This window comes from Aquarana catesbeiana, linkage group LG01 (genome assembly GCF_042186555.1).
Source record: "Aquarana catesbeiana isolate 2022-GZ linkage group LG01, ASM4218655v1, whole genome shotgun sequence".
Lineage (NCBI taxonomy): Eukaryota > Metazoa > Chordata > Amphibia > Anura > Ranidae > Aquarana > Aquarana catesbeiana.
In genome coordinates, this window is record NC_133324.1 from 199,384,802 (window position 1) to 199,456,890 (window position 72,089).

The 72,089-nt window shown below is 44.4% G+C and overlaps 1 long non-coding RNA gene across 1 annotated transcript; it reads right to left on the reverse strand.

The window, feature by feature from the left end:
* Window positions 1–29,831: 29,831 nt before the first annotated feature.
* Window positions 29,832–34,576, reverse strand: LOC141138425 (uncharacterized). The gene is made up of 2 exons (XR_012243687.1): window positions 34,113–34,576; window positions 29,832–30,727 (listed from the first exon to the last, which is right to left on the reverse strand). It is a non-coding gene; the product is annotated as an uncharacterized lncRNA (long non-coding RNA).
* Between the last annotated feature and the right edge of the window lie 37,513 nt (window positions 34,577–72,089).

The window sequence follows — 72,089 nt, forward strand, 5'->3', positions numbered from 1 at the left end:
AGCTCCTATGAGCAGGGCCCTTAAAATCCCATTGCTAAATGTAGCACCATATATCCTGTCCAAATTTTTTTTAAGCTAGTAAATGAATGTACATTTTTTTTCCTGCTGGTAAAATAAAACTACATTATTGAGCTTTTGTTGTGGTGTTTTTTTTTTTCTTCTACTTTTCTTTCTCTTTAGTTTTTGTGGGTGGTGGTTTTGGGAAAGTGCAATATCTCTTATATCTTATTTCAATATGTATTTGTGCACCAAAAAAACGAATCTCTTCGCCCTGGTTCACATTGATGCCACTTTGAAATCGCGCTACTTCACTTGTAGTGAAGTAGCACGATTTCAAAGTAGCAAGGTCAGCATGATTTCAGGTGCTACTTGATAGACATCCGTGTGGCTTCATACACAGATGTCTATTGAAGTCGCACCTGAAATCGGCAAAAGTAGTGCAGGAACAACTTTAGCAAATTGGTGCGGTGCCACAAAATCAGTGTTGCATCGACTGGAACAGTGGCATTGCTGCCAATAGTCATGTGATTTGATCTCTCAAATCGCATGCGGGAATGAAATTGTGTGATTTCAGCTGAACGATTTCCTCCCTCTGTCAGTGTGAACCAGGGCTCAAACTGGGCCTTTTGTTTTTGTCATTCACCTGCTGCTAACCGAACGCCTTTAAATATCATAAGTAGAAATACAAATTTGCATATCTGCAAATAAACAAAAATAATAAAATTCTAATCGTGGTTGCGATCAAATATTCGTAGCAGCGATCAAAAGAGTGTGGTTTCGCCTTCTGATCCAGAAATAAGTCATTGTAATCACCCGGAAGTTCCTGTGCTGGTCAGGATCTCCATCTAGGTGGACATGGCGAGGTCCCTCTTTAGCAAAGAGGAGGTGCTGCTCATTTTCCAGATAAGGGTATGATATGTACTTGTGCTTAATCAATGTGGGGTGGATGTGGTAGTTAGATTTGGTGTGGGTGGGTTTCATTGATTTGTTTGGCATCCCTACACATTTACTTTTGGCCCATGTGCACACATCACTTCCTCCATTTGTTCTGCTGATGTAAACGCAAGTATAAGGCTGGGTTCACACTAGTGCGACAAACGCTCCGACATTGGGAGCTCATGTCGCATGATGTGTGAAAATCAATGTTTCCCTATGGGAGCCATCCTAACTGGTCCGACACAAGTCATTCCGACTTTAGAAATGCTCCCTGTACTACTTTGGTCCGACTTTGATCCTACTTCAGCCCATTGACTATCATTGAATTCGGATCACCGTCTTGCATGATCCGACTTTGGCATGCAAATTGTGCTCTGATGATCTTGAGGGGGAACTCCTTGCCAAATTTTAAATAAAAAAACAGCATGGGTTCCCCCTCCAAGAGCATACCAGGCCCTTGGGTCTGGTATGGATTTTAAGGGGCACCCCCTACGCCGAAAAAACGGCGTGGGGGTCCCCCAAATCCATACCAGACCCTTATCCGAGCACGCAGCCTGGCCAGTCAGGAAAGGGGGTGGGGACGAGTGAGTGCCCCCCCACTCCTGAGCCGTACCAGGCTGCATGCCCTCAACATGGGGGGTAGGTGCTTTGGGGCAGGGGGGCACCCTGCGGCCCCCCCACCCCAAAGCACCTTGTCCCCATGTTGATGAAGCCAAGGTCCTCTTCCCGACAACCCTGGCTGTTGGTTGTCAGGGTCTGCGGGCGGGGGGCTTATCAGAATCCGGGAGCCCCCTTTAATAAGGGGGCCCCCAGATCCCGGCCCCCCACCCTATGTGAATAAGTATGGGTTACATCGTACCCCTACCCATTCACCTAGGAAAAAAGTGTCAATAAAAAAACACACTAGACAGGTAACAGTGCCCCTCGCGGGCTCGCTTCACTCACCACGCTTTGGGCATGGCCTCGCTTTGCTCAGCATATTTTTATTCTAGATCTATGTCCACTTGGATGGTGAGGCTTGAACCTGGACTCAGGGCAGAATGTAGTGCGCAGGCACTGTGTAGAGCTGATGATCAGCTGTTCAACTTCGGAGACTTTCGGCGGCTATGTAGTCCTTCGTACTGTGCAAGCGCAGGGCATGCGCAGTACAGGGGGTCCTTATCCGCCGGGGGAACTTTCTCGGCAAGACACCGGCTATTAATGAATTGTCGTACTGACAATACACATAAAAGTTCATTGATAAAAATGGCCTGGGATTCCCCCACAGTCCATTACCAGGCCCTTTGGGTCTGGTATGAATATTAAGGGGAACCCCAAACCAAAATTTAAAAAAAAAATGCGTGGGGGTCCCCCCAAATACCATACCAGGTCCTTCAGGTCTGGTATGAATATTAAGAGGACCCCTGTGCCAAAATTTTAAAAAAATGGCGTGGGGGTCCCCCTCAAAATCTATACCAGTGGATTTTAAGGGGAACCCCGCACCAAAATTTTTAAAAAATGGCGTGGGGGTCCCCCTCAAAATCTATACCAAGCCCTTTCTGAGCACCCAACCTGGCAGGCTGCAGGAAAAGAGGGGGATGAGAGAGCACCCCCCCTCCTGAACCATACCAGGCCACATGCCCTCAACAAGGGGAGGATGCCCCCATGTTGATGGGGACAAGGATCTCATCCCCACAACCCTTGCCCGGGGGTTGTGGGGGCCTGCGGGTGAGGGGCCTATCGGAATCTGGAAGCCCCCTTTAACAAGGGGGCCCCCAGATCCCGCCCCCCCTTGTGTGAAATGGTAACAAGTACATTGTACTCCTACCATTTCACAAAAGTGTCAAAAATTTAAAAAAACACACATTGGGCAACACACAAGACACAGCATTGGGCAAGTCCTTTATTAAAAAAGAAAAAAAATTCCAGCAATGTAATCCATCCTCGTCCCGGGCTACGGAGAAAGACACCACCACAACAAGATCCGCCTCCATGGGAGGAGCCCACTGAATGGCACTAGACCTGCCGTGACAGTTCTTAAAAAGTTGAGGGCAGGGCCACCCGTGATGTACCTGGGAAATGCAGCGGGGTTACCAGTGATATGTATGGGTGCCCCCGCCCCCTCTGATGCCATGGAAACCCCCGTAGTGTCAGAGGGGGGAGGGGTCACCTGTACATGTTACTGGGTAACCCTGCGGTGTTTCCCCAGTGCGTCAGAGGGGGCATGGTCACGTCACAGATGGCCCCACCCTCATCTTTTTAAGAACTGTCACGGCAGGTCTAGCATCATTTAGCAGGCTCCTCCCATGGAGGTGGATCATATTGTGGCAGCATCTTTCTCCATATCCCAGGACGAGGAAGGATTACATCGCTGGAATCTTTTTTTCTTTTTTAATAAAGGATTTGTCCTTGGCTGTGTCTGTGTGTTTTTTACAATTTTTTAAAAAACAATTTTGAAATTTTTTTTGTGAAATGGTAGGAGTACAATGTATCCGTTACCATTTCACACAGGGGGGCAGGATCTGGGGGTCCCCTTGTTAAAGGGAGCTTCCAGATTCTCCTTCCATATTTTTATTGAAGATTTTCATGGAAATTACATTAATACAATTGGACATTGTATGTCATGCAACGAAAATTTGGTTAGTCAATACAAGGTAAACTGTTCAACTTGTGATTTCAACACATATAGCAATTCACCAACTTGGGTTGGTTATAACTTTTATTAAACATATATCTATTGTAGCTTCTAAGTTACCGGAGTTGTTATTCGTATTTCCGTAGTTTGACCTCTTCACTAGAGTCGCACCCCAAATGGGATTTTTAGTGCCACAGGAGTGAAGAGGCCCTGTCTTTCATAAGATTAAATTGGTAAATATGTGCTAGTTAGAACTAGCTGTTGCATACAACTTGTTTCTCTTGTCTACATAGAGGTATTGCTCGGTCAAGAAGAAGGGGTATGTATCAGTGTTTAGATTAGTGGTTTGCGCATTGAGTAGTCCAGTTAGTCCATGGTTGCCAGTTCTTGTTTGTTTTCGTCACCTGGCCAGTGTGCGTAGCTGTTGTGATCTCGTAGCTGTAGTGAAGGGATACTAAGTCAATGACTTGAGTTATTGTCAAGGGATTTTCAGACTTCCAATGTCTGGTTATGTTGAGTCTTGCTGCCAGGAGGATATGAGTGATCACTGGCCTGAATGAGTATGGGATTGATTCAATAGTTAGGTTAAGTATCGCCAGTGCTGGGGAGGGGTGAATTTTAATTTGGGTTATGTTCGAGATTAAATTGAAAATTCTTTCCCAGTAGTTGTGTAGTTTAGTGCATGTCCAGAATACATGAAGTACGTTGCTAGGAGAAGAGTGACATCTCCAGCATATATTGGGAGTTCTTGGGTTAAAGATTGTAATTCTGGCTGGGGTGATATACCAACGTAATGTGATTTTCTGTGTGAGTTCCCATAGGGCCGCGCAATTAGTGGCCTTGTATATAGTTTTGAGGGCAAGTTGCCATTGGTCTTCCGTATAAGACTGAGCTAGGTCTTTTTCCCAACTTTGGTGGGGTTTTAGTTTAAGGAAGGTACGTTTGTTGTGGAGAATGTTGTAGAAGTAGGATATACCTCTAGTTTTAGTGGCTGTGTTGGTGAGATATTCCCAGGTTTTAGGGTGAATATTGTAGAGGGGGAGGGTTAGAGTATTTAGGTAGTGGTGTAGACGTATGTAAGTGAATTTGTCAGATGCAGTTAGATTGAATTCGGCTTGAAGTTGTGCGAATGATTTAATGTGGTTGTTATGTAGTAGATCTTGTATGAGAAGTATACCTTTGGCGGTCCAAGGTGATAGGGAGATTTCTGGTGATGTGTGATTTAGGGATTCCAAGGGGATGCAACTTGGCGGGATTGGAGGTGAGTAAAGTTACTGATTTCTTCCATGTGAGTGCCGAAGCTCTCATGGTCGGGGGAAATGCTTTTGGTATTATGGTTCCCAGTGGAATACTAAGTATCCAAGTTCTCAAGTTGGGTTGAGATAATGAGGAGCTTTCAATTTGTCCCCAAAGTGTTGTGGGTTGTGTTTGGAACCAGGCAGGCATTTGAGCTAGGATTGTTGCTAAGTAATAGTCCTCAAAGTCTATAGATCCTGTTCCACCGACTAGTTTGTGTTTTACTAAGTTGTGTTGGACACTTCTCGGTTTTTTCCCGTTCCATAAATATTTGTTGAATATTGTTTTGAGAGATTTGAAGAAGGTGGTTGGCAAAGGTATAGGTAGGGTTCTAAAGTGATAGAGTATTTGGGGAAGGCATATCATCTTAAATGCTGCAAGTCTGCCCGACCATGAGAGTTCGTTCTTTGCTATTTGTTGTGAAGTAGATTGAATTTGTTGTAAGAGTGGTATGTAGTTGCATGAATATATTTTCTTAGTTTCCCTCGGGAGTTGAATGCCCAAGTATGATATGTCGGTTTCTGCCCATTTAAATGGGTATTGTAGTTGTAGGAGGTGTTTCATGGTGGTGTTTATGTTTATGTCTAGTATGAATGATTTGGTCACATTAACCTTGTAATAGGAGATCGAGCTAAACCATGTGAGCAGTTTTTGTACTTCTGCCAGGGAAACAGTCGGGTTTGTAAGGATTAGAATTACATCGTCCGCGAATAGACTGATTTTGTGGTGTGAGAGGCCTATACGCATACCTGAGATGTTAGAGTGGGAACGTACATGCTCAGCCAGGGGTTCCATAAGCATGTTAAATATTAGAGGGGAGAGGGGGCAGCCCTGGCGTGTGCCGTTTGTGATGGGGAATGGACGTGAGAGCATGCCTTCTGTGAACACTTGAGCCTCAGGGTTGGAATACAATGCTAGGATGGCTGTTAGGATCTGTCCCTGGAATCCAAATTTGCGTAGGACTGCTTCTAAGCAAGTCCAGTGTACTCTATCGAACGCCTTCTCTGCATCCAGGGAAAGAAGCAGAGAAGGCGTTCCAGTGGATTCAGCGTGGTGAATGAGGTCTAGCATTCTTCTGGTGGCATCTGAAGATTGTCTGCCTTTGGTAAAACCAGTCTGATCTTGGTGTATGATAGTTGGCATGATCTCGTTTAGTCTGTTGGCTATGGTTTTGGAGTAGATTTTTAGGTCTAGGTTGAGTAGGGAGATAGGGCGAAAATTTTGGGGGGCATCCAACTGTTTCCCTGGTTTTGGTATGGTTATTACTAGCGCTTTTAAGTATTCTTTCGAGAAGCTAGCAGAGGAGGCAGCGTGGTTAAAGAGATCAGTAAGGTGTGGGATTAGTTGATTGGAGAACAATTTGTAGTATTCCCCTGTTATCCCGTCTGGGCCTGGTGCTTTGCCACTAGGCAATGAGTCAATAGTAGCCTTGATTTCCAGGTCTGTGAATGGTGCATTCAAGGTGGTCAGTTGGTCTAAAGAAAGTTTGGGTAGATTGATTTTAGTGAGGAAGTTATCAATGTCGTCTGGTGTGGGTTGGGGGGTTTGGTGGTCTTGTTTTAAGTTGTACAGGTCTTCATAGTAGGTGCTAAAAGCATCTGCAATGTCTTGGGGGTTGGTCAGTGGGGTGTTAGTGTGGGGGTGTTTAAGTAGTGTAATTCTAGTTTTATTGCGTCTTCCTTTGAGTCGTTGGGCTAATTTCTTTCCTGCCTTGTTGGAGGTAGAGTAGGAAGATGCTTTAAATTTCCTTTGAAGGAATTCGTATGAGTGAAGGAGAAGGGTTTTCAGTTCCTGTCTTAGGGACAATAGTTGGTTTGTGAGTGGGTTTTGAGGGTCACATTTGTGTTTCTTTTCTAGGTCCGCTATTTGGGCTGTTAGTGCATCTATACGCTGCGTCCTCTGTCGCTTACGATGAGAGCACAATTTAATGAGCATTCCCCTCATATACGCTTTATGAGCGCTCCACACCACGGCAGGGTCGGGTACCGACCCCTTGTTCAACAAGAAAAATTCTGAAATGTGTTCTGAAATTTCTGGGGTGTATTTAGCATTTTGAATTATGGAGTTGTTTAGTCTCCATAGAAACGTGTTACGTTGGAGGTTGTGATCTTGGATGGTAATTGAGGTGGGGGCGTGGTCCGACCATGCCGTGGTGTGGATTACAGATTGAGATATTTTTTGTAAAATATACTTATCAGACAGAAACAAATCAATTCTGGAGTAGGAGCGATGTCTGGGGGAAAAAAAGGTAAAGTCACGTTCGGCGCCATGGTGACAGCGCCAGACATCATACAGTTCGTGGGATTGCATAAACGCTTTTAGAGGTGATTCGCGTCTCTTTGCTGAAGAGGTAGAGTCTAGGGACACATCTGGGACCAGGTTGAAGTCCCCACACACAATAGTGTGGCCTTTTTGGATGGGTTTTAATGTGCGGATAAGCTTGCGTAGGAATCTCATTTGGTGAGAGTTCGGAGCGTACAGGTTGATGATGGTGTAGGTTGCTCTATTAATGGTGCAGATTAGGATGATGAAACGACCTTCGGGGTCTGGAAGTATTTCTAGGAGTTGGAAGTCTATGGTATCTTTGATGGCGATCATGACTCCTCTGGACTTGGTAGAGTGGGTTGCGTGAAATACGTTTGGAAAGTGGTGATTCTTACACAGAGGGGTGTTGGGAGCTAGTAGGTGGGTTTCTTGGACGCAGATGATGTCACTCTGGAGGTCCTTAACGGTTTTCCATAGTGAGTGGCGTTTGGCTGGATGATTAAGCCCATTAACGTTGAGTGAAAGGATATTAAACGGCATCTTGTGAGTGTGGGTTTAGTGTAAGCTTATAATAACACTTACAGTTAGGCGATCTCGTGAGGAGTTGGTTCTTTTTTCTTTTCCAGGCGATGTGATGAGTAGGATGCGGTATGGAAGTCCGAGATTCAGTGCAGCTGGGTTCCGTGTGGAGGAGCGAAGAGCGTTGCTTCTGGCTGGCCAGGGGCCGAGGCTAGGATGGACTAGTAGACTGCAAATAGAGCAATACGTTAGGTATCAAGGTAGTTATAACCAGTTATGGATCATGTATGCTTTGGGTAGCGGTGAAACTTGTGGAAAAGGTCTGTGTTGTGAGCTAGTGATTTAGCTTGCTAGAAGTTAGGTAATTGTTATAACGTTGCAAGAGAAAAAACTTTGTGTAAGAGAGAACAGAAAAATAAAAAATAGAATACAAATCAAATCAGAGGGGGTGCTGAGCACCTGTGGACCTCTGTAAGGGGGTACAAAGAGTCACTGCCGTGGGTAGCAGGAAACAAACAAAGAGGATAGCCATAGCACAGGGGAGCTGTTGATGCTGTTATCGGCTTAGTGGATGTTGTATACTTTCATTTGATGTTTTGATCACGTTGTCTGCGGGGAGAGGATGAGATTCTGTCATGTTGAGCGGTATTAGGCAGTTCCGGGTTTATGCCCCAGGTGTGGAGTAACTTTAGGCCTTTTTCAAGTTCTCCTATTGCGTGGGTTTGACCGTTGCGGACAATGAGAATGGTGGCTGGGTATCGCCATTTGTATTGCAGCTTATGATTCTGTAGGCTTTTGGTGATCGGGTTCAAATGGCGTCTCATTTGGAGGGTGTATTTTGAGAGATCAGGGAATAGCTGGATTCCCATGTATGGCGCTGGTAGTGGCGACTTAGCCCTGAGTCCCATGAGCAGTTTTTCTTTAATGTGGTAGAAGTGAACCCTCATCAGGACATCTCTGGGGACAGAGGCAGCTAGATGGGATGGTTTAGCAATTCTATGGATTCTATCCACAATGACGTCTCTCGGGGAGGCCTCAGGGAGAACTAAGTGCATCAGTTCTTTTGCGTAGCGTGACAGATCTGCGGGTAGTATGGACTCGGGGACCCCCCTCAATTTCACGTTGTTCCTGCGAGATCTGTCTTCTAAGTCGGCCAGCTTGGCACGCATCCATGTCTGTTCCTCTCTAACAGTTTCAAAGGCTTCAATGGTGTCGTTCACTGTGGAGGTGCAGGCATGTATTCCTCTCTCAGCGTTTGTCACTCTATCATCCAGTGTGTGGATGTCAGTGGTGATTTTGTGGAAGAGGGATGATAGATCTGTCATGAGGGAGGTCTGCAGGGATATGAGCATATCCTTGAGCGTTGTGTCCATGACCGGCTGCCCTGAAGTGGGGAAGGAGGCCATAGAGGAATGTAGGGCCTGGTCGAATGAGAAGGGGGTAAGAGCCTGGGCCTCAATTTGCGAGTACCGCGGACGCTGCGGCATCGCGTCCATCCTCATTTTTGCCTTTGCAGGGCTGCCTAGGTTGGGGTCACTCTCTGGGGTATGTGGGAGGTTGTCCACGGTACCTGTATCTGGAGGATCTTCAATCTCATCATCCGGCAGGTCCGTGTATGCTGTGGACGGCGCGGCCTGGCCGGCGCCATCTTGGATCTTCCATCCCGCCGGCTTGTAAGCAAATTCGGTGAGTTTCTGCGGTATGTGGTCTGTAAATCTTTTTCTGGATGTCATCCTTATTGTCCCCTTGCTGTGAGGAACGTAGCTGGGTAGGTTAGAGCCGTTTTAGGCAGCCGATGGCGTTGGATTCTATCCCCTGGCTCAGAGCTGTGGAATTAGGCGTCCATCTGCTATCCCGGCTGGCCACGCCCCCCGGGAGCTTCCAGATTCTGATAAGCCCCCCACCCACAGACCTCAACAACCACCGGGCAAGGGTTGTGGGGGTGAGGCCCTTGTCCCCATCAACATGGGGACATCCTCCCCATGTTGAGGGCATGTGGCCTGGTATGGTTCAGGAGGGGGGGCGCTCTCTCGTCCCCCCTCTTTTCCTGCGGCCAGCCAGGTTGCGTGCTCAGATAAGGGTCTGGTATGGATTTTAAGGGGGGACCCATGCCTTTTTTTTTATCTTGGCGCGGGGTTTCCCTTGAAATTCATACCAGACCCTTCAGGGTCTGGTATGGTGTTTGAGGGGGGACCCCACGCCATTTTTTTTTTTTTATTTTGGTTCGGGGGTTCCCCTTAATATTCATACCAGACCCAAAGGGCCTGGTAATGCACTGTGGGGGATCTGAGGCCATTTTTATCAATGAACTTTTATGTGTATTGTCAGGACCGACAATTCATTAATAGCTGGCACTAGCGCTAGCACTTTTAAATGACTTTTTTTTCCTTTGAAATGTCATTTTGCTATCAGACTGTTCTAAACACGGGAAATATGCGCCACTTTACAGGCATACTATAGACACCCCCCAGGTATGAAATTTAAAGGAATATTACACTTTTATTGTCTCACTCTAAGCATTATTAAAATCACTGCTTCCGAAAAAACTGACGTTTTTAAAACTTTTTTTGCATTGATACATGTCCCCTGGGGCAGGACCCGGGTCTCCAAACACTTTTTATGGCAAAGAACTTGCATATAAGCCTTCAGTGAGAACTTTGGATTTTGCAGGTTCGAGCCCCATTGACTTCCACTATTCCAGCATATGTGATCTGACAGGCATTATTGCTGGCAATAGCGCTGCTTTCCATTTGCATTAGCGCTGAGTAGGGATGAGCTTCGAGTTCGAGTCAAACTCATGTTCGACTCGAACATCGGCTGTTCGCAAGTTCGCCGAACAGCGAACAATTTGGGGTGTTCACGGCAAATTCGAATGCCGCGGAACACCCTTTAAAAGTCTATGGGAGAAATCAAAAGTGTTAATTTTAAAGGCTTATATGCAAGTTATTGTCATAAAAAGTGTTTGGGGACCTGGGTCCTGCCCCAGGGGACATGGATCAATGCAAAAAAAAGTTTTAAAAACCCCCATTTTTTCAGGAGCAGTGATTTTAATAATGCTTAAAGTGAAACAATAAAAGTGTAATATTGCTTTAAATTTCGTAGCTGGGGGGTGTCTATAGTATGCCTGTAAAGGGGCGCATGTCTGACAGCAAAATGACATTTCAAAGGAAAAAAAGTTATTTAAAACTACTCGCGGCTATTGCATTGCCGGTCCGACAATACACATAGAAGTTCATTGATAAAAACGGTATGGGAATTCCCCACAGGGGAACCCCGAACCAAAATTTTTAAAAAAAATGACGTGGGGGGTCCCCCTAAATTCCATATCAGGCCCTTCAGGTCTGGCATGGATATTAAGGGGAACCCCGGCCAAAATAAAAAAAAATGACGTGGGGGTTCCCCCTAAATTCCATACCAGGCCCTTCAGGTCTGGTATGGATATTAAAGGGAACCCCGTTCAAAATTTTAAAAAAAAATGACGTGGGGGGGTCCCCCTAAATTCCATACCAGACCCTTCAGATCTGGTATGGATATTAAGGGGAACCCCGCGCCAAAATTTTTTTAAAAATGGCGTGGGGTCCCCCCAAAAATCCATACCAGACCCTTATCCGAGCACGCAACCTGGCAGGCCGCAGGAAAAGAGGGGGGACGAGAGAGCGCCCCCCCTTCTGACTTGTACCAGGCCACATGCCCTCAACATTGGGAGGGTGCTTTGGGGTAGCCCCCCAAAACACCTTGTCCCCATGTTGATGAGGACAAGGGCCTCATCCCCACAACCCTGGCCAGTGGTTGTGGGGGTCTGTGGGCGGGGGGCTTATCGGAATCTGGAAGCCCCCTTTAACAAGGGGACCCCCAGATCCCGGCCCTCCCCCCGTGTGAAATGCTAAGGGGGTACTACCCCTACCATTTCACTAAAAAACTGTCAAAAATGTTAAAAATGCCAAGAGAAAGTTTTTGACAATTCCTTTATTTAAATGCTTCTTCTTTCTTCTATCTTCCTTCATCTTCTTCTTCTTCTGGTTCTTCTGGTTCTTCCTCCGGTGTTCTCGTCCAGCATCTCCTCCAAGGCATCTTCTTCCCTTCTTCTCCTCGGGCCGCTCCGTATCCATGGCATGGAGGGAGGCTCCCTCTCTTCTCTTCATCTTCTTCTCTTCTTCATCTTCTTCTCTTCTTCGTCTTCTTCTCCGGGCCGCTCCTCATCCATGCTGGAGGGAGGCTCCCACTGTGTGACACTTCTCCTCTTCTGACATTTCTTAAATAATGGGGGGCGGGGCCACCCACTGACCCCGCCCCCTCTGACGCACGGTACATGACGGGACTTCCCTGTGGCATTCCCCGTGACATCACAGGGAAGTCCCGTCAAGTCACCGTGCGTCAGAGGGGGGCGGGGTCACCGGGTGGCCCTGCCCCCCCGTTATTTAAGAACCATCAGAAGAGGAGAAGCGTCACGTCATGGATGCAGAGTGGCCCGGAGAAGAAGATGAAGAAGAGAAGAAGATGAAGAAGAGAAGAAGAAAAGAAGATGAAGAAGAGAAGAAGATGAAGAGAAAAGCGGGAGCCTCCCTCCATGCCATAGATGCGGAGCGGCCCGAGGAGAAGAAGGGAAGAAGACGCCACGGAGGAGATGCTGGACGAGAACACTGGAGGAAGAACCAGAAGAACCAAAAGAACCAGAAGAAGAAGATGAAGGAAGATAGAAGAAAGAAGAAGCATTTAAATAAAGGAATTGTCAAAAACGGTCTCTTGTCATTTTTAACATTTTTGACACTTTTTTAGTGAAATGGTAGGGGTACCCTTACCATTTCACACGGGGGGGGATCTGGGGGTCCCCTTGTTAAAGGGGGCTTCCAGATTCCAATAAGCCCCCCGCCCGCAGACCCCCACAACCACCGGCCAGGGTTGTGGGGATGAGGCCCTTGTCCTCATCAACATGGAGATAAGGTGTTTTGGGGGGCTACCCCAAAGCACCCTCCCAATGTTGAGGGCATGTGGCCTGGTACAGTTCAGGAGGGGGGCCGCTCTCTCATCCCCCCTCTTTTCCTGTGGCCTGCCAGGTTGCATACTCAGATAAGGGTCTGGTATGGATTTTTGGGGGGACCCCACGCCGATTTTTTTTTTCATTTTGGTGCAGGGTTCCCCTTAAAATTCATACCAGACCTGAAGGGTCTGGTATGGAATTTAGGGGGACCCCCACGTCATTTTTTTTTTTAAATTTTGGTTCGGGGTTCCCCTGTGGGGAATTCCCATGCCGTTTTTATCAATGAACGTCTATGTGTATTGTCAGACCGGCAATGCAATGGCCGCAAGTAGTTTTAAATGACTTTTTTTCCTTTGAAATGTCATTTTGCTGTCAGACTGTTCTAAACATGGGAAACATGCGCCCCTTTACAGGCATACTATAGACACCCCCCAGGTATGAAATTTAAAGGGATATTACACTTTTATTGTTTCACTTTAAGCATTATTAAAATCACTGCTCCCGAAAAAACAGCCGTTTTTAAAGCTTTTTTTGCATTGATCCTTGTCCCCTGCAGCAGGACCCAGGTCCCCAAACACTTTTTATGACAATAACTTGCATATAAGCCTTTAAAATTAGCACTTTTGATTATTCATGTTCGTGTCCCATAGACTGTAACGGTGTTCGCGTGTTCAAACTTTTTTCCTGTTCACATGTTCTGGTGCGAACCGAACAGGGGGGTGTTCGGCTCATCCCTAGCACTGAATTTCTGAGAGTTGAAGTCTTTCTGGCCTTTTTTGAGAGCTATTTTTTGTCACTGCAGGATAATTTTTTGGCGCTATAGTAAATGACTCCCCACAGATCCCGGTTCTCCATGTGTCAGTGGCAATCACTGGAGCACGGCAGTGATCGTGACTGCTGGGCACTTGGATCAGCTCAGGGGGCAATCGGGGGCACGTTTGAGCGCCCCCTAGTGGCCACAGGATGAAGTGACATTACATAACGTTGTTTCGCCCAGCCGTGCCATTCTGCCGCAGTACAACTGCGGCGGCTGGTCGGCAAGTGGTTAAAACTCACACATGGAAGTAGACCAGGTGACTAAAGATGCTGCATTACAGCCCCGGACACTTGCTGGGTCTGTGCAACTCACAGATTCCACCCTAGTTCTGGCCCAGTATAGCTGGGATTAATAATTTGACTTGAAGGACCCCAACACAAGAAGAACAAGTGGTCCACAGGGGGCAATTTCCTATGAAACAGGATTTTGGAAAAATGTGATCTTTTATGTCTGACAGTCACTCTTTTCCCTCCAGATTGATACATGGACCATGTCATAAGTCACAAGCAGTTATGGCTGCCTTAGTAAATGAGCATGGGATAGAGCCAGGGTTCTCCACAGTTGTTTTTATAACATACCACTTCTTGTTTTACCTGTTACCAAAGGTGTTACCAAAAGCTGAACCTCCCTTCCAGAGATTATAAAAAGATATATCAAGATGCCCAAGTCAGGATCTTACGAGTATGCATTTTGTCTGTATGGACATGTTTTCTGGATGTCCAGTGGCAAATGCTACTGCAAAGGCCACAGTAAAAATTGTTATCAGAAGTAGTTTGTAAGTACAGAGTGCAGAATCTACAGAGAGTAACAGAGGAAATCATTTTTATAGGAGAGTCCTTGCTAGAAGTTTTGTGGTTTTATTTTTACACCCCTACTGTCTACAATGTAGCGGAAAAAGTAGAGTAAGAAACTTGAAAACTTTTGCCTAAATGTTTTCTTAATATTTTATCAAGCCTAAGGGGATGTTGGACTCTCTCCCTTTGGGATTTGGTTTAGAAGTGTGTTACTCACTTGCTTATATTTTGTCTCAGCAGCTAAAGTCCTCCATTTGGATCTCAAAGAGAATGTTGCTGATCTTTTAAGGTTTTTGACAAACTCATTTATGTGTTTCTCCCCAATTCCAGATCCTAAAAGTTTGGAAGGATCTAAAGCTAAAGCCAGGTGACTTGTGGATTGTCAAGAGACATTTATATATAAGGAAATGTTTGGAGACTCAATACAGCATCTATTTCATGTACAGTTGTGCAAAACTTGAAGGAAAATCACCTGGATCCACACCAGACACTGCAAAAATGACTAAATTAAAGAAATCTCTGTGTTTGATTTGTTTCCCTCTTGCGATCACAGTCTAGGGTACTATTTATTCAAATACTTTAATCGTAAGGGAGATTATAGATAGATAGATAGATAGATAGATAGATAGATAGATAGATAGATAGATAGATAGATAGATAGATAGATAGATAGATAGATAGATGATTTGAAAAGTAGTTGAGCCATGTTGAAGTCATATTTGGCTTTTGTACATCTTCCATTTTATGTAGAATTGTCTGTGCTTACATATGCTGATAAGTCAGCATGCCAACAATTCAGCTAGAAGGCCATTCTGGCCACAAGAGTGTACAGCCAGTGCTCTATAAATATGCCTTATCAATCATTTGTTTTTCACAATGAAAAGTCATTTTGTAATAAAAAAGCTGCACATCTATTAGTTTCTCCACAATGTAGTTTTGCCTCTTTGGCCAGGACTACCTCCATCTAAGCGTGTGGAGGTTCCAGGTTAAAGGTGATAACAGGTATGGTAAGTGATCAAAATATTGATCAAAAGAGAGGAGACTAAAGGACATTTGTAAGTTCTGTATATAATTGTATTCTATTTTGTATGTATTGCACACTGCCCTCTCAGTGCACACGACACTAATAATGTTTTCTTTACATGTTTGCATTCTTTCGAGGCCTGATTAGAATTAGTCTGCCTATGTAACACCCCTTGTTACCATAAATGTTCAATTGTAATATTAATGTGATACCTACGTAATCATGCGTATAAAAACCTTTAATTGCATCATAATAAAGCAGAACAGTTATTTGGAAAGATGCAGAGTGTATCTTTTGTGTCTGTTCCCTACTGCAGTGGTTATTATTAATTTGGAACCACTAATCAATATGAGGATAGGAGTTGCCTATCTATAAATTCCCATGTCATGAACCGTAAAAAAAATAAAAAAATACTGTCCCAGCCATCCACATTTTCAGCATCTAAATTGCTAGCTAGCACTACAACTGCTGCCTTTTCATCTGGTAGACTCTACCCCCTTTCATGAATTTGCGGAAAGTGCTGTACCACAGTGGCAAAAAAGTGGTTCCAAAAAAAAACATTCTTTTCACGTAAGGCCATTCCAGCTCTGTACCGTCATGTGGAAGGCAATGTTTTGGCCTCGTTGGACAGGACAGTCAGCAGCAAGGTTCACATTACTGCTGACTCATGGTCCAGCAGGCATGGTCAGGGACGTTACATTTCCTACATGGTGCACTGGGTAATTCTGCTGACAGCTGGGAAGGATGCAGGACAGGGTTCAGTGCTGAAGCTTGTTCCACTACCACGCCTCCAAAAAGCTGGTAGTGATTCTGCCACATCTGTCTGCTCCACCCCCTCTTCTTCTTCTTCCTCTATGGCCTCTTCTGCTGAGTTGTCCTCTGAACCAGCAGTGCTTCCTATGCCTTCAAGGGGTTACACAAGCAGTCAGGCTAAAAGATGCCATGCGGTGCTTCAGTTAGTCTGTCTAGGGGACAAAAGCCACACTGGGGCAGAGATTCTGTCAGCTCTGCAGGGGCAGGCTCAGAGGTGGTTGACATCACAGCAGCTTGAGCCAGGAATAGTTGTATGCGACAATGGCACCAACCTTCTCTCTGCCCTCCAACAGGGCACTTGACACATGTTCCATGCTTGGCACATGTCCTGAATTTGCAGCATTTCTTGAACAGATACCCAGGCTTACAAGATCTTCTGAGGCAGGCCAGAAAAGTCTGTGGCCATTTCCGATGGTCATACAATGCCAGTGCTCGGGTGGCTGACATTCAATGGGAATTCAACCTGCCCACCAACTGCCTCATTTGTGACATGCCGACCAAGTGGAACTCAACATTGGCAATGCTGCATGTGCAGCCACTGCAGCAGAGGGCCATCAATGAGTACCTGTGCGAGTATAGCACCAGGACAGGCTCAGGGGAGCTTGGCTTCTTTTCGCCATGCCAGTGGCTACTGATAAAACATGCATGCACTGTCCTGTCACCATATGAAGAGGCCACAAGGATGGTGATCAGTGATAATGCATGCATCAGTGACACTGTCCCTCCAGTCTTTGTCACACGCAGCCACGTGCTTTGTGGCATCATGGACAGGGCACTTGAGGCAGAATAGTGGGAGGAAGAGGAGTACTTCCTTTCCTCTCAAGGCCCCCTTTATGCAGATACCATTCCTGCTGTCATAAACCAGATGTGACCAGAACTGTGTGATTGCGACAGAGTGAACCAGTCATAGATAGGTGAAAGTAAGTACGTTTATTAAAGTAAATGTATATAAATGTAAACACACCACCAATACAAACAGAGTGAACAAAACAAACAACCAAACAGTGATAATAAACCAACCAGCATATATAGCAAAAGGGAGTACTAGAATCATAGTCAAGCCAGGCCAGAGTCATAAACAGGAGATCAGCAGATGGGGGGGCAGGAGTAAACAGACAGGGAACAAGATGGAAGGGATCAGGCTGCAGGGCAAGGATCCAGTGATACAGGAACAGATACAAACAGGTTCAGGATACAGGATACAGGAATCAGGGTTCAGGTTCAGGATCAGGGTAACAGATAAACAGGCTGCAGGTCAGGGCACAAGAACAATACCAGGGCAAGGTGTGTGTGCACTTGCCGGGTATTTATACTCATCTCAATCAGACTCAGATGATGCCTGATTGCAAGAGATGATGTCAGCCCCACACTGCCAGGAACCACCCGCTGGTGGACGCCAGTACTGCGGCCCAAAGTTTACACAATATTACCAACAGGGGAAAGCTCCCCTGGCAGTTCCAGACTGCCAGGAGATGTCTGCTGGTGGACCACAGTACTGCACGCCAAATATCAGGCAGTGTCATCAGCGGATGGAACCTCCCCTGACAGTACCCCCCCTCAAAGGAGCGGCCTCCAGACGCTCCAACTAGCTGCTGCTGGGACATGTCCATGGCATCAAGCTGGGCAGTGGGCAGAATCAAACTAAGCTGGGTATGAAGACAGTCCAAAGTATCAAACCAGGCGAGGGGCAGCTAAAGCTGGGCAGCAGTTGTAGACATAACAAGCTCAGCAGCAGGCACATCAAGCTGGGCAGCAGGCACGGGCACATCAGGTTGGGTAGCAGACCAGGGCAAATCAGGCTGGGCAGCAGACAGGGGCACATCAGGCTGGGCAGCAGACAGGGACACATCAGGCTGGGCAGCAGACAGGGACAAATCAGGCTGGGCAGCAGACAGGGACAAATCAGGCTGGGCAGCAGGCACAGGTACATCACGCTGGGCAGCAGGCACGGGCACATCATGCTGGGCAGCAAGCACTTCAAGCTGGGCAGAGGGCTCCAGGTCATCGAGCTGGGCAGCAGGCTCCGGGCCATCAAGCTGGGCAGCAGGCTCCGGGTCATCGAGCTGGGCAGCAGGCTTCGGGTCATTGAGCTGGGCAACAGGCCCTGGGTCATCAGGCTGGGCAGCAGGCTCTGGGTCATCGGGCTGGACATCGAGCTGGGCGGCAGGCTCCGGGTCATCGAGCTGGGTGGCAGGCTTCGAGTAATCGAGCTGGGTGTCAGGCTCCGGGTCATCGAGCTGGGCAGCAGGCTCTGGGTCACTGAGCTGGACAGCAGGCTCCGGGTCATCGAGCTGGACAGCAGGCAGTGGGATATCAGGCCGAGCAGCGAGCACCATAATGGCTGGCTGGGTAACGGGCACTGGCTCAGCAAGCTGAGTAACGGGCCCTGGCCCAGTGGGCTGGGTAATGGGCACTGGCTCAGAAAACTAGGTGACAGGCACTGGCATGACAGGCTGGGACATGGCCACTGAAACTTCAGGCTGAGGCTGGGACACTGGATCTTCAGGCTGGAACACCGGATCTTCAGACTGGGACAATGGGACTTCAGGCTGGGACACCGGACCTACAGGCTGAGACACTGGATCTTCAAGCAGGGACACAGGCACCGGAACTTCAAGTTGGGACACAGGCACCAGAACTTCAAACTGGAACACCGGTACTGGAGCTTCAGGCTGGAACATGGGCACGGGAACATCAAACTGGAAGGCAGGCACCGAGACATCAGACTGGAAGGCGGGCACGAGAACATCAGACTGGTAGGCAGGCACCGAGACATCAGACTGGAAAGCAGGCACCGAATCATCAGACTGGAAAGCAGGCACCGAGACATCAGACTGGAAGGCGGGCACTGAGACATCAGACTGTAAGGCGGGCACCGGGACATCAGGCTGGAACGCTGGCTCTTGTTCTTCAGGCTGGAACACTGGCTCTGGCTCTTCAGACTGGAACGCTGGCTCTGGCTTTTCAGGCTGGAACGCTGGCTCTGGCTCTTCAAGCTGGAACGCTGGCTCTGGCTCTTCAAGCTGGAACGCTGGCTCTAGCTCTTCGGGCTGGAACACTGGCACCTCTGGCTGGAACTCTGGCACCTCGGGCTGGAACTCTGGCACTTCAGGCTGGGATACTGGCACCGGAACTTAAAGCTGGGACAGATTGGTGGGTGTGGAGGCAGGTTGGGTTAATGGCAGGATCATTTTGGTGGGAAAAACTTTAGTTTTTTTCTTAAACTTAGCCACTGAAGCTCTGTAAGTGACTGCAGGACTGTAGGTAAGGGGTGCAGCAGACTGGAAAGGAGGATTGGGATATGGCAGAGAAGAGGTAACAGTAGCTGGGGGAAGTTCTTGTGGGTTTGTAGGCAGCTGAGAAGAGGCAGGTGGGTTGAATTCAGGATAGGTACAGGGAGCAGAGACCAGATATGAGTATTTGGTTGGGAGCAGCATATACTGGGCTGCAACTGAGGTTGACATGGGAGATGGGGAAACATACATTTGCGTAGGCTGGTGTCTGATGGCAGAGGTGGTTTGTTTGGCTGGGGCTGATTGCACCATGTCAGACCATGCCGAAAGTATAGATTGTACAAACTGTAAATCTCCCTGTCTAACAAAAGACTGAGCAGACACAATGCACTCAGCAATCACCTGTCAGAAACAGGCTAAGTAGTGCTCACAAAAATCGGTGGGATCACCTTCAAAAAGGAGGAGTGAAATAATTATGGCCCTCTGGAATACAGGGTAGGGTCAGCTCAGTACAGATTTTGATCAAAGGCTGCACCTCCCCAAACAATATATAATCCTGATCGACCAGGGAGTGAGCCAAACAGATAGTTGCAAACAGTGTAATCAGCGGATGGAAACTTCCCTGACACCTGAAGGGCCACCAAACACACAGAAGGAAGAGGAGGAGGAGGATTGTGTCGGCATGGATGTGAAGGATAACATACAGCAGTCTTCAAGGGATGGATTTCAGTCCCCAGAAACCCAAGGAGTTGTAAGTGGCTGGGAGGAGGTAGTTCCTGACAATGTCATTCTTAGTGACCCAGAGGACACAGAATTTCATGCCTCTTTAAACTTATGCTGCATGGCCTCCCTGATTTTGCAAAGCCTGGTGTCAACGAGAGGGATCATTACTGGCTGGCAACCCTTCTTGATCCACGTTTCAAGGGTAAAGTTGCAGAGCTCATCCTGACTTCACAGAGGGAGCAGAGGATGAAACATCTTCAGGACGCCTTGAAGAAAAATTGTGTAATGCCTTTCCAGACCCTGGGAGGTTACCATTTCCTGGACAACGTGTTTCTGAGGCTTTGTTTGGTCAGAGGAAGAGCGGTGGACAAGGTGGCCAGCTGACCGATGCCTTTAAACAATTCTTTAGTTCTCAGCGCCCAGGGCTGTTAGGTTTAAGCAACCATCGGCAGCTAGACATGTGCACACTGAAATATTTTGTTTCGGAATTTCTGTTTCGTCCGAAAAATACATTTATTTAGTTACTCCCGAAATTTGTTTTTATTTATTTTGTTTCATTAAAAATGCATTTGTACGAAAATCCAAATTAATTAAGGTTGAATCTGTCAATTGAAGGCATATGGTATCTGTCAGATGTTCTAAGAAGATTTGTGGAAGCAGCTAAACAGTATGATGCCACGATCATACATTTCCGGTCGAATGCTCAGCCCACAAGCTATAGTACAACTCTAATGTTGTTTGACTAGTAATAATTATAATTATGAATTATTATTAGTAGTGGTCAAACATTAGAATTCTTCCATAGCCTATGGGTGGAGCATTTGACCGTAAATGTCCGCTCCCAGCAATCGTATGTTTTTAGCTGCTTTTTCATGTCGAACTACATATTTTTGATAATATGGAATGATACGATACTTGTTTGTTTCTGTTCATGTCGAATGGTCTACCCCAACAGCCAGTGGAATTGCGTTGTGTCAAAATTCAAGCATTAAACTTCCTTCCCATTAGAGCTGCACTCCTAACAGTTCTGGTTCACACTGGCAGCATCTGACGGTGGCTCCAGGCAGTTCTACCCAAAGGAGGTTCCTGGCCCTTCTATAGGGGCAGCAGCAGCACCGCCACCACCACCAGCAAAAAAGCATAACATTCAAAACCATCTTCACCACCAAAACCAGTTATTGCTGAAACTTATTGCATAGAGCCGTCTACCTCTAACTGTTCTCTTGGGGCAAGGAAAAAAATCTTTCTCTGTCTCTGCCGCTGTCTCTCTCAATTGCTTCCTTTTTGGGCTGGGCAGTGGCTGGGCAGTGGCACTGGCAGTGGCATTGGTGGTGGTGAGTGTAAAGGCAACTCCACTTGTTTAATATTGTTTTCTGACCTATGCCATAGAAATAAGAAGCCATGACACCTGTAGAAGTAGAGGCTGCACTGGCAGTGGAAGTGGCAGCAGATGTTGGTGGTCTGGCAGGAAAACTAGTAGAACTGGTGGTGGTGGAACTATCTTTGCTGGTGGCAGTGGTGGTGACACTCACAGTTGTGGACAACATGTTTGTGGCGGCAGAAGTGTCAGCAATACTTAAGGAAGAACTAGTAGCAGAGACCTTGCCACTTTTTTTTAGCAAGGCGTCCACCACGACCGCGACCTCTACCTGCCCTCACTTTTCCATTAGAACTAAATATACAGCAATGTACTGTTCTAACAGAAAATGGACTGGTGATAGTGATCAGACCTGCAAGCAGGTAACAATGTAAAATCAAATGAAAAATAGATCACAAGAAATAGAACAAAGACAACAAACATGCCAGAGTTGTCAAAACTACCTGCACGCAAGTAACAAATTAGGGTATATAGAGTCTATATAGAATCTATAATACATAATAAATCCCCCCTAAAACACAGATAGCCTCTGAGGCTATCACAACACTAACAACACTAGTATCAGTATCAAGTTCAAAACTAACACAATAGCAGATGAATAGCAGGTGAAATGAAAAGCTAAGTTGAACTATAGTTTGCTTCACTATTTGTTCTGCTGCTGTGCTTATTGCTTAATAATTCAGGTTCTCTGTTAACAAATGCTGATATTGACTGTCAAATGATTCAGTGTGTCTCTCTCTGCTAGCCTGTCCTGCATCCAGTGTGCTTTCTGAATGGACATTCAGTGCTGCTGGAAGGTTTGTGGTGGATCAAAGAGTGTGTCTGTCCACAGACTCCGTTTATAGGCTGACGTTTATAAAAATGGATCAGTCCTGGATCAGCAGCTATCAAGCCCCTGATGCTGATGTAACTGTTTGAATTTACTAGGGATCTGGGATCCCTTGAAGACTGCCTATCCTATTCCTGAATCTTTATTATGCTAGCTTCCAACAATATTTTTGGTTTAGGGCACCACCAACACCTAAGGCCCAATTTTTCTGTATCTGTTTTGCAGGTGCAGGTAATTTCAATAGTTTTCAATTTTTTAACAGCAGAGCCCATTCCTGTACCCAACAAGTGTAACTGTGAGGGGTTACAGTGTTCAGGCACCACCAACACCCAAGGTCCAAATTTTTCTGCACCTGTTTGACAGGGGAATGTAATTTCAATTATTTTACTAATTTTTAATAGCAGAACCCGTTCCTGCGCCCAACAAGAGTAACTGTGAGGGGTTACAGTGTACAGACACCACTTGATTGGGCGAAAGGTTTGGGTTGAGCATAAGTTTGGCCTGAATATCACCCATTCAGGTATTCGCCTAACACCCGAACTTTCTGGGCACTTAGTGGGATGTTCGCCCGCCGAGTGCACAGTCAATAGGTTGTTAAGGCTTCCCCTTGAGAGCTAAATTAAAAAAAAAATTATTGTACAAAAAAGAATGTACATTTAAGAAAAATTGGGGGAAAAAATGGTGGTTGGGGACCCTTTGGGTCTGGTATGAATTTTAACCACTTCCCCACCGGCGCATTGTAAAATGACACCAGCAGAAACATTCCCTCCCTACTGCAGCCCATCATAGTACCTATCTGCAGCCCATGCCTCATAGAATATATGTTGGGGTGTTTTCTTTCTAAAATGGGGTCATTTTGTAGGTAATTCCATTGTCCTGGTGCTCCAGGACCTTCAAAAATGTGATAGGTAGGAATGCAATTTGATGTGTAATTCATGCTCCTAGAACGCCTCCCTGCATGTTGGGCTATGAGGCTATGTTGTGAAAAAGTCTCACATGTGGTATCGTCATACTCAGGAGTAGCAGAATGTATTTTGGGGTTTAATTGGGAGTATGCATATGCTGTGTGTGAGAAATAACTTGTTATTCTGACAATTTTGAAATTTTGTGTAAAAAAAAAAAAAAAAATTTCTTAATATTCCCAAGAATTGTGGGAAAAAATTACAACCTCAAAAAACTCACTATGCCTCTTACTAAATACCTTGGACTGTCAACTTTCCAAAAAGGAGTCATTTGGGGGGGGGGGTTATTGTTACTGTCCTGACATATCAGGGCCTCAAGAAATGAGGCTGTCAGTATATCAGGTGTGATCAAGTTTTTAGGATTTGCACCATAGCTTGTAGACTCTATAACTTTCACACAGACTAAATAATATCCACTAATTTGGATTATTTTTACCCAAGATATGTAGCAGCATAAATTTTGGCCCAAATTTATGAACAAAAATTACTTATTTGTAAAATTTTATAACAGAAAATAAATAAAAGTGTTTTTTTTTTTTTTTAATCTTTGCTTTTTTTTACTTATATCACAAAAAAGAAAAAAAACCCAGTGGTGATTAAATACCACCAAAAGAAAGCTCTATTTGTGTGAAAAAAAATTATACAAATTTTGCTTGGGTACAGTATTGCACGACTGAGTAATTGTCATTGAAAGTGTGAGAACACTGAAAGATAAAAATTGGTCTGGGCAGGTAGGGGTGAACATGCCCTGTATTGAAGTGGTTAAGGGGAACCCTATGACAGAATTAAGAGAGAAAACAGCATCTGGTATAGATTTTTAAGGGAAACTCCACGCCAAAATTGGCGCGGGGTCCCCCCAAAATCCATGAAATCACATGAAGATGTGCATCATTCACCCCCAGACCTATCACTTAAGCCAGAAAACTGACATACATTCCTCAGGGCCATAATGCTTTCATCATCCAAAAACTCCTGCCTAGCCCCCCTGGCAGTATTCCCGAGTCTGGCTCAGGGTGGATTTTCAATACCAAAAGCGGTATCCCCGAGCCAGACTCGGGATCGCATCGCAGGATCCAGGAAGAGTTTAGTCCCCTGGATCCTGCGATGTCTCTCCGCTGTGATCGGCGAGCCACCGTGTCTCGCTCGATTCACAGTGCTGAGCTCCGTTCCCTGCGACCGTTGCGACGCACGGGGACGGAGTTCGGCGGCAAATTCAAAAAGTGAAACACACAGTATAGATACAGTATACTGTAATCTTACAGATTACAGTACTGTATCAAATAATTACACATCCCCTTTGTCCCTAGTGGTCTGTCCAGTGTCCTGCATGCAGTTTTATATTATAAATACTGTTCTTTCTGCCTGGATACTGGAGATTGTCCATAGCAACCAAAACTGTCCCTTTACATCAAAAGTGGCTTTAGAGCAGATAGAAAACAGCGATAATAAATTAGAATCACTTGCAGAATTGAGTGATAGTGATTTGTGGGAAAATCCGTCATCAAACACTAAAAGTAACGAAAGTGACAATTCTGCAACTGAGCAAATTTCAGTGTTTTTGATTTGATTACAATATTGAATAATTTTTATTATTATTATATTATTATTTGTTATAATTATTTATAGTTATTTATTATATTATAATTTTTTATTTCGTTTTTCAAACTTTATCATACCCGGGATGTCTACTAGACTCTTGTTTGGACAGATTTAAGTGAGTTATTCCTAAGAATTACAGGCCCACAATATAAAACGCCAAATTTCTGTGCAAAATAATTGTACCGCTTTCAGCACCTAAAATCTGAAATAATCATACCGCCAGGGAGGTTAAGCTACAATATGGCCAGCTGAAAAATTTCTAGAGTCCACGGACTTAGTGCTGGTGATTCTACCTCCACTCCAACATCCCCCAGGAGCTCAAAAGGGGTTACTTGTTTCAATTCCAGCTGTCTCTATTTTTAATTTCTTAGACCTTCTCTTCTTAGGGCTCTCCAAAACGTCCACCCTGGTCTTGGCACCCAGTGTCTCCATCTTTTCCACCTCCTCCTCTTGGTCTTCCTGCACCTCCGGCTCCCACTGTAAGGCTGCTGCCAACTCCTCCATAGCCTCCTCCACCGCCCTCTCCACCTCTGCTCCACTCTCCGCTGTTAATGGCTCCACACTGATGGGTGGCACTTCTACTCTTTCCTTTACTCTCTCCTCCACACCCTGGTGCCCACTTTCTTCCTCTTCCACCACCACCTCATCTTCCTCCTCTTGCCTTTCAGGAGAGTCAGACAGCACCTGTGTGGACACTGGTCGTCCACTCTCAGCAGTGCGCCTGACAGCTTCAGCATAAGAGACATATGCCCTTCTTACTTTTGGACAATTCTTCACTGTATGATCATGCTGTCCACATACAGTGGGGCAAAAAAGTATTTAGTCAGCTACCAATTGTGCAAGTTCTCCCACTTAAAAAGATGAGAGAGGCCTGCAATTGTTATAGGTATACCTCAACTATGAGAGACAAAATGTGGAAACAAATCCAGACAATCACATTGTCTGATTTTTGAAAGAATTTATTTGCAAATTATGGTGGAAAATAAGTATTTTGTCAATATCAAAAGTTCATCTCAATACTTTGTTATATATCCTTTGTTGGCAATGACAGAGGTCAAACGTTTTCTGTAAGTCTTCACAAGGTTGTCACACACTGTTGCTGGTATGTTGGCCCATTCCTCCATGCAGATCTCCTCTAGAGCAGTGATATTTTGGGGCTGTTGCTGGGCTGTTTTTTTAACTCCCTCCAAAGGTTTTCTATGGGGTTAAGATCTGGAGACTGGCTAGGCCACTCCAGGACCTTGAAATGCTTCTTACGAAGCCACTCCTTCATTGCTCGGGCGGTGTGTTTGGGATCATTATCATGCTGAAAGACCCAGCCACGTTTCATCTTCAATGCCCTTGCTGATGGGAGGAGGTTTGCACTCAAAATCTCACGATACATGGCCCCATTCATTCTTTCATTTACACGGATCAGTCGTCCTGTTCCCTTTGCAGAGAAACAGCCCCAAAGCATGATGTTGTCACCCCCATGCTTCACAGTAGGTGTGGTGTTCTTTGGTTGCAACTCAGCATTCTCTCTCCTCCAAACACGACGAGTTGTGTTTCTAGCAAACAGTTCTACTTTGGTTTCATCTGACCATGTGACATTCTCCCAATCCTCTTCTGGATCATCCAAATGCTCTCTAGCAAACCTCAGACGGGCCCGGACATGTACTGGCTTAAGCAGGGGGACATGTCTGGCACGGCAGGATCTGAGTCCCTGGCGGCGTAGTCTGTTACTAGGGATGAGCTTCGTGTTCGAGTCGAACCCATGTTCGACTCGAACATCGGCTGTTCGCCCGTTTGCCGAATTCCGAACTTTATGGGCCGTTCGCGCTAAATTCGTGTGGCGCGTCACGCCCCATAATTCACTGCGGCATCGCAGTGCATTGCTGGCTGATGATTGGCCAAGCATGCACTATGACCCGCATGCTTGGCCAATCACAGTGCCGTCAGTAGAGAGAGCTGTAATTGGCCAAAGCCAGGGTGGCTTTGGCCAATTATGGCTCAGGGGATTTAGTACACACCCCACACTATATAAGGCCGCCTGCACGGCGGCCCTGTGTAGTGTGTGTTCCGGTGTGCTGAGAGATAGAGAGAGAGAGAGACAGTGTCATTTGATTTGAGTTAGATAGATTAGGCAGAACAGTCAGTCAGTTAGCTGCACTTACAGTGTATTGTGTATATATATGCATCCCAGGTGTTGCATATATATATATATATACACTGTATTCAGTTTAGCTAGATCCGTTCCTGTTATCTTCTATCTAGACTATTTACATTTAATGCAGTGCGTCCTGCTCACAGTGTTCAGCTAGATCCGTTCCTGCTATTTACATTTAGTGCAGTGCGTCCTGCTCACAGTGTTCAGCTAGATCCGTTCCTGCTATTTACATTTAGTGCAGTGCGTCCTGCTCACAGTGTTCAGCTAGATCCGTTCCTGCAATTAACATTTAGTGCAGTGCGTCCTGCTCTCAGTGTTCAGCTAGATCCGTTCCTGCTATTTACATTTAGTGCAGTGCGTCCTGCTCACAGTGTTCAGCTAGATCCGTTCCTGCTATTTACATTTAGTGCAGTGCGTCCTGCTCACAGTGTTCAGCTAGATCCGTTCCTGCTATTTACATTTAGTGCAGTGCGTCCTGCTCACAGTGTTCAGCTAGAGCCGTTCCTGCTATTTACATTTAGTGCAGTGCGTCCTGCTCACAGTGTTCAGCTAGAGCCGTTCCTGCTATTTACATTTAGTGCAGTGCGTCCTGCTCACAGTGTTCAGCTAGAGCCGTTCCTGCTATTTACATTTAGTGCAGTGCGTCCTGCTCACAGTGTTCAGCTAGATCCGTTCCTGCTATTTACATTTAGTGCAGTGCGTCCTGCTCACAGTGTTCAGCTAGATCCGTTCCTGCTATTTACATTTAGTGCAGTGCGTCCTGCTCACAGTGTTCAGCTAGATCCGTTCCTGCTATTTACATTTAGTGCAGTGCGTCCTGCTCACAGTGTTCAGCTAGAGCCGTTCCTGCTATTTACATTTAGTGCAGTGCGTCCTGCTCACAGTGTTCAGCTAGATCCGTTCCTGCTATTTACATTTAGTGCAGTGCGTCCTGCTCACAGTGTTCAGCTAGATCCGTTCCTGCTATTTACATTTAGTGCAGTGCGTCCTGCTCACAGTGTTCAGTTAGATCCGTTCCTGCTATTTACATTTAGTGCAGTGCGTCCTGCTCACAGTGTTCAGCTAGAGCCGTTCCTGCTATTTACATTTAGTGCAGTGCGTCCTGCTCACAGTGTTCAGCTAGAGCCGTTCCTGCTATTTACATTTAGTGCAGTGCGTCCTGCTCACAGTGTTCAGCTAGATCCGTTCCTGCTATTTACATTTAGTGCAGTGCGTCCTGCTCACAGTGTTCAGCTAGATCCGTTCCTGCAATTTACATTTAGTGCAGTGCGTCCTGCTCACAGTGTTCAGCTAGATCCGTTCCTGCTATTTACATTTAGTGCAGTGCGTCCTGCTCACAGTGTTCAGCTAGAGCCGTTCCTGCTATTTACATTTAGTGCAGTGCGTCCTGCTCACAGTGTTCAGCTAGAGCCGTTCCTGCTATTTACATTTAGTGCAGTGCGTCCTGCTCACAGTGTTCAGCTAGATCCGTTCCTGCTATTTACATTTAGTGCAGTGCGTCCTGCTCACAGTGTTCAGCTAGATCCGTTCCTGCAATTTACATTTAGTGCAGTGCGTCCTGCTCACAGTGTTCAGCTAGATCCGTTCCTGCTATTTACATTTAGTGCAGTACGTCCTGCTCACAGTGTTCAGCTAGAGCCGTTCCTGCTATTTACATTTAGTGCAGTGCGTCCTGCTCACAGTGTTCAGCTAGAGCCGTTCCTGCTATTTACATTTAGTGCAGTGCGTCCTGCTCACAGTGTTCAGCTAGATCCGTTCCTGTTATCTTCTAGACTATTTACATTTAGTGCAGTGCGTCCTGCTCACAGTGTTCAGCTAGATCCGTTCCTGTTATCTTCCTACTGACAGGCAGGCTTGTCTGGTTACAGTATATAAAGCTACCTGAAGAAAATTACAGGTGTTTTATCTTTGATCCTATTAGTACCACGGTCAGGCAGCTAGACTATTTACATTTAGTGCAGTGCGTCCTGCTCACAGTGTTCAGCTAGATCCGTTCCTGTTTTCTTCCTACTGACAGGCAGGCTTGTCTGGTTACAGTATATAAAGCTACCTGAAGAAAATTACAGGTGTTCTATTTGATCCTATTAGTACCACGGTCAGGCAGCTAGACTATTTACATTTAGTGCAGTGCGTCCTGCTCACAGTGTTCAGCTAGATCCGTTCCTGCTATTTACATTTAGTGCAGTGCGTCCTGCTCACAGTGTTCAGCTAGATCCGTTCCTGTTATTTACATTTAGTGCAGTGCGTCCTGCTCACAGTGTTCAGCTAGATCCGTTCCTGCTATTTACATTTAGTGCAGTGCGTCCTGCTCACAGTGTTCAGCTAGATCCGTTCCTGCTATTTACATTTAGTGCAGTGCGTCCTGCTCACAGTGTTCAGCTAGATCCGTTCCTGCTATTTACATTTAGTGCAGTGCGTCCTGCTCACAGTGTTCAGCTAGAGCCGTTCCTGTTATCTTCCTACTGACAGGCAGGCTTGTCTGGTTACAGTATATAAAGCTACCTGAAGAAAATTACAGGTGTTCTATTTGATCCTATTAGTACCACGGTCAGGGAGCTAGACTATTTACATTTAGTACAGTGTGTCCTGCTCACAGTGTTCAGCTAGATCCGTTCCTGTTATCTTCCTACTGACAGGCAGGCTTGTCTGGTTACAGTATATAAAGCTATCTGAAGAAAATTACAGGTGTTCTATTTGATCCTATTAGTACCACGGTCAGGCAGCTAGACTATTTACATTTAGTACAGTGCGTCCTGCTCACAGTGTTCAGCTAGATCCGTTCCTGTTATCTTCCTGCTGACTCGGTTGAATTGATGATAGGCAACTCCTATCCTCATATTGATTAGTGGTTCCAAATTAATAATAACTACTGCAGTAGGGAACAGACACAAAAGATACGCTCAGCATCTTTCCAAATTACTGTTCTGCTTTATTATGACGCAATTGAAGGTTTTTATGCACATGATTACGTAGGTATCACATTAATATTACAATTGTAGGTTTATCATAACAAGGGGCGTTACATAGGCAGGCTTATTCTAATCAGGACTCGAAAGAATGTAAACATTTACTGAAAACATTATTAGTGCTGTTGCACAGTGAGGGCAGTGTGCAATACATACAAAATACAATACAATTATATACAGAACTTACAAATTTCCATTACAGTCTCCCCTCTTTTGATCAATATTTTGATCACTAACCATACCTGCTATCACCTTTAACCTGGAACCTCCACATGCTTAGGTGGAGGTAGTCCTGGCCAAAGAGGCAAAAAACTCCATTGTGGAGAAGATAATAGCTGAGCAACTTTTTCATTACCAAATGACGTTTCATTGTGAAAAACAAATGATTGATAAGACATATTTACAGAGTACTGGCTGTACACTCCTGTGGCCAGAATGGCCTTCTAGCTTAATTGTTGGCATGCTGACTTATCAGCATATGTAAACACAGACAATTCTACATAAAATGGAAGACGTACAAAAGACAAATATGACTTCAACATGGCTAAACTATTTTTCAAATATATATATCCCTTACAATTAAAGTAACTGAATCAAAAAGTACCCTAGACTGTGATCACAAGAGGGAAACAAATCAAACACAGAGATTTCTTTAATTAAGTCATTTTTGCAGTGTCTGGTGTGGATCCAGGTGACTTTTCCTTCAAGTTTTGCAAAAACTGTACATGAAATAGATGCTGTATTGAGTCTCCAAACATTTCCTTATATATAAATGTCTCTTAACAATCCAAAAGTCACCTGGCTTTAGTTTTAGATCCTTCCAAACTTTTAGGATCTGGAATTAGGGAGAAAACACATAAATGAGTTTGTAAAAAACCTTAAAAGATCAGCATTCTCCGTGAGATCCGAATGGAGGACTTCAGCTGCTGAGACAAAATATAAGCAAGTGAGTAACACACTCCCAAACAAAATCCCATAGGGAGAGAGTCCAACATCCCCTTAGGGGCTTGATAAAATTTAAGAAAACATTCAGGCAAAAGTTTTCTAGTTTCTTACTTTACTTTGTCCGCTATATTGTAGACAGTAGGGGGTGTAAAAATAAAACCTCAAAACTTCTAGTAAGGACTCTCCTATAAAAATTATTTCCTCTGTTACTCTCTGTACTTTCTGCACTATGTACTTACAAACTACTTCTGATAACACTTTTTACTGTGGCCTTTGCAGTAGCATTTGCCACTGGACATCCAAAAAACATGTCCATACAGACAAAATGCATACTCGTAAGATCCTGACTTGGGCATCTGGATATATCTTTTATGTAATCTCTGGGAGGGATGTTCAGCTTTTGGTAACACCTTTGGTAACAGGTAAAACAAGAAGTGGTGTGTTATAAAAACAACTGTGGTGAACCCTGGCTCTATCCCACGCTCATTTACTAAGGCAGCCATAACTTCTTGTGACTGATGACACGGTCCATGTGTCAAGCTGAAGGGAAAAGAGTGGCTGGCAGACATAAATGATCACCTTTTCCAAAGTCCTGTTTCATAAGAAGTTGCCCCCTGTGGACCACTTGTTCTTCTCGTTCTGGGGTCCTTAAAGTTGAATTATTAATCCCAGCTATACTGGGCCAGAACTAGGGTGGAATCTGTGAGTTGCACAGACCCATCAAGTGTCCGGGGCTGTAAATGCAGCATCCTTAGAGTCACCTGGTCTGCTTCCATGTGTGAAAGTTAATATGGCTACCTCAGCAAGAAGCTGGAAGGCTGAAAACAGCCGATCAAATTAACTTGGCATGCTTGGTTGGTTTACCTGCCGAAGTAAAAACAAACTTCTGGCCCTTTAAATGGAACCAAAAGCACTCTATATCTCGACTATCTATATAAATATACACTCTTTTTATAGCTCACAGGCTTTGCTAAAACATGGAGCTCTGCTTCTTGAGCTGGGCAAAAAGGATCCAATGACTTTGAATACAGAGTATCCTTCTGGGTGATAAACTGCATACTCAAATCTACAAAAAAATTAAATATCTGGGTCTTCAGGGAGTGTGTCCTGCACTGGACTCACAGCAGCTGATTCCTATGTCATCAATTTAACACATGCGTCTTTTCCTTTCTTTTGAATAAATGTACGCATTTTTCATTGTTAGATTTGTACATAAACAAACTCATATTTTAAACCTTTCATTAGACAAACATTTAGTTAGCTGTAAATTTGCTGCACAGAATGTCGGACCATTGACCAAAACAATATCTAACTTTGTCTAATAGCACCTTTGCATAAAAGCTACAGCTCTGATATATCGGGGTGAACCCTTCATTACTGGGTCCAGCTTGCATAAATATATTACAATGTCTTGTTTTCTATCACACTGTTTGTGTAAGAACTCCAGTTTCATGTTTCAAAAGACAACTTCTTCCTGGCAATATTATAATAAATGATAACAATACCCTGCGGTCATGGAGAGATGCCCATAAATCCAAAACTATTCTTCTGCTTATACCACTGTACTTTACAAGAAAAAGGGGCACATCATTTCACAATCCACACATTCTGCTTTGGATTTCAAAAATAAAAATAAATAAAAACAAAAGGACCAAGAATCTGTATGATGGACCAGAAAGCATCAAAAACTATAAAACAACTGGCTGCAGGCGGCATCTATCCTAACAGGGTGTGTGGACTTGATGTGATGGGTCTGTTATATTTAAATTTTATTTATTATTACTCTTACATCATGGACCGCACATCAAGTTATTATCAAAAACCTTAAAATTTCATTTTTATAGAAGAACTTCTTATGTATTCCATCCATCTTGGCTTTGTTAAATATTATGGCAGCTTTATTCAAAATAACAACCTCATCTTAATCTTTTTTTTCTCTCAATAAGGGCTTATTGTATAAATGTAAAATTACAAAATTGTTATCTTAATCTAAACTAATCTCATTCATTACAAATTTCCCCATTAACCTGGACTTCATTTCCAACCAAAGGTTGTCTAAACCAGTTTCAATATATCTATATTATTGTTAAAATTGTTAAACTCATATTAGAAATGAATACTCATTACTACTTAATTTTACTTAATTTCCCTTTTTTAAATGCACTGTTTCCACTATCAAAGGATATTCAATTTGTGTAATACATGGTTAAATGTAACCTTCATTTTACCATGTTTGGAAAACAGATTCAAAATAATTGTGATCACATTGTTTACCATTAGATTCGTTAACCCGGCACATTTTGTTATAAATGTTTTGTCTAAAAAAAACTGGAATTGGCGTGATGTCCTTCCAGCTTATCACTGACCTCTCATCCCAGCCACATTTCTTTCATGAGAGCACAAAGGAGGGGGTCACATCTGCGTACATGACACACACAAGGGATAGAACTAAAGGTCCCAGCATTCGCACACACATACACCAATATCTCTCTAAAATCGCTTACATTTTCCCATTTGTACACAACACATGCATATCATTCTCTCACTTTCTTTTAACTTTCATATCTAGCTTCTATGATTCTATGATCAGATGGGGAGCCACAGTGCTCATCCCATCTTCCCTCTCTGACAACATATAAAGTATTCTGTTTTACCTCTCATTTCTCTGTTTCTGACTTTTACTAGTTGTAGTGCCTGATCCCAAATTCATCCCACAACTTAGCATGAAAATGTCCCTTTCTGTCTAGTTCTAATGTCACCCTTGATCCATCCTGCTCACATTGATAGCTGTTTCTCTAGCTGTATACTCTGCATGATTCTTAGTCCCTATGGCCTTTGGTAACTCAGTTACCCATTGTGGATCCCTGTCCACTCTAACCATTAATCTAGGGGCTCAGTATAGGCGGAACCGCACCTTTGGTTCATATGTAGCGCTCCTCTTGCGCTGGGCATTTTTGAGGGTCTCTTACCCTTCATTCCCTTACTTAATTCAATGCCCATAATGACTGGCCAGTCTTCTCTCTTCTCTACTTGTGCCTATACCCTCTTGCCTCTAAACTACTTTATCTAGCAGATGTACTACATATACCTGTGAACAGCACTATTCTTCCCTTTCTTATTTATAACACTCCGATGGACAATAGACAGGGACAACATAACATATAACCACCAATCAATACAGTTCGATTAAGGGGAGTAAAATAGGTACCCTTTGTCCCGAAAATGCCTTACCGATCAAGGAAGTCTGATAACTCAAATGTAAGCAAAAGGCTTACCTCAGCCGGCTGATTATCAGAAATTCCCGGATCGTCTCAAGCTCCTCGTTTCGGATACTCAGGGTCACCTGGAATCCCCTCCTAAGGCAAAGCTCGCCATGCTGACTCGGTTGAATTGATGATAGGCAACTCCTATCCTCATATTGATTAGTGGTTCCAAATTAATAATAACTACTGCAGTAGGGAACAGACACAAAAGATACGCTCAGCATCTTTCCAAATTACTGTTCTGCTTTATTATGACGCAATTGAAGGTTTTTATGCACATGATTACGTAGGTATCACATTAATATTACAATTGTAGGTTTATCATAACAAGGGGCGTTACATAGGCAGGCTTATTCTAATCAGGACTCGAAAGAATGTAAACATTTACTGAAAACATTATTAGTGCTGTTGCACAGTGAGGGCAGTGTGCAATACATACAAAATACAATACAATTATATACAGAACTTACAAATTTCCATTACACTACTGACAGGCAGGCTTGTCTGGTTACAGTATATAAAGCTACCTGAAGAAAATTACAGGTGTTCTATCCCAGCTTAGTGCAGCTACAGGCCATTAGTATGTCTGGAAGGCCAAGAAGGAGAGGCAGACAGTCACAAGCCAATAAGAGAGGGCAAGCAGGCTCTGTGTCTAGTGCTGGTCGTGGAGACGGTGCATCCTCATCAGCACGTGGCCATGGGACACGCTTGGCCTTTTTTTCGGCAGCTGGCCGTGTTGAGCCGCAACATGCGGAAGACTTGGTCGAGTGGATGACCAAGCCGTCCTCATCCTCCTCATCCTCTCTCACCCATGCCCAGGGTGCTTTGTCTGGCAAAGCAGCGGCCTCTTCCCTCAGCTCAATGTCAACAGTGACTCCTTCCCTAGCTCCACCATGTCCTCATGAGGATTCCCTCGAACTGTTTGACCACAGTGTTGGGTACATGCTCCAGGAGGATGCCCAGCGTTTGGAAGGCTCTGATGACGATACTGAGCTCGATGAAGGCAGTAACATGAGCACGGACAGAGGGGGTGCCCAAGAAGGACAGCAATCTGGCAGTCATGCTCCCCCTGCTGCAGCATACTGCCAGGTTTGCTCCAGTGATGAGGAGGGAGGGGATGATGAGGTCACTGACTCAACGTGGGTGCCTGATAGGAGAGAGGAGGAGGAGGAGGAGGAGGCGGCGGCACATCACCAACGAGGCAGGATGCCCTCCAGGGGCCAGCCTAAGGGCAGCACATTGACTGCATCACACCCCAAAGCTCCACATGTGCAGGGCGCTGCAGTCTCTGCGCGTTATTCAAAAAGTTCTTTGGTGTGGGCCTTTTTTGAGACGAGTGCATCAGATCGCACCGCTGCTATTTGCAACATATGTCTCATGCGTATCTCGCGTGGCCAAAACATCTCCCGCTTGGGTACCACATGCTTGACCAGACATATGTTGACCTGCCATGCAGTTCGTTGGCAAGCGTATCTAAAAGAAACACACCAAAGAACAAAGAGGATCTCTCCTTGCTCCTCATCAGCTGAGATTTCCAACCCCACTAGACCTTCAGTCCTCTCTGAGACCTGCAGTGAGAGGAATGAAGGTGTAGAATTAGGTGTGTCACAGCCAAGTACTTGTGGGCAATCTGCTTTTGGTACACCGACGTCAGATTGTACCAGGCAAATTTCCCTGCCCCAGCTGCTGCACCGCCGAAAGAAGTTTGCTCCCAGCCATCCACATGCCCAGCGGTTGAATGCTAGCTTGGCAAAATTGCTAGCACTTCAACTGCTGCCTTTTCAGTTGGTAGACTCTGCCCCCTTCCGTGAGTTTGTGGAATGTGCGGTTCCTCAGTGGCAGGTACCCAAACGCCACTTTTTCTCACGGAAGGCGATTCCGGCTCTCTTCCGGCATGTGGAAGGCAATGTCCATGCCTCGCTGGGCAGGGCGGTCAGCGGTAAGGTGCATATTACCGCTGACTCATGGTCCAGCAGGCATGGACAGGGACGTTACCTAAGTTTCACGGCGCATTGGGTGACTCTGCTGGCAGCTGGGAAGGATGCAGGACAAGGTGCAGTAGTGTTGGAGGTTGTTCCGCCACCACGCCTCCAAAATGCTGATTGTGACACACCTCTCTCCTCCACCCCCTCCTCTTCTTCTTCCTCCATGGCCTCTTCCTCGGAACTAGCGGTGCTCCGTAGGCGTTCAAGGGGCTACGCAAGTACGCAGGCCAAAAGATGCCATGCGGTGCTTGAGCTGGTGTGCTTGGGGGACAGGAGCCACACTGGGGCAGAGGTTCTGTCAGCTCTGCAGGGGCAGGTTCAGAGGTGGTTGACGCCACGCCAACTTAAGGCAGGAATGGTGGTTTGCGACAATGGCACCAACCTCCTCTCTGCCCTCCGACAGGGACAAATGACCCATGTGCCCTGTTTGGCTCACGTCCTTAACTTGGTGGTGCAGCGGTTCTTGGGCAGGTACCCGGGCTTACAGGATGTCCTGAGGCAGGCCAGGAAAGTCTGTGTGCATTTCCGCCGGTCATATAATGCCAGTGCTCGGCTGACGGACCTCCAAAAGGAGTTTAACCTGCCCAAGAACTGCCTAATCTGTGACATGCCCACCAGGTGGAACTCAACGTTGGCCATGCTGCAGCGGCTGCACACGCAGCAGAGGGCCATCAATGAGTACCTGTGCGACTATGGCACCAGGACAGGGTCAGGGGAGCTTGGTTTTTTTTCCCCACGCCAGTGGGCCATGATCAGGGATGCATGCACTGTCCTGTCACCATTCGAGGAGGCCATGAGGATGGTGAGCAGTGACAGTGCATGCATCAGTGACACTGTCCCCCTTGTCCACCTGTTGGAGCACACGCTGCGTGGAATAATGGACAGGGCACTTGAGGCAGAACAGAGGCAGGAAGAGGAGGACTTCCTTAGCTCTCAAGGCCCCCTTTATCCAGACAGTGTTCCTGCGTGCCCGCCGATCACACAGGAAGAGGACGAGGAGGAAGAGGAGGAGGAGGAGGAGGAAGATTGTGTCAGTATGGAGGTGGAGCCTGGCACTCAGCATCAGCAGCAGTCTTTAAGGGATCAGTCCCAAGAAACACATGGACTTGTACGTGGCTGGGAGGAGGTGGCTGCGGACCATGTCGTTCTTAGTGACCCAGAGGACTCCGGACCGAATGCCTCAGCAAACCTACGCTGCATGGCCTCCCTGATCCTGCAAAGCCTGCGTAAGGATCCTCGTATTCGTGGTATCAAGGAGAAGGACCAATACTGGCTGGCAACCCTCCTTGATCCACGTTACAAGGGTAAGGTTGCGGACCTTATCTTGCCATCGCAAGGGAGGAGAGGATGAAACATCTTCGGGAGGCCTTGCAGAAAGGTCTGTGCAACGCGTTCCCAGAGACTGGGAGGTTACAAACTCCTGTTTCTGGACAACGTGTTGCTGAGGCTTCGGTCAGTCAAAGAAGGAGCGGTGGAGAAGGTGGCCGTCTGACCGATGCGTTCAGACAATTTTTTGGTCCGCAGCCCCAAGGTATGATCGGTTCCAGCAACCATCGCCAGCGTCTGTTTTACATGGTGCAGGAATACCTAGGGGCAAGATCAGACTTGGACACCTTTCCCACCGAAAATCCTCTGGGTTACTGGGTCTTGAGGATGGATCACTGGCCAGAGCTTGCACAGTATGCAATTGAGCTACTGGCCTGTCCTGCATCCAGCGTTCTTTCGGAACGCACATTCAGTGCTGCTGGAGGCGTGGTAACCGATCACAGGGTGCGTCTGTCCACCGACTCGGTCGATCGGCTGACCTTCATAAAAATGAATGAGTCTTGGATCACCACCAGCTACCAAGCACCTGATGCTGATGTAACCGAATAATTTTTTTTGAAATCTCAGATCCCTTCAAAGACTGCCTATGCTGATGCTGAGTGACTATCCCTGAGTAATTATCCTCTTCCTCCTCAATCATCACGCTGATAGCTTGTAAGAACATTTTTGGTTCTGGGCGCCACCACCAGTGCCTAAGGCACAATTTTTCAGCCCCTGTTTAACAGGGGCGTGTAATTACAATTTTTGATGTAATACTTTGCAGCAGGGCTCGTTCCTGCATTCCAACTAGAGTGTCTGTGAGGGGTTGCAGTGTTGTGGCACCAGCACCAGTGCCTAAGGCCCAATTTTTCTGCCCCTGTCTAACAGGGGCGTGTAATTACAATTTTTGATGCAATACTTTGCAGCAGGGCGCGTTCCAACTAGAGTGTCTGTGAGGGGTTGCAGTGTTGTGGCACCAGCACCAGTGCCTAAGGCCCAATTTTTCTGCCCCTGTCTAACAGAGGCGTGTAATTACAATTTTTGATGCAATACTTTGCAGCAGGGCTCGTTCCTGCGTTCCAACTAGAGTGTCTGTGAGGGGTTGCAGTGTTGTGGCACCAGCACCAGTGCCTAAGGCCCAATTTTTCTGCCCCTGTCTAACAGGGGCGTGTAATTACAATTTTTGAAGCAATACTTTGCAGCAGGGCTCGTTCCTGCGTTCCAACTAGAGTGTCTGTGAGGGGTTGCAGTGTTGTGGCACCAGCACCAGTGCCTAAGGCCTAATTTTTCAGCTCCTGTTCAACAGGGGCATGTAATTACAATTCTTGATCTAATATTTCACAGCAGGGCCCTGTGAGGGCTTACAGTGTTGTGGCCACAGCAACACCTAAGGCCCAAATTTCTGCTGAGTATATAGGGCAGGACCCTACTTTCAAACATCTAACTTACAAACGACTCCTACTTGCAAACGGAAGGAGACAACAGGAAGTGAGATGAAATCTACCCCTAGGAAGGGAAATTCTCTCCTGTAAGAGTTAATATGGGAAAACAATTTCTCCTTTCCACTGATGCTTTCCAATCCTTGTTCCACAAAAAAACCCAAATTTTCAAAAAACATTTTTCATTGGGACAAAAAAGTGAGGTGAAATCTTCTGAAGAGGAGGAAAGACAGCAAAACAAATGTCACAGGGGTGATAACCCTTCCCTATGTTTTCCAAAAAGCTTAGAAAAGATTTTTTGGCTGGAGCTAAACACGTTAAAAATGTTCAAAATTACAAACAGATTCTACTTAACAACAAACCTACAGTCCCTGTCTTGTTTGCACCGCCTGTATACTGCTGTTCAGAGTATATAGGGCCTGGTGGCCCCACACCTTTCCTTATTTTAATTTGGGTGCAGGGTTCCCCTTAATATCCATACAAGACCCAAAGGGCCTGGTAATGGACTGGGGGGTACCCATGCCGTTTGTCTCACTGATTTTCATCCATATTGCCATGACCCGACATGACATTAAACCCGCAAGCAGTTTTAAATGAGATTTTTTCCTTTAAAAATGACATTTGGTGCAGGGACTGTTCTAAACATGGGAAACACGCGTCACTTTACAGGCATACTATAGACACCCCCCAGGTACGATATTTAAAGGAATATTTCACTTTTTTTTTTTTTACTTTAAGCATCATTAAAATCACTGCTCCCGAAAAAACGGCCGTTTTTAAAAGTTTTTTTTGCATTGATACATGTCCCCTGGGGTAGGACCCGGGTCCCCAAACCCTTTTTAGGACAATACCATGCAAATTAGCCTTTAAAATGAGCACTTTTGATTTCGAACGTTCGAGTCCCATAGACGTCAATGGGGTTCTAACGTTCGTGCGAACTTTCGGTCCGTTCGCGGGTTCTGGTGCGAACCGAACCGGGGGGTGTTCGGCTCATCCCTATCTGTTACTGATGGTAGCCTTTTTTATGTTGCTCCTAGCTCTCTGCAGGTCATTCACTAGGTCCCCCTGTGTGGTTCTGGGATTTTTGCTCACCGTTCCTGTGATCATTTTGACCCCACGGGGTGAGATCTTGCGTGGAGCCCCAGATCGAGGGAGATTATTAGTGGTCTTGTATGTCTTCCATTTTCTAATTATTGCTCCCACAGTTGATTTCTTCACACCAAGCTGCTTGCCTATTGCAGATTCAGTCTTCCCAGCCTGATGCAGGTCTACAATTTTGTTTCTGGTGTCCTTCGACAGCTCTTTGGTCTTCACCATAGTGGAGTTTGGAGTGTGACTGTTTGAGGTTGTGGACAGGTGTCTTTTATACCGATAACAAGTTCAAACAGGTGCCATTAATACAGGTAATGAGTGGAGGACAGAGGAGCCTCTTAAAGAAGAAGATACAGGTCTGTGAGAGCCAGAAATCTTGCTTGTTTGTAGATGACCAAATACTTATTTTCCACCATAATTTGCAAATAAATTCTTTCAAAAATCAGACAATGTGATTGTCTGGATTTGTTTACACATTTTGTCTCTCATAGTTGAGGTATACTTATGATGACAATTGCAGGCCTCTCTCATCTTTTTAAGTTGGAGAACTTGCACAATTGGTGGCTGACTAAATACTTTTTTGCCCCACTGTATATCATAGGCCCCCTTAATCAAGCAAGCCCCAGCCTCATGTCCCTCCTTCCCACAGTTCCGGCAGTGCATCTCCACATTACATTCATCTCTGGTATGCCCAAACTTATAACATCTTCTGCAGTATGTCGGTTGACCAGGGTAGTAGAGAAACACTCTATTTCCTGTTATTAAAAAATTAGCTGGTGGATGCCACACTCCACCAATCCCTTCAGAATCCACCTTCAGCTTGACAAAAAACTTTAATTTGCCATTAAAGATCCCCAGACGATTAGTCAGCCTGAAGCCTCCCTTCACTGCAGAGCAGTATCTCTTCAAAAAGGCCATTACCAAGGCAATGTTCGTGAAGGGGTTAAACAGGTGACCACCCAATGGTTTCGCCTCCATAGCACACAAGGGTTCCACTATGAAAGGCCTTATAGACTCATGGTTAGCTTTCTCTAATTCCTTATGCCGCGTACACACAAGCGGACTTTACAGCAGACTTGGTCCGGCGGACCGGATTCCGTCGGATAATTCAATCGTGTGTGGGCTCCAGCGGACTTTTTTTCCCAAAAGTTCGACAGACCTAGAAATGAAACATGTTTCAAATTTTCCCGACGGACTCAGCTTTCTAGCGTACAAACCGTTCGTCTGTGTGCAAGTCCGACGGACCAAAACTGACGCATGCTCTGAACCAAGTACAAGACAGAAGCGCTCGGTCTGGTAAAACTAGCCTTCGTATTGAAGCTAGCACATTCCTCATGCTGCTAATTCTGTGATCTTTTAATACAGAAGAATGAAGTTGTTTTGCTGCTTATACACAGAGTTCTCACAAACTACTTTCTTCATTATTTATCCTCATGTCATGACTAATATTATAGTTTTTAAAAGTCAGATCTCCATAAATAATGTAGCAAAATATTTTTTTACTCATCTTTTTAACTTTAATATTTCATCAATATCTATTTTACAATTTGTGATAAATTCTCAAAAATCTATTGATTTAAATGTTTAATTTTTTTATGGAGTTTTGTTACCACAATAACCTTATTATTTTGTTTTGTTTTAATGAACCTTAATGAGGTTGGTGTCCCTTGTTAATTTGACATAGGGGGGTTATTTTCAAAAGGCATTTAGCACTACAAGTGCAAAGCGCACTTGAAATTGCTCTGAAAGAGCACTTGGAAGTGCAGTCGCTGTGGATCTGAGGGGCACATGCAAGGAAACCACAAATAAATAATTTTATCTTGCACATGATTGGATGATAAAATCAGCAGAGCTTCCCCTCATTTGAGATCTTCCCCTCAGATTTACAGTGACTGCACTTCCAACAAGTGCACTTGCCGTGCAATTTATAAAGTGCACTTTGCACTTGTACTTTGCACTTGAATTGAAAAATGATTTTGCCTTTTGTAAATAACCCACATAGTCTTTTTGACATGTACCTGCCTACTCACAAACAAAATGTCCTTTTTGAATAAAAACACATAGTAAATAATTTTAGGTAAATAAAATAGCCATTTATTCTGGGAAAAACATAAATGAAGAAGGCAACACTGGAGACACTTTTGGAATGTGTGAAGCCTTTTGTCCCCCAAGGCACACATCAAGTCAGTGGAAATCAAAATTGAGATCTTGCGGAGTCCATAGAATAGGGAGCACAATCTGCGTCTTCTGTCAGACCAAACTGAAGCCAGGCAATCACTTTTGACTCTTCCGTGGAGCCTTCCCTGCACGCTGCCCTGCAGCCTTCCCTCCACGCTTCTCTGCAGCCTTCCTTGGAGGCTGTGCCTCTCGTGGTGTACTTGTGGCAGGAGGAGGAGGGGCTTCATCTGAAATATGGCTTGTTTGAGTAAGCTGGCCCCTCAACCCCTTCTGAAGGGCCTCATAAAAAAGCCCCTCAAATTCCATTAACCTGGTGGCCAAATAAGTACCATAGGCCTCTTCAGCATTGGGGGGTTACTCAGCATTTGGCTGGCTTCCCGAATGAGGGCAAGTGATTCCTCAGCTGTTCGGGTCATCTTCCTGGGCCTATTGGTGGTAATGCGAAGGGGAGGCACCTGGCATTCGGTGAGGCTTCTACTGGGCCCAGCCACCTCCTGCCTGCCACTGGGCATGGCCTCCTCCTCTCTACCACTGGGCAAGTCCTCCTCCTCTCTACCACTGGGCACAGCCTCCTCCTGGCTGAGCTCATCCTGTGTATAAAAAAAGGGACATAGTTGTAATTTTTTGCTTCCTCAATCACACACAATTTTCAGCTCATGACTTTCAAATATAATTATAAACAAATAGAAAAGGCTATCATTTTGACCCCACCATTATTCTAGCTGTTCACCAATCTTTGAAGTACATTTTTGGCCACTACTGTCTAGTGATATGTATACATAATAATAATTGTGAGTAAATCATTGATTTTTAAGCAACTCAAACATTTTAGTTTACATCATTAATATTTACACAATCCAAAATTCCCCAAAAAAGTATACCTGGCTGCAGCTGGGTGCATCCACTTCATCAAGGATGAAAGGGCCCGGTTCTTCCTGGGACGCCTCAGCTGGGGTGGAGGGAAGGGTGGAGGTGGAGGGAAGGGTGGAGGGAAGGGTCGAAAGCGATTGCCTTGCTTCTGTCTGGTCATCCAGAAATCTCAATTTGGGGTAGTACCACAGCTTGGGGATATAAACCTTGTTGGCTGCTGCTCCTGATTTGAGGGAATCCTGTATCTTCTTGTGTTCCTGCCTGTACATATTTCGTAAGATCCCAATTTTATTTTCCATTTTCCATATTTATTTTTTTAATGTCTGCCTGGGGGACTCAAGTCTTTAAAAACTCCAGAAGTCTCCCCAGTGTTGCCTGCCTTGCTTGTTTATTCAAATACAAGGGGTGCTTGACCTCCCACAGGTTTTGGTTCTCTTGATAGAGGTCAATAAACTGAGTGAAAAAATCCTCCTCCTTAATGGGATTCATTTTTTCTGAAAGACAAGACACAAGATAAAAACTGTAATGTCAGTCCAAACTCCCAGTATTATTTTTTACAGAATATAGGGTGCATACACACGCACACACACCAAACACATACACAAAACACACACCCACGTTCAATATTTACCTTCGTTTATGACGTTCGCTACTTCCGTTCGGACATGCGTAGGCCAGTGTACTAGCTTTATATACACCGCGCATGTGTCATGTTCCGCCTGCGTCGCCCACCCCTGACGTTCTTTAGGACGATTTTTCCCCATCCCTTCACTCTTTGTTGCGCAGTGGGAGTATATAGAGAAAGATAGAACTAGCGTGGAGGAAAGCCCGGAGCCACAAACATCCAGATCTGCTCCATCTGCTAAATTTTGCTTTTACATGGGTGACATCACCAGCACAGTTTTTGACAAGTTGAACTTTGTAAGTTCCTGTTTTTTTTTTTATTATGTGTGAACAAACCCTGTTGTCAAGCCAACAAACAAATTATATTGTTAAAAACAAAAAATTGTTAAAAAAAAAAAAAATAATAAAAATAACACGTTTTAAAAAAATGCACCTTTGAATGTGCGCACAGTAAAATGTTTTTACTACTACAATGTGTGTGTGGCTTATTATTTCTCAATACCAGTTTATAAATTTTTTTGGTGTTTACAGTGACAAAGGGCCTTATTGACTAAAGGGAAATGCACTTGCCACTACAAGTGCACTAGGAGACAGCCAAAATAAATACAAACAAGAATAAAAACAAGAGATTTGATCCAAAATAATTTTTTTTTATTTTGTAAAATTTTAAAGATGTTCTGGTATTGCAATGGCCCCCTTACCATTAAAATAATTGACATATCTGTCCCGCACTTGACAGGCAGTTTGGGGGACCAAGCCAGTACGGATATGTTGTAGAATGTGTTCTTAAAAAATTATGGAGAATGCAACAAGCCATGATGACATAATTGATTTTATAGTCTGCCATATTGATGGCCGAGAGGAACAAACGGAACTGGCTGGCCATAATCCTGAAGGCATTCTCCACAACACTTCTTGCTCTGGCCAACCGGTAATTAAATACTCTCCTCTCCGGGGTGAGGGACCTTTGGGGGAATGGCCTCATCAGGTGCTCGCCAAGAGCAAATGCTTCATCTGCAATGAAAACAGAGGGGAGACCATCAACGTTCTCGTCATCAGGTGGCAATCCCAGGCCACCAGTCTGGATACACTCGCACGACTCGGTCTGTGCGAAGACTCCTCCGTCCGACATCCGGCCGTTCTTCCCCATGTGCACGAACATAAAATCCAACTGTGCCAAGACCACCGCCATCAATACTACACTATTAAACCCCTTATAATTAAAGTAGTAAGACCCCAAATGGGGCGGTGGCACAATGCGGACATGCTTCCCATCGATCGACCCGACACAGTTGGGAAAGTCCCAACGGTCAGCAAACTGGAAGGCCACAGTCTGCCATTCCTGTGGGTTGGTAGGAAACCGTGGAGTCAAACAAGAAAAAAAAATATAAGTACTTTTAAACATTACTTTGCTAGCAAATTACACAAAAACATTCTTGAACAACAGCAGTCTAACATTTTTTAACTGTATTATTTATAAAAATCTAAAACATGAGGCCCACTTATAAGATTACTCACCCCCTCTGATGGCCCATTGATCAATTTGTATGTGGGGGGTGGGGGGGGTTCAAATTTAGTAGAAGACCACACATGACATTTAGAGACATTTGAGGGGGTGGGGGGGTTCTAATTTAGTAGAAGACCACACATGACATTTGGAGACATTTGAGAGGGTGGGGGAGGGTAAAGCAGTACAATGGAGCTGACAATATACATTGTTAAAGGGGCTATAGGCTATAGGCGTATATGGGCCCAGGATTGCATGGTGGGGAGGTTAGTAAAGGCAAATATGCATGTAGGGCAAAAAATGATTTACGATAAAAAAACATGCATGCATGCAGATAAAGGGGACATTCACAGCATATTCCAAGCATGGTAATTAGGTAATGATGAAATTAATACAATACATTAGCAAACATTAAATACATATCATGTAATGTTAAAGGATAAAAAACTTACCTTCATATAGTCCTTCTGCAGGACCTGAATTATGGCAGAACAGGTCTCTGGGATTATGATCCCCAGATCCTGGGGGAAATGCCTGTCGAGAACTTCAGGTCCTGAAGGCTCCTCCCAGTCGCCAAGTAACGTAATGTGGCAACTAGCCTCTGGTCCGCAGTGATGGCTTGCCTCATGCAGGTATCCTGCCTGCTGATATAAGGGGTTAGCATAGCCAACAGACATTTAAAAACGGGGTCTGTCATCCTGAGATAATTCCTGAAATCCTCAGGATTATTCTCACGGATCTCACGGAGCAAAGGCATGTGCGAGAATTGGTCACGCTGGCGCAACCAATTCTTCGTCCATGAACTCCGCCTTGCCCTGTTCATGGACTGGGCTCAGGTCAAAGTATGAACCCGCACCATGGCTTCAAAACGGTCAGCTGGTCAAATAAACAAACTTAGAACAAATGCACTGAAGAACAGCAAGGCCTATGAAGAGCGACCTGAAGATCAGGAACGAGCGGACCAGAGCGGCCTGCTATACAGGTTACGAACTAACCAACACGCACTGAAAACTAGATACAAACCTCACAAGCACAAACTGAACCACAGAAAATGATCGAAATAAGCTGAAGTCTGAAAAGCGTGAATCGTCTCCAACCAAACTTCTACTAACACGCAGTAAACACGAGATTAGCAGAAGGAGCCCAAAGGGTGGCATAATGGGGCCTGAACTTCCTTTCTTTAGTCCCATCGTACGTGCTGTACTTCACCACATTCAAAATGGACTTTTGGAGTGGTCGTGTGTGTCCAAGTCCGTCCGTTTGTAAGTCCGGCGCACCTACGCTACAAAGTCCGTCGGAAAGATCGTCGGACCCAGTCTGCCATAAAGTCCACTCGTGTGTACGCGGAATTACACTTCTCAATAACTCCCATGCAAAAATTGCTATGCACAAAAGAAACATCATAGTACCTTGGTGCTGCATGGTCCTGGATACAATAGATGTGATGTGGTTCCACTCTAACTGATTTCTCCAGCAAATCCTGAACAAGGAACTCCAAACTCACTTTATGCAAATGACCAGGCATAACCTGAAACCGCAGGGTGTTCTGAATCCCCTTTCGCTCCATTAAGCTCAGCAAAGAAAAATTCAGACCATCACACAATCTTGCCTCTTTTCAGGGCAAGGTAAAGAATGCTATCTGCAAGCTTTATATAACATAGGTTTGTGTACTAATGAGGCAATTGAAAACACATGCACAGTTCACGAAACACACAAAATGCAAGTTCGCCCAATGTAGAGACAGAATTTGAAAGTGGGTACACCTGTTAAGGATGTCCTTAAATTACTAACCCAAAAAGCACACTCTCTAAGCATGCCCAGAAACATCCAAGTGCTGTTCACACACAAAAAGCACCCAAAAAAACGAAGTCCCTGATCATGCCCAGACCAACCCAAATGCATTTCACACACCAAAAGGCACAGGAAAAAAATCAAAGTCCGTGAGCATGCCGAGACCAACCCAAATGTAGCTAGCATAAAATAAGCCACCCCCTGTTCAAAATGAAGCACATCATTGAGCATGCTACAAAATTAGAGATGGGACAAACACCCCCCCGTCCAGTAGGGTTGCCACCTCATCACTTTAAAACCGAACACATATTATTTACACAGGTTCTACAGCTGATTAAGGTGATAATTAAACTCACTTGGTGCCTTATCTGAAATAAATTAGCCTCAGAACCTGTGTAATTCATATGTGTTTGGGTTCAAAGGGATGAGGTGGCAACTAGGCGGTTCAGGGGGGCAAACAAAGTGCCTAACATGTACAAAAGTTATACAACAAATACCATTGCAGTCTATGGGAACTGACTTGTTAATTTTGTGAGTCCCCAATTGGCTGGCTTATCTTCTAGTTATTGGCCTTAAAATGGGTATGGGGGCCCAGGTCCTACCCTAAGGGACATATATCAATTCTCAACAATTTGGAGAACCCCAAAAACGCAACAAGGAGAAATGCCTTTAAATATGCAAGATTGCTTAGACATGCAGTCCAGTGCATTTTTTATGCATCAAAAACGCATGGAAAGTAGGTTATATGTTTTTTAATGGCATAGTTCACACCATTGCTTGCAGTTCAAGTGCGTTCCAGTTCCAGAAAATAAAGTAGAACATGCTGCATTTTTCCTGCACTGGACTGTACTGGAACGCTGTAAAATGCAAAAAAAAAAAAAAAACGCATCAGAAATGCACAGGAACACATCAAAAAGGTGCATACAGAAAATCATCTGGACTGTGTTTCTATAGAGTGAACTTGCCCTAAAGCTATTACCTTGGGGGGGTTACTCTGCCTGTAAAGTGGTGCATCTGTAGCATGTATCTAAAATGCTGCTTCAAAGATATACGGCTTTAGAGCAAACTTACAAATCGACATTTTAGCTCCAAGATTTTAACACAAAAAAAATTAGCCTGCCCCCCTCCCCCCAATACATACAAGGCCATTTGGGTCTGGAAAGGCTTAAAATGAGAACCCCCATGTGAAAAATACCACCCCCTCCCATGCACTAACAAACCCCTAGCCAAACACAGCAAGCCAGCTAAAGAAAAGGGTGGATGCTTGGGGGCAGGAGGGGATCGAGCACCCCAAAAGTGGTTTGGATTGTGAAGGCAGCTCACAGCCTTTGAAGAATGGAGTGGAGTGTAGAGTTCCCCTTTAAAAGCAAAAACTAGCCCAAACAAAACATATGCATTAGAAGGGGAGACAAGAGCATTAGAGTGTAGAGTTCCCCTTTAAAAGCAAAAACTAGCCCAAATAAAACATATGCATTAGAAGGGGAGACAAAAGCATTGGAGAATGGAGTGTAGAGTTCCCCTTTGAATGCAAACGCTAGCCCAAAGAAATCATATGCATTAGGGGGGAGGTTAAATGACCTTTTAGAAGGAGCTAGGGTAGCGAGAGTCTTTTTACAACATTTTAACAAGGTACATGTCACATGTTAAGAACGTAGCACGCTAACATGACCTGTGTGCAAAAAAACACATAAAAGTGAACCAGCATAAAAAAAAAACAAGTTTAGAGGTGCGTTCAACCCGCGCAAATGCATTTACTTTGCTTGACATTTACTAAGATTACTAAGATTTTGCCAGCGCACTGAACCAACGCATTTGAACGTGCGCAAATGCCGCTTGTGCATGCGCAGTGCATAAATTGACCTCACACAGTTCTAAACGTACTTGCAGGCGCAGCAGGCTTGTTCAGAAAAAGATACTTTCTCATTCTATTTTGGACATATTTGTTACTTGGGCAGTTATTACTATACTTCCTCACCTCACCCCCATAATATTGGCACGTCTAGCTCCTTTTAATTTTGAGTTGAAGATGCTGTGCACCATGTCCATAGCCTCCTCCCGTGCGCTGAGATTACTATAGTAAATGGGGAATAGTGCTGTGTTACCGGCACAAACGGTTCGTAAATCAGCCCCAATGCCACAACAAAATGACATTTCTAAAGGAAAAAATTTTACCCAAAACTGATTGCGGCTGTAAGGTATTGTCAGGTCCTGGCAATATAGATGAAAGTCATTGAGAAAAAATGGCATGGGTCCCCCCCAGTCCACAATCAGCCCCTTTGGGTCTGGTATGAATATTAAGGGGAACCCGCACCCAAATTTAAAAAAAAATGGAGTGGGGGTCCCTCAGGCCCCCTGGCACTATATACTCTGAACAGCAGTATATATATTATAAGGCCTGTCCTATATACTCTGCAGAATATTGGGCCTTAGGTGTTGGTGGTACCAGAACACTTTAAGCCCTCACAGATACTCTTGTTGGGCGCAGGAACGGGCCCTGCTGTGAAATATTATATCTTAAATTGTAATTACATGCCTCTGTTAAACAGGGGCAGAAAAATTGGGCTTGGGTGGTGGTGCCCTAAACCAAATATATTGTTGGAAGCTAGCATCATCAAGATTTAGGAGGAATAGGATAGCAGCATAGGCAGTCTTCAAGGAATCCCAGATCCACAGCAAATTCAATCGAACAGTTACATCAGCATCAGGTGCTTAATAGCTGTTGATCCAAGACTGATTCATTTTTATGAATGTGAGCCTATCAACGGAGTCTGTGGACAGGCGCACTCTATGATCCATTACAAACCCTCCTGCGGCACTGAATGTGCGTTCAGAAAGAACGCTGGATGCAGGACTAGCCAGTAGCTTAATTGAATATTGAGCAAGTTCTGGCCAGTGGTCCACCCTCAAGACCCAGTAACCCAGTGGTGCTCTGTTGAAAAGGTATCGAAGTTTGCTCTCGCCCCTAGATATTCCTGCACCATGTAATGCAGACGCTGGCGATGGTTGCTTGTACCGATCAGACCTTGGCGCTGAGCGTCGGTCAGTCGGCCACCTTCTCCCCCGTTCTTCCTCTAACTGAACAAAGCTTCAGCAACACGTTGTCCAGCACCAGGAAATTGTAAGCTCCCAGGGTCTGGAAATGCATTACACAAACCTTTCTTCAAGGTCTCCTGGTCAACTCCTTGGGTTTCTGGGGACTGAAAACCATGCCTTGAAGGCTGCTGCTGAGTGCTTTCCTTCATGTCCATGCTGACACAATCCTCCTCTTCCTCTTCCTGTGTGTTTGGCGAGCCCTCAGGAATGCTATCTGGATAAAGGGAGCCTTGAGAGGTAGGGAAGTCCTCCTCTTCCTCCCTCTGTTCTGCCTCAAGTGCCCTGTCCATTATTCCACAAAGTGTGTGCTCCAAAAGGAAGTTAAGAGGGACAGTGTCACTGATGCATGCAATGTCGCTGCTCATCATCCATCCTTGTGGCCTCCTCAAATGGTGACAGGACAGTGCATGCATCCTTGATCAGTAGCCAGTGGCGTGGCAAAAAGAAGCCAAGCTCCCCTGACCCTGCCCTGGTGCCATACTTGTACAAGTACTCAGCGATGGCCCTCTGCTGCATATGCAGCCGCTGCAGCATTACAAACATTGAGTTCCACCTGGTGGGGGGCATGTCACAAATGAGGCGGTTGGTGGGCAGGTTGCATTCCCTTTGAATGTCAGCCAGCTGAGCACTGGCATTGTATGACTGGTGGAAATGACCACAGACTTTTCTGGCCTGCCTCAGGAGATCCTGTAAGCCTGGGTATCTGCTCAAGAACCGCTGCACCACCAAATTCAGGATGTGTGCCATGTGTGCTGTCGGAAGGCAGAGAGAAGGTTGGTGCCATTGTCGCATACAACCATTCCTGGCTCAAGCTGGCATGGCTACAACCACCTCTGAGCCTGCCCCTGCAGAGCTGACAGAATCTCTGCTCCAGTGTGGCTCCTGTTCCCTAAACAGATCAACTTAAGCAGCGCATGGCATCTTTTTGTCTGACTGCTTGCGTAGCCCCTTGAACGCTTACGTTGCACCGCTGGTTCAGAGGACAAATCTGCAGAAGAAGCCATAGAGGAAGAAGAAGAGGGGGTGGAGGAGAGATCTGTGGCAGAATCACCACTAGCATTTTGGAGGAGTGGTGGCGGAACAAGCTCCTACAATACTGAACCCTGTCCTGCATCCTTCCCAGCTGCCAGCAGAGTTACCCAGTGCACCATGAAGGAAAAGTAACATCCCTACCCATGTCTGCTGGACCATGAGTCAGCGGTAATATGCACCTTGCTGCTGACCGCCCTGTCCAACGAGGCCAAAACATTGCCTTCCACATGCCGGTAGAAAGCTGGAATGGCCTTCCATGAAAAGAAATGGCATTTTGGAACCTGCCACTGAGGTACAGCATATTCCACAAATTCACGAAAGGGGGCAGGGTCTATCAGCTGAAAAGGCAGCAGTTGCAGTGCTAGCAATTTGGCCAAGTTAGCATTTAGACGCTGAACATTTGGATGGATGGGACCAAATTTCTTTTTAGGGTTCAGCAACTGGGGTTGGGAAATTTGCATGCTAAAATCAGATGGTGGTGTACTTCTAGCAGATTGGCTGCAAGTACTTGGGACCCCTATTGCTATACCTCCATTCCTCTCAGTGCAGGTTTTTGAGAGGACTGGAGGTATAGTGGGGTTGGAGATCCCAAATGAGGAGCAAGGAGAAGTCCGCTTTTTTCTTTGATGTGGGTCATTCAAGTGCTGTTGCCAATGGACTGCATGGCAGGTTGTCCTGTCTGGTCAAGCATGTTGTGTCCAAGCAACTGCTGTTCTGGCCATGCTTGATCCACTTAAGACATAGATTGCAAACAGCAACGGTGCGATCTGCTGCACACGTGTCGAAAAAGGCCCAAACCAAGGAACTTTTAAAAGTCAGTGGGGAGTCAGCAGTACCCTGCACCTGCTGAGCTCTGTGGTGTGATGCAATAGGGTGTCTGCCCTTAAGCTGCCCCCCAGAGGACATCCTGCCTCATTGGAGTTGTGCCTCCTTCTCCTCCTCTCTTCTCTCAGGCACCCAAGTACAGTCAGTGACCTCATCATCCCCTCCCTCCTCATCACTGGAGCAAACTTGGCAGTATGCTGCAGCTGGGGGAACATGACTGCCAGTTTCTTGTCCTTCTTGGGCACCCCCTCTCTCTAGGCTCACATTACTCCCTTCCTCAACCTGGGAACCAACATCAGAGCCTTCAAATCGCTGCTCATCCTCCAACAGCATGTACTCGACACTGTGGTTGAATAATTCTGGGGACTTCTCCATGCATGATGGTGGGGCTATGAAAGGAGTGACTGGACAAGGAGCCGGTGGAATAGGCTGCTTTGGCAGCTGCGTTGGAAGGCAAACTACTCTTAGCCTGGGTAACAGAGGATGAGGAGGTTGAACACGGCTTTGTTATCCACTCCACCAACTCTTCTGCATGTTCTGGCTCAATAACATGGCCAGCAGCAGAAGAAAAGGACAAGCGTGCCCCACGGCCACCTGCAGAGGATGAACCATGTCCACAACCAGCACTGTTGACTGTAGACACAAAGGCTGCTTGCCCTCTTTTAGTTGCCTGTGAGCATCTGCCTCTCCTTGGTGGCCTTCCGGACATGATGTATATTTTGTTTTGCAACACCACACTACACTGAATTAGACACTGTGTACACCACCAGAAAAAGTAGTGGAAACTGTACTAAGGCTGCACTGTATTGTGTACACCACCAGAAGTGTAGTAGAAACTGTGCACACTGTATTAGATACTGTGTACACTGGTAGAAAAGTAGTAGAAACTGTACTACGGCTGCACTGTATTGTGTACACCACAAGAAGCCTAGTAGAAACTGTACACACTGTATTAGATACTGTGTACACCGCCTGCACTGTATTAGCAACTGTACTTCGGCTGCACTGTATTTTATACTGTGTACACCACCAGAACTGTAGTAGACCTTGTACACACTGTATTAGATACTGTGTGCACCGCCTGCACTGTATTAAAGACAGTACACCACAGAACGTACTGTAGATATAGGCTACACTGGATGCAGAGTATATATATATATATATATATATATATATATATATATATATATAAATATATATATACACACACACACACACACACACACACACACACACACACACACACTAGACTGACTGTAATTTTATATATATATAAAACAACAGGACACGTTCTCCAATGCAAAAATATGTTTATATCAGATGCTCTTCAAGGCATAAAATAGCTACATGCTACTGTACAGTTACGAGCATGCCATGCTCTTCATCAGGCTTCGTGCGCAGGCTTCATCAGGCTTTGGCACGAAGCCTGATGAAGAGCATGGTATGCTCGTAACTGTACAGTAGCATGTAACTATTTTATGCCTTGAAGAGCATCTGATATAAACTTTTTTTGCATTGGAGAACGTGTCCCGTCATTTTTTCTATTGGATATTGGTGGAATATTGGGAGTCCACCCTGATACTGATGTCTACATAAAGAACCAGAGGAATAATAGAAGTAACCCACCCAAACTTTTGATATACAGTATCTCACAAAAGTGAGTACACCCCTCACATTTTTGTAAATATTTTATTACAATTTTTCACGTGACAACACTGAAGAAATGGCACTTTGCTACAATGTAAAGTAGTGAGTGTACAGCTTGTATAACAGTGTAAATTTGCTGTCCACTCAAAATAACTCAACACACAGCCATTAATGTCTAAACATTAAAGTGAGCACACCCCTAAGTGAAAATGTCCAAATTGGGCCCAAAGTGTCAATATTTTGTGTGGCCACCATTATTTTTCAGCATTACCTAAACCCTCTTGGGCATGGAGTTCACCAGAGCTTCACAGGTTGCCACTGGAGTCCTCTTCCACTCCTCCATGATGACATCACGAAGCTGGTGCATGTTAGAGACCTTGCTCTCCTCCACCTTCCATTTGAGGATAGCCCACAGATGCTCAAGAGGGTTTAGGTCTGGAGACATGCTTGGCCAGTCCATCACCTTTACCCTCAGCTTCTTTAGCAAGGCAGTGGTTGTTTTGGAGGAGTATTTGGGGTCGTTATCATGTTGGAATACTGCCCTGTGGCCCAGTCTCCAAAGGGAGGGGATCATGCTCAGCTTCAGTATGTCACAATACATGTTGGCATTCATGGTTCCCTCAATGAACTGTTGCTCCCCAGTGCTGGTAGCACTCATGCAGCCCCAGACCATGACACTCCCACCACCGTGCTTGACTGTAGGCAAGACACACTTGTCTTTGTACTCCTCACCTGGTTGCCTCCACACATGCTTGACACCATCTGAACCAAAAAAGTTTATCTTGGTCTCATCAGACCACAGGACATGGTTCCAGTAATCCATGTCCTTAGTCTGCTTGTCTTCAACAAACTGTTTGCAGGCTTTCTTGTGCATCATTTTTTAGAACAGGCTTCCTTCTGGGACGTCAGCCATGCAGACCAATTTGATGCTGTGTGCAGCATATGGTCTGAGCACTGACAGGCTAACCCCCACCCCTTCAACCTCTGCAGCAATGCTGGCAGCACTCATATTTCTATTTCCCAAAGACAACCTTTGGACATGACACTGAGCACATGCACTCAACTCCTTTGGTCGACCATGACGAGGGCCGGTTCTGAGTGGAACCTGTCCTGTTAAACCACTGTATGGTCTTGGCCACCATGCTGCAGCTCAGTTTCAGGGTCTTGGCAATCTTCTTATAACCTAAGCCATCTTTATGTAGAGCAACAATTCTTTTTTTCAGATCCTCAGAGAGTTCTTTGCCATGAGGTGTCATGTTGAACTTCCAGTGACCAGTATGAGAGAGTGAGAGCGATAACACCAAATTTAAGACACCTGCTCCCCATTCACACCTGCGACCTTGTAACACTAACGAGTCACATGACACCGGAGAGGGAAAATGGCAAATTGGGCCCAATTTGAACATTTTTACTTAGAGGTGTACTCACTTTTGTTGCCAGTGGTTTTTGAGGGGACAGCAAATTTACCATGTTATACAAACTGTACACTCACTACTTTACATTGTGGCAAAGTATAATTTCTTCAGTGTTGTCACATGAAAAGATATAATAAAATATTTACAAAAATGTGAGGAGTGTACTCACTTTTATGAGATACTGTATATATCAAATGCACTGTCACTAACTGAATAACCTGCCTGCTTAATGTAACGCAAGCTATCTCTCTGTCCACACCAACAACACTACACAGGTCCACTGTGTAAGCTGTCTTATATAGTGTGGGGCATGGACTTAGTCCCCCTGAGCCATGATTGGCCAAAGGCACCCTGCCTTTGGCCAATTATGGCTCTCTTAGCAAAGGGCGCTGTGATTGGCCAAGGCATACAGGTCAGGTGCATGCTTTGGCCAATCATCATACAGCAATGCACTGCGATCTCGCAGTGCATTATAGGGCATTCTGCGGAGCTCCAATTTGCCGCGAATGCCCCTTAATGTTCATGTTCTGCACATCAAGCTCATCCCTAGTGGCCATATATAGGCAATTATGTAAAGTTCCTTTCCCTGCTCATTTTCCTACATGGCTGGGTATTATTGACCGTATAAGGTAATGGGTTGAGTGATGTCAGTAGTTGGAAAGGATGTGGCAGCTGCCAGCAGCCACTGTTTCCTTAAAAACCATTGACAGCATCATACAAATATGGCCATGTGACCATATTTATGCAATCATGTATCCCGCTTCTTTCTCTGCTCATTTGTTTACATGCCCAGGAATTCCTGGCCATGTAAGTAAATGGGCCAGGTGAGGTCAGCAACTGGTAAGGACACAGCAGCTGCTTTCTTAGCACTCATTGACAGCAGGGAGCTGTCATATTTATTTGCACCGTACCTTCTAAACAAATGTCAGAAGAGCCAGTGTTTGGTCTGGACTTATGTGCAGCCTGAACACTGAGCTCATCCAGCTTACATGCTGTGTAGTGTGTCTGTGCAATATTTATGGCAGCTGTTTCCACATTTCAGCATAACTGCCTCATCTCTGGAAATGAGGAGTTGTGTCTTTTGTGCACTGTGTTAGAAGTGTATTTAATCTTGTAGACAATAAAGTTTAACATAGAACTTGAGACATGCTATGCTACAAAACATGGTTTTCTATTTGGCAATTGATTTGAATTTTAGGGCTTTGGCTTTATTTTTTTTCTAAGTGTAAACCTTCTAATAGCTTGTAGACCTGTTGTGTTTGCTACTTTCAATGCTCAAATCTGGCTTATCACTGCTTGATAAGAAAAGAAAAAAAAAAATCAAGTGGCACAGCAAAAAATACCGAATAAAGATTTTTTTCTAGATGAAATTATCAGATTGGGGAGATGCTCATGTATGTTAACCAAGGAATAATGTCCAAGTAAATTCATGTGATTTATGTGTTGGTATTCAGTTTTTCTGATGTTGTCTGGGAGAATCCTACTTTTCCATAATACCAGATACAGCTTAAAGGAATCTCCAAAGCATGTTATTTGAAGAATTTGTGTTTTTCTAATGTCACCCTTGAAGTAACATAAAATGATGGGCCCTCTTCCCATTGAACACGATTACTTAAAATTGTGTTTGTTGGTTTGTTTTGTATTGGCACATTTCCCCATGGCAGTATCCAGCTGCCTATGCCCCTTGCCTATTAGCTTTAAAAATGTCCAGCAATATTTTATAAGATTTGCCCCCTTGTCATCAATGGCATTTGGATTAAAGTTTGCATTTTACTGAATTTATAATTGGGTTGATGAATGGCCTACAAATCAAGTCCAAGAACATTTGCTCACCACTACATGTTAGAATTCAACTTTAATTACTGCATTCAAATGGTAGTAAACAGTACTGTTATAGTGTTTCTTTTTACATAAAAGAGGCAGTAAAGAGCAACATCAGAACAAATCGTATTTTATATAAGTTGCGCATAAATCCCTTTTTAGGTACTTGCCTGATGCTATAGAGCATATGGACTGGTATCAGCATAGCATGGGGGCCCGCTCGCTTTTGGCTCCCTGCAGAAAAGGGACCCCCATACAAATACCTCATGTGCTGCACTTGTATTGTTTAGAGAAGGCATTTTTAATTTAAACAAAAATGTAAAAAAGGCTAAAAAGGAGAAAACACGGCAGAAAGTACTGACAGATTTAAATTGAGCAAAACAGATAACATTTTTGCCCAGTTTGCTCCTGCTAAGTTTACTCTTATCTATTTGAGGATATACTACAGGACATGATCTATTGGCCAACATTTTTTATATAAATTGTTTACGTAATGAAAACTAACAAGTAAACAAATATGCATTATCCAGTATTGACATAAAATATATAAAGTTAGTTCTTTGAAATAGTGATAGATAGTTGTCATGGAGGAAAATCTAGCATACTATTACTGCCCTTTACTTGTGACAATGAGCACTGCCTGAGGTCCGGTTCACACTGATGCGCTGTGATTTTGTTCCATTTTTTGTCCTTTGTGAGGTGCAAATTTACAGCGATTTTACCACGAATTTACAGCGAATTTCAGGAGTTGGATATAGCTGCGATTGATATTCTAGCCAATGGAATCATAATGTAAAAAAAAAGGTGTTAACTTCCTGTGTACTTCCTGGTTTTTGTGGAGAGTAGTGTGGTGGAATTCGCACATATGTGAACCATCAATGCGATTCAAGAAAGATTTTCATTGATGTCTATGGAGACTAAATTCGCAACGCAATGCAGTAAACTCACACAAGACCCTTTTTTTAATCGCATCACATTCGTAGAGGAATCGCAACGCATGTATGTGAATGACCATCATTGAAAACAATGACTTTAGGGATGACATGCAAATTTAAAGTGTTTTTGACGCATCACATTCGTCATGAATTTGCATCAGTGTGAACCAGGCCTTACTGTCATTTTCACAGTAATGCTTTGAATCACTGACCTTGAACAAAAGCGCTTTTTTCTTACTTTACTGGTCCACATATTTGTTCCAGACTCAGTAAGGCTAGGGGTTGGCATGACAGCCAAGCATTTAGCATTTTCAGAAGGAAGTCAGTGTAGTATATTGCAAGTGTAACTTTGTATATGCTTAAAAAAGTAAGTCCACATGTTTTCGTGTTACAACCAAAAACGTAAATGTATTTTATTGGGATTTTATGTGATAGACCAACACAAAGTGGCACATAATTGTGAAGTGGAAGGAAAATGATAAATGGTTTTCAAAATGTTTTTAAAAATAAATGTGAAAAGTGTGCCATGCATTTATATTCAGCACCCCGGATTCAATACTTTGTAGAACCACCTTTCGCTGCAATTACAGCTGGAAATCTTTTTGGGGATGTCTCTACCAGCTTTGCACATCTAGAGAGTGACATTTTTGCCTATTCTGCTTTGCAAAATAGCTCAAGCTCTGTCAGATTGGATAGAGAGGATCTGTGAACAGCAATTTTCAAGTCTTGTCACAGCTTCTGTATTTGGCTCCATCCATCTTCCCATCAACTCTGACCAGCTTCCCTAGCCCTGCTGAAGAAAAGCATCCCCACAACATGATGCTGCCACCACCATGTTTCATCGTGGGGATGGTGTGTTCAGGATGATGTGCAGCGTTAGCTTTCCACTACACATCACATAGCGTTTTGCTTTTAGGCCAAAAAGTTCTTGGTCTCATCTAACCAGAGCACCTTCTTCCACATGTTTGTTGTGTCCCCCATATGGCTTCTCGCAAAGTGCAAACGGGATTTCTTATGGCTTGCTTTCAACAATGGTTTTCTTCGTGCCACTCTTCCATAAAGGCCAGATTTGTGGAGTGCATGACTAATAGTTGTCCTGTGGACAGATTCTCCCACCTGAGCTGTGGATCTCTGCAGCTCCTCCAGAGTTACCATGGGCCTCTTGGCTGCTTCTCTAATTAATGCTCTCCTTGCCTGTCAGTTTAGGTGGAGGGCCATGTCTTGGTAGGCTTGCAGTTTTGCCATACTCTTTCCATTTTCGGATGATGGATTGAACAGTAATTCATAAGATGTTCAATGCTTGGGATAGTTTTTTTATTACCTCACCCTGCTTTAAACTTCTTCAAAACTTTATCCCTGACCTGTCTGGTGTGTTCCTTGGCCTTCATGATGCTGTTTGCTCACTAAGGTTCTCTAACAAACCGATGAGGGCTTTACAGAACAGCTGTATTTATACTGAGATTAAATGACACACAGGTGGACTCTATTTATTAATTAGGTGATTTCTGAAGGCAATTGGTTGCACTCAATTTTAGTTAGGGATATCAGCGTAAAGGGGGCTGAATACAAATGCACGCCACAGTTTTCACATATTTATTTGTACAAAATTTGGAAAACCATTTATTATTTTCCTTTCATGTCACAATTATGTGCCACTTTGTGTTGGTCTATCACATAAAATCCCATTAAAATACATTTGCATTTTTTGGTTGTAACATGACAAAATGTGGAAAGTTTCAAGGAGTATGAATACTTTTTCAAGGCACTGTATATTCCTGATTGCATGACATGCAAAGACATGGTTCATTTGACCATTTACACATCAAAAGAGAGTAATGGCTCTCTGCTATGTTAATTTTATGCAAGAGGCAAATTCCTTATCTTGGCATTTGTGGACTGCCCTGTATATGGTTGGTTATAGGGGTTGTAAAATGCAGGTTAGATATGAAAAAGGTCTTAAAGATCCAGGGGACGAGTTAAATGTTTTTGTCATTGCTTGTGGTAAATTAACATTTCAAAGGGTACACTGTTTAGATATTTAAGGGTGATAAACAATGTGAACCATACATTTGACTATACAAGAAGTATTTAATGATGGTAATTAGACTTGTGGGGTATTCATGGCATTTAAAGGGTAACCTATTTACCTGATAGACACTATTTTTATTTTATTTTTTATTTATTTCAGGTACTTATATAGCACCGTGAATTTACGCAGAGCTTTACATATACATTGTACATTCACATCAGTCCCTACCCTCAAGGAGCTTACAATCTAAGGTCCCTAACTCACATTCATACATATACTAGGGACAATTTAGAAAGGATCCAATTAGCCTATCAGCATGTCTTTGGAGTGTGGGAGGAAACCGGAGTACCTGGAGGAAACCCACGCAGGCACAGGGAGAACATGCAAACTCCAGGCAGGTAGTGTCGTAGTTGTCTACCTTTTGACCTGCCCCTGTGGGAAGCAATACGTGGGACGGACGATTAGGTCCTTCACCACGAGAGTCTCTGAGCACATTAATCTTATCAAGGCAGGTAGTACCAAACACACTGTGCCCCGTCATTACAGAGAATTCCATGATCGTAACCCTGAGGGCACCCAGTTTCTTATTATTGATAAATATGTGGCCCCCTGGCGGGGGGGGTCAATACTTAGGGGGGTCTCCAGGTTGGAGACCTACTGGATTTATGAATTGGGTTCCCACTTTCCGCAAGGTATTAACGTGGAGTGGGACATCAACTCATTTATCAATCAGGCTTAGTTATTTTATCTACGACCTCCAATTTTTTTGGTACATTCATTTTATTCCATTTTTATCTTTGCACCTTTTGGAACAAATATTCGGAATTTATATCTACGGTAGCTTATCACTGCTAGTTGTAGTGTTTTGATTACTAACAATTTATTTTTGTTTTTTGATTCTCTTTCCCCATATGGCAAATGTTTCCCTTTGCATAGGATTTTTACTGTCAGTTCTCCCTATATATGTTGGAGTATATATGTTAGGTGGGATGCCCCTCATTGGTAGTGTCACCATCCTCCCAAATTTAATATTCACTCCCCGTTAGGCTTCATTATTTTGTTATTTTCGCCGGACCTTTTGACCCACGGCATATATGTTTTACATAATGTTTGTTTTTACCACCTTTGCTGACACTGCTTTTCATGGCCATAGCGCTATGACTCATTTCCGGCCCTCTCCGTCCAACTACGGCTCTCCATATAGGGAGTTTACATGCCATTGTGGACAGGAGGTTGGGCTTTGCTCTAGCTATGTGGGCGGTAATGTGGGCGGACCTCTAATGAGGCCGGCCGCACTTTTAATAGACATTGATGCGAGATCCGGGGGCGTGGTGTTGTGGTGCCTCGACCTATACGATCCACCGCCCAAAGCGAGGCGTGGTGCGCGGGCGAACTTCCTGTTTGTGAGTTCCGCTTCCGCGCATGGCTCCAGGGTCTGACTGAGGGAAAAAGAAGGGGGCGGAGCGTGATGACGCTCTGTCCTATACAATCTGGCCGTGCCGAGAAGGAGGCTTGGCTTTAACCCCGAACACTTCCGGACCGGCCGGCTACAATATCAGTATTTTTTACATTTTTTTACTTCTGACTATGAATCTTTTGATTGGCGATATAAACATCGCCTACTGTTTCTATGATACATTTTATATACAGTATGTACACACTAATTTGAGAACCGGAAGTGACGTCAGTCGGTCACTTCCTGTGTTGTGACACTCCCAGTGGGGGTCATTTTTAGTTTAAATAGCGGTGGGATAGGGGGGGTCCACACCCCAGATGAAGGCTTGGTAGCCGAAACATGTTGGGTGGATTCCCTATGATCACCGCGTTTGACATTATTTGAGCTGTTTATGATCATATACCATGTGAGTGTTTTTTTATTTGTTCCATTAAATGTATGCTTTTTAAAACGATATTATGCCATGTGAGTTTTTTCTTCTCATGGTTTTTAAATAAACATCCGGTGGGTCTGTGGATACGTTTGGACGGTTCGAGCTGTTGAGATCTTCCCCCCTCCTTGAATTGAAGTTGTGAATACCCGATGTTTTATCCTGCCAGCCCTGGCGGCTAAACAAGCGTTTTGAGACTTGTAAGACGTATGTCTTTTCAAGTCCCCTACTTCCGGTAAGCCTCCGCAGATGATTTGGTGATGGTCCTGTTACCTATTCAAGACGCCACATTTCATTTGGTGTTTTACCTCCTCACCCATCAGTGACATTCCGTTGTTGTTTTCATCAGTTAATCCTCAGAGACTGTCGGTGGTGGTTTTTGATTTTCACCAGGAACACAATTTTAACTATTTATAGACTTTTCTTTGGGTTGATTTCCCATCTAATTATAATTTGGTCCTGTCTTCACATTTTACTGGTGTATTGTTGATATTATTATGTTTTACATATCATTTTGTATTATATAGTGCACTTTTTGTATAGAGTCACTTTTATCTCATTCTTGAAGTATTTTTCATGTTCACTCCATTTTTTGGCCATTGAAAGATGGCTCCAACTTAAGTTTTTTTGTTTATACACATAGCGCTACACGTTATATTTATTTGTTGATCCAATTACTTCTGTCTTTGTCTTAGAGGTGTGTTAGCTGCTTATTGTGTAATTACCTTCATAACATCACTGGAGTAGCGCTGTACCCACTCCCTATTTTGATTCCAATACTCATTAGACATCTGGTATAGCTGCAACCCATATTCATTTTAACATGGATATTTTTGATTATCGTGCATCTAGAGTTGTAAACACTGAGGGTGTTTTTGTAGCCACTTCTAATGACACGGAAATAGGTGGCCTTTTTTTGAGGTTAAAAAATGTCATGACCTCTGAGCTCCACCTTCAGTGGGATCTTGTCTTCCTAGAACAGTATGTGTCAGAAGGCATGATCCCACGAAGTCTCAGATGGGATGTTCACCCTCAACAGGGTGAATCTGAACTTGACACCTGGTTCAAATTTTTTAACGATGCTGGTATTAAGTTCCTTGATTTCTTGATCTCAAGGAAGCGTATTCGACTTACCATCTTGGATCGAGAGATCAAGGAGCTTAAGGATAAATTACTCATGTTTAAAAACTCAGCTGAATACAATACTTTGTCATCCAATTTGCAAGCTCATCTTGTAAAGGAAGACAAAGAACAAAAAATCAAAAAACACAAAAAGTATTCCCGCGATACTGGCGATTATAAGGCAGGTAAAGTGTTTGGTTGGCAGAAATCCATCACAACACCTACCCTAGAGGTTGCAATGGAAATTAATTCCTCGAGTACTAATGTAACAGTTCCCTCTACGGAGCCCTCTGTTCGCCCAAAACTTCCTGCTAATAGAGGTCAGGTTCAGGATGGGGGCTCCTCTTCACGTAGGAGCCGACATCCTAGTACTCATTCCCCTAGAAAACAATTAAGAGGCAGAGGTAATTACTCTAGGAGCAGGGGTAGAGGTGGAAATAGGGGTGACCATCGTGGTCATGATGAACGTCGGTACTATGAGCAGGACAGCCCCTATTATAGAGGCTCCCCTGGTCGCAGTTATGAGTATTCCCATTACTCCCCATATCAGAACCCACCTCACTACAGGCATCCCCCTGTGTCCACATACAATAGATACTCTCCCCTGCGGGATCACTATAACGATAATATCTATCCATTCCCCAATGCTGGATATGGTCCATCTCCCTATAAACAACCCCACTCTGGATCACGGACCATCCGGGGTTTTCACGAGGACCCCCAAAACAAAAAAAGAGGTCCGGAAACAAGAGAGGGTCCAGAGGAGGGAGGAGGGTTCAGAGGCGAAAAAAGACAAAGGACTTAGCATGTCAAGGGGTTTTCAATCTTAGTGACACCATTCTCACTAATGAAGAGAAAATCATCTTAAATAAAGGTCTTAAGTTCGCCCCTCCACGCAAACTAAATAAGTTCGATACCTTTATCGACATTCAGAAGTTCGTTAGGAAGATTAATGTCCAGAGATATATTATCTCTAACCCTTCTAGGAATATTGCCAGAGCGGCAACGTCTGGTACAGTTCATTCGGGCCTATCCAACCCCTCTCTTTTTAGCCCTCCAACACAACTTCCACCAGCTATCAACTTGTTTAAGGAACTTGTGTTGAAGGATCTTGCTAATGTTCCACTTAAACGCAAATTCCACAACCCTCTACCTTCAGCAGGTTTGAATACTTTATGTGACAATAAAAATTTAGTCATACGCCCCGCCGACAAAGGCGGTGGCATAGTTTTATTGAACAAATCAGATTACATTCAGGAAATGTACCATATTCTTGGAGATCAGGAAACGTATGTTGAACTTCCCAACAACCCTACACATAAATACAAAAAAGAGTTACAAGCTTTGGTCTCTAAAGGGTATGATTCATACATTCTAAATAAGAAGGAGAGATCATTTTTAGTCCCATTAGCCCCGCGTATACCTGTTATGTACTACCTGCCTAAAGTGCATAAGGACCCTCAACATCCTCCAGGTCGACCAATTATTAGTGGCATCGATTCGGTCACCTCAAAAATCGGCAAGTACATTGATTACTTCCTTCAGCCATCTGTCACCAAGATGCCGTCCTATTTAAAGGACACTAAGGACGTGATTAATTTACTTTCCAAGGTTTCCCATTCCGGCGACCTGATCATGGCAACTGCGGATGTTGCCTCTCTCTACACCTGCATTCCGCATAATAGAGGTATTGATGCAGTTAAGTGTTTTCTGGATAAGGACGCTTCCCTCGCCTCACCCCAGGTGGACTATATCATCGAACTAATTGAGTTCGCAACTCAACATAACTATTTCTGGTTTGATGGGAAATTCTACCGTCAACACAGGGGTGTCGCGATGGGAGCGAAGTTTGCTCCCAGTCTGGCCAATTTATTTATGGCCAAATGGGAGGAGGATGTCGTCTATGCCATGCAATGCCCACACCTGTTGCTGTGGGCGCGGTACATAGACGACGTCCTCCTCCTATGGACTGGGAGCCAAGACGATCTGGCCGTCTTCTTCACGAACCTCAATGCTAACGATAGGAATATTGTTTTGTCCTTCGAGGCGAGTACCACCTCTGTCCATTTTTTGGATTTGGTCATTGATAGAAGGGAGGGCAAATTTGTATTTAGTACACACTTTAAGTCCACCGATCGGAATGGTTATATTCCTACCGATAGCTGCCACCATGTCCCTTGGATCAGATCCGTCCCTAAGAGCCAGTTCCTGCGATTACGCAGGAACTGTAGTGATCTTAATACTTTCAGGACCCAAGCAGCGTCTTTGAAGAATAGATTTTTAGAAAAGGGTTACAAAACCTCGGACCTAGATAAGGAGATCGATAACGCGAGTTTAGTTGACCGCCAATCACTTTTGGAGGACAAACCTAAGCGAGTAGATGAGGACTTTAAATGGTCCTTTATGACATCTTTCTCCATCCAACATAAACATATCAGAAGAATCCTTGAACATCATTGGGATGTTCTAAAAACGGACAGAATCTTGGGCCCTAGACTGCCCGTTACTCCCAAGATAGTTTTTAGGGGAGCTCCATCCCTCCGGAACAGGTTGGCACCTAATGTCGTTAACCCCCCAACTAAACCTTCTTTTTTTCACAACTTGATAGGGTTCTACCCTTGTAAGAAATGTTTAGTTTGTCAGTATAACACTAGCGGTAGACGCACTAGTTATACCTTCTCCTCCACGGTGAACGGTCGTACCCACAAGATAAAACAGTTTTGCACATGTGCCACGACAGGGGTAGTCTACCTTTTGACCTGCCCCTGTGGGAAGCAATACGTGGGACGGACGATTAGGTCCTTCACCACGAGAGTCTCTGAGCACATTAATCTTATCAAGGCAGGTAGTACCAAACACACTGTGCCCCGTCATTACAGAGAATTCCATGATCGTAACCCTGAGGGCACCCAGTTTCTTATTATTGATAAATATGTGGCCCCCTGGCGGGGGGGGTCAATACTTAGGGGGGTCTCCAGGTTGGAGACCTACTGGATTTATGAATTGGGTTCCCACTTTCCGCAAGGTATTAACGTGGAGTGGGACATCAACTCATTTATCAATCAGGCTTAGTTATTTTATCTACGACCTCCAATTTTTTTGGTACATTCATTTTATTCCATTTTTATCTTTGCACCTTTTGGAACAAATATTCGGAATTTATATCTACGGTAGCTTATCACTGCTAGTTGTAGTGTTTTGATTACTAACAATTTATTTTTGTTTTTTGATTCTCTTTCCCCATATGGCAAATGTTTCCCTTTGCATAGGATTTTTACTGTCAGTTCTCCCTATATATGTTGGAGTATATATGTTAGGTGGGATGCCCCTCATTGGTAGTGTCACCATCCTCCCAAATTTAATATTCACTCCCCGTTAGGCTTCATTATTTTGTTATTTTCGCCGGACCTTTTGACCCACGGCATATATGTTTTACATAATGTTTGTTTTTACCACCTTTGCTGACACTGCTTTTCATGGCCATAGCGCTATGACTCATTTCCGGCCCTCTCCGTCCAACTACGGCTCTCCATATAGGGAGTTTACATGCCATTGTGGACAGGAGGTTGGGCTTTGCTCTAGCTATGTGGGCGGTAATGTGGGCGGACCTCTAATGAGGCCGGCCGCACTTTTAATAGACATTGATGCGAGATCCGGGGGCGTGGTGTTGTGGTGCCTCGACCTATACGATCCACCGCCCAAAGCGAGGCGTGGTGCGCGGGCGAACTACCTGTTTGTGAGTTCCGCTTCCGCGCATGGCTCCAGGGTCTGACTGAGGGAAAAAGAAGGGGGCGGAGCGTGATGACGCTCTGTCCTATACAATCTGGCCGTGCCGAGAAGGAGGCTTGGCTTTAACCCCGAACACTTCCGGACCGGCCGGCTACAATATCAGTATTTTTTACATTTTTTTACTTCTGACTATGAATCTTTTGATTGGCGATATAAACATCGCCTACTGTTTCTATGATACATTTTATATACAGTATGTACACACTAATTTGAGAACCGGAAGTGACGTCAGTCGGTCACTTCCTGTGTTGTGACACTCCCAGTGGGGGTCATTTTTAGTTTAAATAGCGGTGGGATAGGGGGGGTCCACACCCCAGATGAAGGCTTGGTAGCCGAAACATGTTGGGTGGATTCCCTATGATCACCGCGTTTGACATTATTTGAGCTGTTTATGATCATATACCATGTGAGTGTTTTTTTATTTGTTCCATTAAATGTATGCTTTTTAAAACGATATTATGCCATGTGAGTTTTTTCTTCTCATGGTTTTTAAATAAACATCCGGTGGGTCTGTGGATACGTTTGGACGGTTCGAGCTGTTGAGATCTTCCCCCCTCCTTGAATTGAAGTTGTGAATACCCGATGTTTTATCCTGCCAGCCCTGGCGGCTAAACAAGCGTTTTGAGACTTGTAAGACGTATGTCTTTTCAAGTCCCCTACTTCCGGTAAGCCTCCGCAGATGATTTGGTGATGGTCCTGTTACCTATTCAAGACGCCACATTTCATTTGGTGTTTTACCTCCTCACCCATCAGTGACATTCCGTTGTTGTTTTCATCAGTTAATCCTCAGAGACTGTCGGTGGTGGTTTTTGATTTTCACCAGGAACACAATTTTAACTATTTATAGACTTTTCTTTGGGTTGATTTCCCATCTAATTATAATTTGGTCCTGTCTTCACATTTTACTGGTGTATTGTTGATATTATTATGTTTTACATATCATTTTGTATTATATAGTGCACTTTTTGTATAGAGTCACTTTTATCTCATTCTTGAAGTATTTTTCATGTTCACTCCATTTTTTGGCCATTGAAAGATGGCTCCAACTTAAGTTTTTTTGTTTATACACATAGCGTTACACGTTATATTTATTTGTTGATCCAATTACTTCTGTCTTTGTCTTAGAGGTGTGTTAGCTGCTTATTGTGTAATTACCTTCATAACATCACTGGAGTAGCGCTGTACCCACTCCCTATTTTGATTCCAACATTCATACATATACTAGGGACAATTTAGAAAGGATCCAATTAGCCTATCAGCATGTCTTTGGAGTGTGGGAGGAAACCGGAGTACCTGGAGGAAACCCACGCAGGCACAGGGAGAACATGCAAACTCCAGGCAGGTAGTGTCGTAGTTGGGATTCGAACCAGCGACCCTTCTTACTGCAAGGTGAAAGTGCTATCCACTACACCACTGTGCCGCCCCACTATAGTGACCTTAATTTGGTTTTCCAGTAATTACAGGTAGTGAGATCAACAGTGTTTCATCAGCCAATCAGAAACCCCTCCAGTATTAGACACTGGTATATCAGGGGAAGTTTACCTGGTAAAATGTTTTCATTGTCAGCATTATGGAAGCACAGGTCTAGATAGAAAAGTGACGGCAGAAAAAGACTGAGTAGTTCATTGAGTCTGCCCATTTTATTTTTTATGAGCTTTTTTTTTTGGGGGGGGGTTGTTTTTTTGGGGTTTTTGTATTTTATTTTTTCATTTTTGGTGTCCCCCCCCCATGAATCTTGTTGTCTGACTATAGCTCTATGTTTATCCCAAGCATGCTTGAAGCCATTTACTGTTGACTGTCTCACTACCTCTATTGGTAGTTTAGTACAATTATCAACTACACTTTCAGTAAAATAATACTTTCTAAAATTCATTTTGAACTTTCCTCCAGTTAGTTTGAGGTCATGTCCCCATGTTCTTCATTTTGGTTTCATATTGAAAATACTACCTTCCTGAACCTTATTCACCCCCTTGATGTAATTAAAGGTTTTAACCATGTCTCACCTTTCCCTTCTTTTCTCCAGATTGTACATAATAAGTTCCTGAAGTCGCTCTCGACATGTTTTATTTCCCAAACCTTTCACCATTTTTAATACCCGTCTCTGGACTCGTTCTATCCTATCAATATTTTTCTGTAAGTGAGGTCTCCAGAACTGGACACAGTATTCTAAATGAGGTCTCACTAAAGAGCTATATAAGGAAATCAGGACCTCCTTCCTCCTGCTGGTGATCCCTCTAGTGATGCATCCTGGTATTCTATTCACTTTGGCTACTGCCTGGTCACACGGTTTGCAATCATCTGAAGTGAGCACCCCCAAATCTTTTTTCTTCTGTAGTGCTGGCTAACACTGCACCCCCAATGTTGTACTCCCTCAGGGGATTCTTTTTCCCTAGGTGCATTATTTTACATTTAGAAATATTGAACAGCACTCCACTGCTTTGACCAATCTTCCAGCAATGCCAAATCATGTTTCAAGTTACAGACACCTCCAGGGATATAAACTCTATTACACACCTTTGTGTCATCAGCAAAAAGACATACCTTGCCCAACAGACCGTTAGTTATATCACAAACCTTTAGTAATATTTACAAATACTTGGCTGGATTTTGTCATCTGCGGCAAGTACTTTGTGGACTGTTCTGGAATCCAATAAATGCCTCGCTCTGGTAAAGAACTTAATTGCTGTGGAGATATTTATTAACCACTTTAGCCCCGGAAGGATTTACCCCCTTCCTGACCAGAGCACTTTTTACAATTTGGCACTGCGTCGCTTTAACTGCTAATTGTGCGGTCATGTAATGCTGTACCCAAACGAAATTTACGTCCTTTTCTTCCCATAAATAGAGCTTTCTTTTGATGGTATTTGATCACCTCTGCCGTTTTTATTTTTTGCGCTATAAACGGAAAAAGACCAAAAATTTTGAAAAAAAATGATATTTTCTACTTTTTGTTATAAAAAAAAAATCCAATAAACTCAATTATAGTCATACATTTAGGCCAAAATGTATTCGGCCACATGTCTTTGGTAAAAAAAATGTCAATAAGCGTATATTTATTGGTTTGCGCAAAAGTTATAGCGCCTACAAACTAGGGTACATTTTCTGGAGTTTACACAGCCTTTAATTTATGACTGCCTATGTCATTTCTTGAGGTGCTAAAATGGCAGGGCAGTACAAAACCCCCACAAATGACCCCATTTTGGAAAGTAGACACCCCTAGGAAATTGCTGAGAGGCATGTTGAGCCCATTGAATATTAATTTTTTTTGTCCCAAGTGATTGAACAATGACAAAAAAAAAAAAAATTTACAAAAAGTTGTTACTAAATGATATATTGCTCACACAGGCCATGGGCATATGTGTAATTGCACCCCAAAATACATTTAGCTGCTTCTACTGAGTATGTCGATACCACATGTGTGGGACTTTTTGGGAGCCTAGCCTCGTACGGGGCCCCGAAAACCAAGCACTGCCTTCAGGATTTCTAAGGGCGTGAATTTTTGATTTCACTCCTCACTACCTATCACAGTTTTGAAGGCCTTAAAATGCCAAGATGGCACAACCCCCCCCCCAAATGACCCCATTTTGGAAAGTAGAAACCCCAAGCTATTTGCTGAGAGGCACGTTGAGTCCATGGAATATTTTATATTTTGACACAAGTTGCGGGAAAGTGACCAATTTTTTTTTTTTTTTGCACAAAGATGTCACTAAATGATATATTGCTCACACAGGCCATGGGCATATGTGGAATTGCACCCCAAAATACATTTAGCTGCTTCTCCTGAGTATGGGGATACCACATGTGTGGGACTTTTTGGAAGCCTAGCCGCGTACGGGGCCCCAAAAACCAAGCACCGCCTTCAGGATTTCTAAGGGTGTAAATTTTTTATTTCACTCCTCACTACCTATCACAGTTTTGAAGGCCTTAAAATGCCAAGATGGCACAAACCCCCCCCAAATGACCCCATTTTGGAAAGTATGGTAAAACATTGCATATCTGAAAAGCAAACATGGTAAAACATAATAACAATAAAACATTGCAGAATAGAATACAGTAAAAAAGAGAAGAACAATAGAGAGAGAATAGAGAGAGAGAGAACAATAACACGACAACTATTTTTGTTTTTTTTATTTTATATTTTTTTTGTGTTTTTATTTTTTTATTTTTTTACACTTTTTTTTAGTAACGTTAACTTTTTTGTAACTGGTACCAGGTTTGGGTCTCTCAAAATGCGATGGCATCTTGGGAGACCCTGTGAAAGTGTGTCCTAGTCTGTGCAATGCTGTACCCTACGCTAAAACTCAACTAGTGTATGGTAGTGTTCAAAACATTCACCAATGCATAGACCAGGATTGTCAGGACAGGAGGGACAATAATACTGGGTGTCACGCCTAAATCCGCGCTTGCTACAGACACGACATCTTCTTTGGGAGGCTCGTTGGGTAGGGGTACTCGAGAGGACATAAGGAAAATGCCTCTCATGCAGCCGGCTTACTGCATTTGGTTGGGGAAGGTGAGGTGGAGCACCGTCTGGAAACTGAAGGGCTCTGACGATCTCTTCCTGGAATTTAAGGAAGGATCCAGTCCGTCCTGAAGCTCTGTATAGTACATGAGCGTTCAGCAAAGCCAATTGAAATAAATAAACAGACACTTTTTTGTACCAGCATCTGGCCTTACGGGCAACTAGGTATGGCGCCAACAACTGGTCATTGAGGTCCACCCCTCCCATATTTTGGTTATATTTGTGGACACAGGTGGGTTTCTCCACAACACCAGTCGCCCTAGTAATTTGGACCGCCGTGTCTGCATGAAGGAAGGTAAGAACGAAAACATTCTTATTGTCCCTCCACTTCATAGCAAGCAAATTATTACACTGCAAGCAGGCTCTCTCCCCCAGCCTAAGACGGGAATCTACAGGCCGCTGGGGAAAGCCCCGGTGATTAGGTCACACTGTGCCACATGCTCCAATCTGATGACCAAAAAGGTGACTAAAAAGTGGCACGCTCGTGTAATAATTGTCCACGTACAAGTGGTACCCCTTTCCGAATAAGGGTGACACCAAGTCCCACACTATCTTGCCAGCGCTTCCTATGTAGTCAGGGCAGTTTGTCGGCTCTACGTGACTATCTTTGCCCTCGTAAACCATAAATCTACATGTATAGCCTGTGGCCCTGTCACAGAGCTTATACATCTTGACCCCGTATCTGGCACACTTGCTGGGAAGGTACTGTTTGAATGACAAGCGGCCAGAAAATTTAATCAGGGACTCATCAATGCAGACAACTTGATGGGGAGTAAACAAGTCTGCAAAACGTTGGTTGAAGTGGTTTACGAGGGGCCAAATTTTGTAGAGCCGATCGTATCCAGAGTCTCCACGAGGACGACAGAGGTCATTGTCATTGTAGTGCAGGAAACGCAAAATCTGCTCGTATCGTGCCCTGACCATGGAAGCAGAGAACACGGGCATATGGTAAATTGGGTCAGTGGACCAATATGACCGCAACTCACTCTTTTTATTTTTGTCCATGTTGAGGGAAAGGCCCATAAAGATCTTAAATTCGGAGACCGTAATTGGTCTCCAATCTCTGGCAAGGGAGGACTGGG